We start from the raw sequence: 72,089 nt of genomic DNA, 5'->3' as shown, positions 1-72,089 counted from the left end.
ACGCGTTTTCTGTTTCACCGTGCCTTTCACCAGGCTTTTGGTGTGGCCTGGCTCTGGAATATCAAATATTTATCCAATCCTTGGAACGGATCATTCCCTCTTTTCTCACTGGTGTGGGTTTCAGAAACACACATGCTGACTTGTTTACCTATAACAAAACTTTTTTGCAGTGGGGAGTGGTGGTATATGAGCGTAAAAAATACATCAATCTTTGTATGTCAGCACTGCTCTGACACAATGGGGATTTCAAATGGTACAAAGCGTTAGCCAGCAGCAGGATCGGTCTCCAGGCAGTGATGGGGTTGGTCTGCCGGTCTGTACCCAGGGGACGCGGTCATGACTGGGGCTGTGGTGGCTCTCAGAGCAGCCTTGTCTGGTTCTCCTTCTTATCATTTTTAATCTGGCTCCCAGAACCCACTGCCAGCAGTCACGGAGACCATTGCAGTCCCCTTGTCACATTTTATTTACTCTAGCTTTGATTAATAGCCTGTGCATTCGCAATGAGACACACATTGGTTGAGAGGGGAGGGAAAAAATGACTTGTATAATTTGAAATCAAGTTTAACCCATTCCCACTCATCTTGTGATACATTTCTGTCCTGCACCACATGAACAGCCTGTATATTACATCTGCAGACAAGCACAACCAGCTGTATAGAGTATAGACCCTAAGATTCTTTAAATCCTCATGTCTCTGTTGATTTGTCAAAATTTGCATGGAAACACATTAGAAATGCATTTTTGAGAGCTGGTTTCCAAGAGTGGGAGGATGTTTTTCCAAAACTTTATATTTTTTTTTCAATTGGAGCAAACTGAACTCTCCTGCAATGTCTTCAAGTGAACATAATTGTCTCACAAAAGTAAAAATAACAATATGATGCATTGAGCGAATCATTTACGGTGGTCTCTATTGATTGGATATCAAAATACTGACAGAAACCTCTCTCAACCTTAGATAAATACAATGTACTCATGAAGTGTACTGTATGTGTCTCTATTTATGGTGCGGGTTGGCCAATGAAGGCTTAAGGATATAGATGATGGGAAAGAGAGAGTCCTCCAAGTGGGTCTGTTCCTAAGGTGTGATTTTACAGGCATCGTGAAACAAAGTGTGATTTCAACAGGGGCCTCTCCCATTCAGAAACCTTGCTCAACCCCTAATGTAAACTTTGCAGCGTTCCCACAAGCAAGTTGCCCCATAATGGCTGGGTTCACCTGTCCCAGCATGAATTGTGCTGAGAACAGCATACACCAGTTGGGGATGTGCCACTTTATCTGGCTTTGGGGTTGCTATAAATATTCTACCAATACATTGCGTTACTAGGGCTTTGAGCAAGCAGGTACCAGAGGCATACAGTAAAACTAATTGCCTGGTAGTGTAGATACTCTGTGCTTCAACATGTCAGGTTAAAGAGCAACAGGTTCCAAACATACTGTTGCATAAGAAAACTGAATTCTAGTATCACTCCCACTGCAGCAGAGCCAGACCAGGCAACAGTGGCTGCTGGTGTAATTCTGGGGCTATGGCAGTCAGTGCAGCTGCAAGCGTGCTCTGGCCCCCTCATGGCTGCTTTGCATTAGGGTATTCCCTCATTCCCCACAGTGAAATTTGCTATCTATCCTGTGACTTGCCTGGGTTCCATTAAGGCTCACACCTCCCTCCATCCTTCCTTCTTTCCCTTCCTCTCTCCCGCTCTGATGCGGGCGATCCAGGACGGTGATAGATGGTGTTTCTCCCCATGTTTAGCTCTCTGTGCTGGGGATCTGGCCTGGTGTTTATTTGTGCAGGGCCGGGCTCAGCGGGAGTCTGCCCTTTCCCTGTTGGCACCTCCCATAAATGAGGGTAATGTACTGTATAACCAACTGAGTGACCCACACTTCTAGCAAAAGAGAATGCTATCGTTTGTACTGTATGTCATATTTATCAACAGTAAGTTCAAACGAGAGAAAAGTTAATCAAATACATTAAAAGAGACTCTGCTTGCATGAGAGCCCGACCTTTCCTGTGAATGCCAGATAATTTGCTTCTTATCCTGCGAGCTCAGCCGAGTCATACTGTAGGTATGTAGTAATGCACATGTATGATAACCCCAATGTGCATGAAACCTATTGGCCTCCGTAGGCCTGATAACAACTTGGCGCCACAGGAGCACTGATATCACATGACAGGGTGAGCGAATGAGAGAGAGTCTGTCAAACATATGACCGAACAGATTACTCCACCTCTCTGCTCGACCTCCATCATTCACTCTGACCCTCTATCCCTCTCGCCCCTGCAGTTTATCTCCCCTCTCTCCCTCTGTGCCTATTACCCGCCTCTTCCTGCCCCCTCTCCCCCCCTCTTCTTCCTCCTCCTCCCTTCTCTCCTCCTCTACCTCCCAGTCGGGGGTGACCACTCCGCCGGGCCTCGGCTGTATCCAGAGGCCCTGGTCGGACGTTGTTCTGTTCCCGCCGTCAGGGTGATGGAGTAGGGTTATCAGCCCGGACAACTCCCTCTTCCTCCCCCCCCCCCCCTCCAGAGAGGCCTGGGAAGGGAGTGAGGCTAGAGGGATTGAGCTGTTACCCTGGTGTGAATAAAGCGGAGCTGTTCGCCTGATGGAGAGCGGCCTGTTTCTCTGTGAATGTGGCTTATCAAGCTGGCTGTCAAAGTGTAAAACTGAGACGGGGTCGAACATGAACATCAGTCAAGCGAATGCCCTGCGATGATGTTCGAGGACCAGAGAGGCGCTCTTATAGTGATGTATTGTGCTTGTACAATACGGTATTATCAGACTTTAACAGTAGTTTTAAAGTACACTCACACATCTGATGACAGCTACATCCCTCAGGCTAGCCGGGACAAATGTTAGGATTATATCATATCAAGATAAAATACTTTTTCACATGGATTCTGATGCTAGAGGATCATTTGAGCATAAAAGCATAAAACTAGTAAATAATGGAATGCTAGTGACTTCTGACATAAAGTGAAATACTACTGTACTTATTAATTGTATAAATTGAGAGCCTATACTTTTCTCTTGGAGAAAAAGGAGAACAATGTGTCAATGTTTCTGCACTTTAATTTTTGAGTAATTTGTGTTTAGTTAGATCGCTCAACACACGGGCGTCAAGGCCTCACTCTGCAAAAGCAAAAGTGAAGTCCAAGAACAACCACCCCTTCGTGTTCACACACACATACACACACACACACACACACAAAGAAGGTCGCCCAGCTGTGAAAAGAAGCTCTGTCCTAGTGAGTGCTCAAAGTTTCCAAAATACACTTAACTAATCTGCTTGATCTAGCAATTTATTGACGATGAAAACTTCAAAAGGGTTGAAACTTGAGCCGCATGCGTCTGCTAACCCATGGCCAATGCAATTTCCACCGGGGGGGGGGGATGACCAGTGCGCTTTATTGGCTGCATTTGCCTCGGCATAAAAACTAATTCACCCTCGATGACAACCCACGGCGAGGGCCGAAAGACGAGATGCATTCTTTTTACCCCCCTCCCTCAACTACCTACTTTATTAGCTGGCCTCACTGTGACAGAGCTATTCATTCTCTGCCCTGCTCTACCCTTTCCCTCTGACACACACTCTTTCCCTCTCCCACATCCACACACACACACACACTCGTGCACACACCGACCAACCCAAACATGTTATATTACCGGCTGGGAATTTATATCGCTTTCGGAGTGAAATAGCAACTAGGCTTCACTCTGGGCCAGGGCTCCATCTCTCATGTGCAGAGGCTGCCTGCCTTTTATAGCTGCACAGTAGTGAGGCCCCTCACACACACACACACACTCACAGCTGTGACACACAAAGGGAATTACAGCAGGGCAGCCCTGAGTTATCACACATCATTTGTACACACTTCTGGGAAAAAACAAGCAGATCCTGTACAGACCCACGGTGCGTGTGATCAATGCTATGCAGTAAAGCACTGCGACACGCTTCAATTACCTAATTCCATAATGGTACTTAAATACCACAAGGTAATCATGTTGCACCATTAAAGTTTGTAGGGTAGCAGAAGACGTGTTACTGTCTACAAATCCTGTTACTAGCACAGATGAGTTTGGAGCAAATTGTGGAATGTGAAGTTGCACTTTTGTTTCACAGCAGGAGACTGTATACAGTGATGCTGGTCTGCTGTCTGTGCGCGGCAAACATGACGTGATGTGCACATCAGGCACATCAGAGATCGATTTAGATCAATTTCTATACATTGACCAACTTTTGATTTTGTGCCTGTGTATGGGAAACACTGCATCTCGCAGTCAAAGACGCCCTCTAGAGGATCAACTCACAAAGTGACAGATGACCGCCTGACTGAGTGATTACAACCATCATATTGGTAACACTTTATTTGAAGGTGAATAAGGCTGACATAACACTGTCATAACTATGTCATGACAACTGACATGAACATTTTTAACTTTATGTTTAACTGGTTGCTATGGTTTTACTGCTGCCATAATCCCCTATCAAACAGAGAAGCCGGCAAAAAGGCAGCATTGGAAATTGGCATTAGTAGTTCCAAACCCATTCACGCTGCCTTTAGCAAGCCATCAATTTGCCATCTTGTACCCTGTCACACACAATCACTACTGCGTTTGTTGCAACTCAAGAAATTGCAGAAGTGTTTGTCTATACTTTGCCTATACTGCTGTTAAAGATGGCACCAACTATATATTTTATTTATTGTTTGAAAGGGTGCTAAGGCAATGGAAGCTATGCATACAGCTACTACTAATGCAGATCAGTATTCTGAAGTTATCATGTAAAAAGGAGCCTTCAGTAGCACAGGTATTTACAGGCACGGGCTAGTAAGTAAGTAAGTAAACATACATGCTGGCTGGTCTGACCCTTTCGGGCACTCTTGCAGAAGAGGACTTGAGCAGTGGAAAAAAGGGCTTCACAACACCCACATGATGAAACAATAAATGAAAATGGCGCTCCATCCAACCTTAGACCCTCCCTGAGGACAAGGAAAAACTTCCAATTAGGAATGGAAAAACCTTGGGTCGGGCTGCTCAGAGAGGGATCCCCCTACCAGGACGGTTGGGCAATGGGTGCTGAGAGTGGGTTGGTGGCTAGTTATTGTCTCGTCCACAGTCTCTGTCCAAGTCATGGTTGGTAGTCAAGTCAGTCCGTTGTCCATATCAGAGTCGCTGGTGGGCTGCTTATTATTTAGTAGTTTTGTTTTTGTAAGGCAGAGCCCATGAAAAACCTTCGGGTCATATATATGATAACCTATATATATATGATATAGAATTATTTATTATAATAAAAAATATATAATTGATACAACTGATTGTTTGAAAAATGTTTGATACAACTGATTATGTATATACAACTGACTATGCACTGTACCCTCCTGTACAGACCAGACCCACGGCGCATGTGTTCAATTCAATTCAGTGCACTGGAGCAACGCTCGGCTAGCGCGACTCGTTTATCAGTTAAATTACCTATTACACCAACATGACATACCATAGGTAATAACGTTAACGTTTGCAGGACAGAAGAAGATAGATGTCTGTAAATTGACGGCGAAGACTGTGGCTCTGTGTGAGATCCAATACGGCAGTATATGAGACTGAATGTGGTATTTAGCCCATAGGCGAGAGGCCACCTCTTAGTCAAAGACGCCCTCTCACGAAGCGACATCTCACGAAGCGACATCTCACGAAGCGACATCTCACGAAGCGTTACCTGATTGACTGACTGACTGCCTGCCTGACCTGAATTTTCCTCATAATGTGCTTGGCTGTGGCGTGTGAAAAATAAGTCTTTACCTGGCTTTCCTGTGTATGGATGAATGAATGGATGGGAGTATGAGAAATGTACATGTGAAGAAAGCAGGGGCATTTTTCTTGCTTAAGTAATTTATTTGTACCGTCTGGGGCAATAACTTATCAGATTCCAAAGCTAAGCAGCCTGCCATTAGTTAGCTCGACCTCTACTTGCCATCACTTACACACTTCATAAGACCATAAGACTTCATGGAACTTGATCAAAGAATGAGATTAAGTCTAATGAATAAAGATGAAGAGATAATATGGCTGGCAAAGGTCATACCAACTTCAAGACCATTTCTTTCAGAAACACCCTGTCTATTTGTAGCAGTCCTGCCGCTCTAACTCCATCTCTCCCAGGGTCGGTGTGAAGGCCAGGAATGTGACCCGCCTCGGATCTCCCAGGGCTCCAATGAGCTCCACATTGTGCCGGGGTTAGGTACCCGCAAGTCCAGCTGGGCTTTACTAGCGGCCCTGCCTCCAGCAGCTCCGCAGGCCTATCAGGTTACCCCGATTCTGGGTCATGAAGCCCTCCTGGTTCCACTTAGAGCTCTGTTTCATTATTTCAGATTTATCACTGCTGTGTTTGCCAGTTGTCATGTTTCCTTACATATGTCCCTCAGTGTAATTCATAGCATCTAATAATGCACAAACCAAGACGTTTTAAGGGACTGCGAGTTGGAGTTGTTCCCAGGCTTGGGGGGGGGATTGGGGGCTTTCTAAGGGCTGCTGGGTAAAGCCATGGACTGTGGCCCAAAGCAGAGACAGGCCAGTCCACAGTCCCAGTGGATTGGACACTACCGGATTTGTACCCAGTCATAGCATGGCCTACGGGTCGAGCCTCATATTATTTTCGCCCTGTTGTTTGCCTCAGTGAGGAAACATGATTATTATATCATTATCTCATCTTCTGCTGTTTTCTGAACAATGACCTATTGATAACTCCAAAGAATGAGAACTCACAAGGCTGTCATGACAAATCCAATTTAAACTACTTGAGACATAGATAAACATCAGTGATACAGGAGCTATTTCACCACTCAGCACATCTATGCAGCGGGACTTTGCCTCTAATCTCCCAGGGGCCTCTAGGGGCCATTTAACTGTTGTGTTGTTGTGCCGGAAGCTCTGTGGCGGAGGGGTGGGGACAGAAGACTTGGAAATGGGATGGAGCAAGGAGGGAAAGAAAGCTGGGATTCATCCTCCATTACCATAATAGAATTAGCGTGGCGAACAAAGCAGGCATTAGTGCGCCCACGGTGGCATTTGGAGAAGATCCATCTCTCTTTCCTCTGCAGGCCTGCCCTCACAGCTTAAAGAAAAAGAAAATCTACCCTTTGTTCCCCCCTTTCATGAGCCTTGCCAGATTGCAACAAGGGGCTCAACAGACACACACACACACACACACACACACAAGGCTCTTGCACATGCCTGCGTTTGTAATGTGTGTGTGCATGTGCACTCTCACGGCTGCCCTGTGCGTCAGCGTTCACCAGGCAGCTTGACCTGCCCATCAGAGGGGATTACATCTACATAACTCCAACAAGACACTGTCAGCACCCTGCCCCTCCCTGCAGCCCTCTCTCCTGCATCCACCCCTCCTTCCACTTCTCTTCTCTGTCATCCTGCTATTCCCTCCACTCTGTCTCCTCATCACTCTAACCTTTCAATCCTTCCCCTCACTCTCTGCCCGCCTCTCTTTCTTCTCCCTGTCGATTAGACTTCTGTCTGGTCTGATGTAATACGTTTTCAGTGTGCCAGCACTTCCCCAGCTGTGTTGCATCAAATAGCACTCAAAGTCCCATCAAAGAGATCAAGCAAAAGAGTCTGTGAATAGTGACCTCCAAATATTTATCACAAGTGTTGGCTTGGCATACCTGGAGACAAAGTGTGTGTGTGTGCATGTGTGTGTGTGTGTGATTCACTGCACGGAGAGCTACGTGAGCTGTGGCTATAAGGGCTAGCTGCTTCACACTGATTCCCAGATTAGGCAATGTGCAGTAGCGCTGGTGTCAGATTGTCTCGCTGATAGAGGGAACATGGCGCCGCCATGCACAAACACAGCAGGCTGTTATGAAATGGACCTGCAGTCTCTGTATGGCTCTCTTCCTACATGACCCACTAACACACACCTCAGCCACTGAGAAACACACAGCAGACACACTGGAATGTGACTCCTTTCAGTGGGATTCGGACAAAGATTCTGTAGCCTACTTACTAGTGTCCTGGGGAAAAAGCAAAACAAAACAACAACAAAAAAACTCATATTGACTTCACTGATTGGTTGAATTTATGTGATGAATAAAAATACAATTTACCAAAACTGCATTATATTAATAAGGCTTACGCATTACACTGACTTGTTTCCTTTGTGGCCCTTAATCTGCAGATATTTAAGAAAAAAAAAAAAGAAAAAAAAAAAAACTTCTATAACTGATTGGAATGAAATAATTTAATTGTATCATCTTAACTATTTTCCAAAACAATACAAGCTATTCTAACTCCTAGTCTATATGCAGTAGATTTGATAGTGCATCTGAGGTAGCCTCATGCCCTCCAAACTCACAGTTAAGGAGTACTGCATGTGTGATTGGGGCTGGATGGAACAAACTCACATTCATAGCCCTCACACCTCTTATCTCCAGACCTTTGCTGCCCCCCAGTGGAATAAAAATATAGATCTGGTCCAAGAATTCCACAGCCATAAGCAATACCCTGTACTGTAGATGTGACTAGGCTGTGATTGATTGCCACCTCAAATTTATTGCGTGGGGGATGTTTTCCTTTGAAAACCATGGGAGAAAGGCCGGGTCTGGACCCGGTTCCCTGTTGGCAGCGTAGCACGTGCTTATCCCCAGGAGTGAAGGCCTGCACCGGGCCGTGGCACAACAGCCCGCCTCTCCTGAGCCTCCGGCTTCCCCCGGGGTCCCGCTCTCGCACACGGCCCCCGATGCGTCCGGTTCGGGCCGCGCGGAGGGGAAGCACACATACTCCGCTTGACTAGAAACGAAAACAGGCTGCTCCACAAGAGACCCCCGCGCCGCAGGATACTCACTCTGCACCAGCACAGGAAAGAGGCCGGTGCAGTTTGTTACTGCACACATACACACACTCAGCACATGTGCAACTACTACTCCACTCACGCATGGGTGTACACATCCAGACAAACACACACATGCACATGTACACAACCAACAACACAGGAAATGGGTCAGCTGCAGCACCGGTATCCTTTACAATCTCCTCTGGCTCCCAGCGTCCAGCGCTGAAAGGGAATACCCCCGTCTCTCCTGTCCTGGGCCTGGCTGGCCGCGCTCACAGCAGCTCATAACAGGCCATTTCCTTCATAATCATCCCTGCCTTCCCCTGCTCTAATCTCCCAAAGGACAGTGGCAATTAGCCCGGGGGGGGGGGGGGGGGGGGCTTTCTCTAGTATGGGCATCTGTGGCATCTCTATTACCTCATGGCCAACCTCTGCAACACACACCCTCCCTCCCCATGTGGTACTACTGAAGTCCTAAGGGGCGGGGAAAGCATGCGTCACATAAAACGCAATTGATGGCTGTCTGATGAAGAACATGTTCGGTTGGTTGAAACATTCAGTTTATTTAATAAAACACATTTTGGGAGCGGCACAACAGCGAGCAGCCAGTCAATCACTTTTATGTTTCGCTTTTATCCCTCTCCTGTGAAGAGATTTTGGATTCCCTACATCTTCAATCTCGTGTCTGCACATAATATGCCTGCCTTTCCCCGTTCCCCCTCCCCGACGAGCTTAACGGCTGTTTAGTTTAACTGTTTGTTCATATTAGACCTCCCCTTCCCTTGTTCCTTATCTCTCTCTTGTATGGCTGTCTCTCTCCAACTTATTGTGTGCTTGTTATTAATTCACTTCACGGTCCTTAATGGGATCCCTCTGTGTCAATTTGTTGTTTACACATAAAGGCACGCATGTACACACACACACACACACACACACAGTCACCCAGAGGCGTCTGGCGGCGGTGTAAGCTCAGTAAGCGAGAACAGTTGGGGTGGGGATCTGTCAGCGGTGAGTCTGTCTGGCCTGTTGACAGAGCAGTGAGGATCGATCCCCTATTCTACGTGGCATTAGCATCATCAGAGGTGATAAAAGCTTCTAACTCCCTATCTGGAAATTTCCCCTGGTGCAATAGTCTGTCAGTCCGGTCCAATGAAGTCTGCACATCCTACTGTCTGTGGGAGTCTCTCTCTCTTTCAGACACATACAGTGATGATTCTGTGGGGATTAGCAGTGTAGAATCATGTAAAAGCCTGTGTAGGAGCTCTAGAGTAATTGACAGAGGCAGCTCCACGCTCCTGACACAATGTGCACATTGATTCCCCTGTGCTTTGGTAAATAACAGGCCCGACCGCAACATGCAGGCGTGGAAGCCACAAAAGAGCTGTTTTAGACACGGCACAAGCTTTTTTAAAGATTATCCTGTCCACAAGTCATTACCGGGAGTCGATAACAGTATGTCATCGCGTGGTAATGTTCCAGAGATCCTGTTGTTCCCCTATGCTGCCCCCGTCTCGCCCTCGTCCCCCCACTCTCTCTCTCTCCCTGTCAAGGCTTTCTTAAATAGGAGCAGTGTGGCGCTGCGGCGAGGTGAGGCCACGGTCTGCTGAGCACTGTGACATTCATCTAAATGGAATCAGATAAAGCTGGGGGCCTGAATACCTTCAACATAAACATCACCTGCAGCCCCCGGCGAGGCCTCGCACCGCCGCACAGCCAACCAGAGGCAGCTGACGCCGAGGGCAGCCGGGCCTCCGCCAATAGCAGAAGGTGAGCGGAGAGAGGGACAGCGACCCCGACCAATCCGAAGAGCGGCTGGCTGCGGGTATCGGACGAGATCAGGCCTGTGGGTCCTGGTTTCCTGCCATGCCAGACGATACCCCCAGATGTGGGCGAGGGGAGGGGGTGTGGGGGCGAGAGCGGCGAAGTGTGAGAAACGGATATGACCTTTACACGTGTGGATCAGGTTCCCTGCGGAGGGGACTGGAGGTAAGGAAATGTTGTGGGGAGAAAGAGTTGTGTGGAGGAGAGCGAGCCATAACTATGTCCATGAGCAGAAGATGGATTGATTTTAATTTGGTCTAAAGAGGATGAGAAACATCATAAGATGCAGGTCAACCCTGAGGACAGCATGTGAATGCACTTGACTACACATGACAAACAAAAGCGAAACAATAAACACTATCAATACACCATTTAGTCATAAGACAAATTTCTTGGAAAATTGATTATCCTCATCGATCCACCAAAACTCATTCCACTACCAGGGGCTAGTGCTGTTCAAAGAACGCTCCAGAGGTTCAAATGTTTGGGGAGGGCGTTGGACAAAAACAATGGAAGGTGGGATAATTACAGAGAAAATGAGGAATGATCTCAATGGTAACCGTTGGTGAGGAGGGGAAAAACAGACTGGAAAACATCAAACACCAACTCAGAGGAGGAGAGAGTGGGTTTTCAGCAAGTTGTGGGAGCAGGCTTAGACCTGCCCATCCTGGATAAAGCTATCTGTCAGCACCGGAGGAGAATGTGCTCATGGGAACTGGATGACCTGCTGTACTAAGTGTCTTTACCACACAGACTGGGTAGTGTTGGCTGTGCCCCTGCTTGCCACAGACGGGGGGGCTGGTTTGATGGCTACTTATACAGATGATTGAGAATGCGTAACTGCAAGATTACCGTACATGATTGATTTTGAACCGGCTGTTCTCGCTGTATGAAGCATGAAACAGTGGAGGCCAGTGATTCCCAACTGCCTCAAATTAACATAACAAGTGGTCCTCACAACTCAGGATCCAAACGCACTTAATCTTGTGTTTTTGAAAGTACTTTGAATCTTATCTTTGCAGGAGGGGTAGTGAGAGGTGAAAGCCAAGGAGCAGATGGAAACAAGTCTTCCAGGAAACGAGTGTAGACCAAAAAAAACAAAAAAAAATCCACATCCAATTGAAGGCGGAGTGCAGCAGGAACGTGAGTTGGCACGGTGTCTCCCAGTTTTCCTTAGGTATAAGAAAAGGGGAGTGGGATCGAAATAGGGGGATGAGGCACATCCAAAGTGGAAGAGGGAACAGTGGGGATGGCTGGATGAGAGGTGACACCAGAGCCATTTGGCTAGCAGGGAGGTACTGTATAACTAAAGGGAGAGAATAGAATTCCTGTAGTCAAGCCCTGCATACTGATGGCCTGGCTGTAACGGCTGGATCTGCTCTCCGGCAGTCATTCATTAAGCCATTAAAAGGAACACAATCAAGCCATTTGTGTGGCCCTCTGTTTCAGACTGTTTTTCCCCTCTTTGTGCTCTAGCTTTTGCAGGAGAGAGAAGAAACAGAATACACGTCAATGAATAAATCTGAGGCAAATAAAGGGGGAAACGGTTAGACCTGGGCAGTGGGCTGAAGCCAGCTGTTGGCCCTCCCACCGGGAAGGAAAGAGGTAATTCATTGCGGGAGCAGCTCACGCAGGAACCAATTCCCCTTTTAGACAGTTTGATAAATGAATCACTATTCAAATTCAATCTACCTGGGTTGAAATTAAAAGAGCATAACTCCAAAGGACACTTGATACAGGGAGTCTTTCTTAACAAAGTGCTTGCCTCTTAATAGCCAAGCCCATTTAAGACCGATCCGCAGCCACTTTGCCTCCCCCTCTCCTGTCTAAGAGTAAGAGCGCCCTCTTGTGTCAAGATGCTCAGATACAAAACAACACACTGACAGTGTATAGTTGATAATCTTGATTTTATTGCTATCCATATATACATATACATATCTTTTTTTCCGTAATATTTATAAAGCGGAAAGCATAAGGGTCACTGTGTAAACAAAGAACATTGAAAAAAGGCTAAACTGTTCATTTTTTGACACCATTACAAAGATTTGTTGTCTTCTCACAAAACATAAAAGGCATGTCTCTTCTCTCTACTATATGATTGAACCTTTCAACAGCATTGTTCTGTAGAGTTCACCTACATGTTAAGTACAAAGCAAAGCAGCAAGTGTTAATCAAACTCTAGTGACTAATCATTAAGAGGGAATACAGTACATATTGCTTCCACAAGACTGCATGATATGATTGGAGGTGGATATACAGCATCAGGTATACTTCAGCAGATTAGCAGCTGGGTAGTATGACTCTATGCCAGCCCTCAATGAGATCCAACGTTAGTGAGGTGATGTGAAATGGATCTATGGGAACTACATGTAGTACCCTAAAATAGGCCTGGGTTGCCATAGTGACACTGCCTGGGGTCAACAGTGTTACAGAGAAGACAAACAGCACTGACGTGTTTCTGAAACACAATAACACACCAAAGGTCCCATGGATGAAGTTACTATCTCGCTTCAACAACTAAACATGTTACAATGCAATTAAACACACCATCACTGTGCACAAAATGTCATTCACATTGTCCAACAGATAGTTTTGATCTTCTATGGAAATTAAGACGAGGCAGAACAAAACGTAACGACAACTAAACAATTGTTTTCGAAGTTGTGTGTCAGGTTTGTAACTGTGGTGAGCGATAGTGACCGCCGCAGATTATTTTTGGTATGTGGATGATAGATCAGTGGTCTGATAAACAGGAGTTACAATACATTTTGACAGTTGTTGTAATACACACACCAGAGAATACCCTCATTATACAAACATCAGAGAATACAGAACACATGTATTCTCTCATGTCTTCAGAAAAATCAGTAAAATCACAATTTCATTTGTATTTTTTAACAAGCATCTATTTAATTAAACTGAAAAAAACATGTCATATATAAGCAAATGAAATGGTATCACTTAGGTGGCAGTGGTCAAATTCCTCTTCCCTGTGTGGAGGAGATTATATACTCTCTAATAAGTGCAGGGAGGCCTGGCTAACTATTTCTCACCTCCCCAGAGTTATGGCTGCAGAGCCTTGTGCAGCACCAGGCTTTGGTCAGTCAATTATACAGTATTACCTACTGTAGATCAAATGTCTGCTCCATTGTGTGCCTCTCTGTCTGTAGCATTATTCTGATTTGTGTCTCAGTTATAAGGACGGCCACTGAACCAAAGTTATCATTCAAATAAAATGGTGCATTTGGTTAAGTTAAAAGTGCAAAAAACTTTTGGAATTCAGTCATGGAATAGGCTAGTGGTGATGTAAGCCTTTCATAAAGGGAGTGCATTTACATAATGAAGGAGGGAAAATATTTGGGGATAAATTCAATGTGCCACATTTCAGCTCAGCAGCAAAAAGGCAAATTAAGTTAAGTCTAGACCTATAGAGCTAGCACAGTACTTTGAAATTCTTAAAAAAATAAAACAGGCACACAAAATAAAGCTTAACGAAAGACCATTCAAAATGTCAAATGAGTTTAAATCCATAAACCAACAAGAAACACAGACCCATATCTAGGTATGCCAAATAACAGTGATGAGCATTACTCCATTTACTGAAGGAATGAGAAGAACACATGTCTTTTTCATTTGGGGCCATTACCGGGGAGAGAACGTGCATACACACACGCACACAAACACACACTGGTCATATCAAACGTCAAGAAACGTCAAACTCATAGCCACAGACACAGGCAGACTCCAGTGACAGACTGACAATTCAGCATGGAGGAAACTCCTCATCCCTCTCTTCCTCTTGTGATGGTGAGATGAGGATCATGTTGCCCCTGGACACTGACGCAAAGTCAATTTTACATTTTCCTTCACAATGGCTAGGTTGAGGATTGCAAAGAAGGATTAGCTGACCCTTGACCCGCATCAAAGAGCACCTCATCCGCTCTCCCCCGAACCTCCGCTCCTCGAGGTCACTCGGTGCTCTCCTGGCCCAGCTCCACGTCCTCCTCGCTGGGCGTGACCTCCGGCGCGGCTCCCTCTCCCTGGAACAGCTCCTCCATCAGCTGCTCTCCGGCGCTGCCGGCCCGCGAGGCCCACAGAGCGGCGCCCTCCCTCAGGCCCAGCGAGCGCAGCAGCCGCGCATAGTCCACAAACGCAGCCCCGATAAGCTTATGTGCAAACGCATGTCAAGGAGAACTACTGGATGAGACATGACATATGGGTCACACACTGTAGGCAACTTCAACTCAAAAAAACCTTGCATGCCTCATGGGACAAAAGAAACAGCAGCGCAATAAAATATTCTAACATTTAATTTGATGCTCTTCAACTGGCTGGGTGGGCCAACTTATGACTGCTGCACATTAGAGGATTGTTGGGCTGATTTACACTGGATTAGCCCATCCCTAATTAAAGGGGAAATATCAATCGGAGCTTTAGTCGGGACCGATGGTGGGCAAAGATTATCTGGTAGTGTGAGGGGTTTACACATTCAATCTTAAGGACAGTGATCGACTCGCAGACTGATCTGAGTCCTGTCGATACTGTCGAGTCTGTTCGATATTTACGACCAGACACCTGCAGGGTCCTGCAGTGTGTGTAGATCAGAAACTCATTCCAAGAGCCGAGACAATGAGAGCCCAGTTTACAGTGAGGTGAGGCGGGAGAGTGATATTAAAAAGTTATATTAATGGTAATAATGGGAACCTATTTAAGGTGCTTGGAATTAAAAACACTGGGGGCCCCTGTCCTTCAATCAATATAAACTGACATATTACTAATATATTACTACATACTTAACATATACTAGAAATATTAACTATAAACTACTAGCCTAGCTAACTTTTCATTGTCTGATGAAGCCAGCCACAGCTTTACCCAAATTCTCTGTATGTGTTTTGTGTCTCTTTGTTTTTGCGGTGCATATTAATGCACGTTGCATTAATGTGCATATTAATGTATGTCAATGCATAATGTACATAATGTATATGAGGTCACATGAGAGCATCAACAGGCAGACTGCCAGGTAATAGAGAGAGAGACAAGAGATACAGTACATCATCATATGAAGGTCCTTGGCACATTACTTGTGAACTATGTGTATAGTTTCTTGTTTGGAATGGTGTGGTGGAATGTACTGAGGAAGGTCGATTTGCACTATTTTATGAAAGCATGATCTTGCAATTATCTTTTTAAGTCCTCTTTTTCACTATTTCACTCAGTGTGCAGGGAGCATGGGAAACATAGCACAATGTGTTCTGTGAAGCAGCTAAATTGACCTGCATTGTAAAAACTCTCTGCTATCTATTCCATGTCTGCGGCAGAAATAGAAAGAGTTAGCAGCAGAGCATTGTGAAGGTTATGAATGGACCTTGGGGGACAGTAATGGGTTTCCGAAAAAGGATATTGGAAGAGTCGTTGGCCTCCATCACCCCATACTTCAGACAGGCTTCGATAAAGAGCGCAGCGCGATCAAAGTACCTCATACTGCAGGAGATGGAGGGAGGAAGAGAAAGACAGAGGCAGAGAGAGAGGAAGAGAGAGCTATTGTCAGAAATTGGCATCATCTCTGTCTTAATGGCTGGGATGCTAAAGCATACATCAATCCTGTCATCTCACTGCTTTTCTAATTCATTGAGAGAGTTTTTGCTGCCTTTCAGGATACAAGCTGTCAAGAGGGAGGGCAGGTAGATAGACTCTTATGGCAGATCAATACTGAGACAAAAGATGTTGGGTCAGATCAGATCGTAGCATTGTCCTTCACTGCGCTCAGAAAAATAAAACATGAGAAGACTCAACCGTTTATGCTTCTACATGGAGAGAGAAGTAACTGAAGGAACAGGAAGGTCAAGCAGAAAAAAGGACAAATAAGTTAGATGAAATTCACTATGAAAGAGTGAAAGCTAAAAAAAAAAATATATAATTTACTCAGGAAATCACAACAATGAGATTTGATGGATGCATGTGAGAAATCTACAGGGTTCTTATCCCATACTTTGCAAGACCTTAATTCTTAGACAATGCAGAACTACCACTCATTGTTTTATGCATCTGACTATATAGGCTGATAATACGACTGATCCATAATAATACAGACAGTCTGTCTCGGAGAACAATGCGCAGTGTGATGGTGAGTTTACAGACTTTTTGTGTTTTTCCATACTTTTTAACACATGGTAGAAATATGGCTTTGAGGGAACCATGGAGAGAGAGAGAGAGAGAGAGAGAGAGAGAGAGAGAGAGAGAGAGAGAGAGAGAGAGAGAGAGAGAGAGCTGGTTCTTACCTGTGGAGCATCTCTCCCACTTTGTGAAAGCAGCCCAGGGAGAGCAGCACCAGGATGGCCTTGGACTTCTGGTTGACCTGGGGCGAGCACAGGTGCTCTGCCCAGCGCTTCAGCACGTCTGAGCTCTCTGCTGGGTTCAGACGCACCTGGAAAACACACAGCAAGACACATGCAAGGCACTGAACCCCCAACTGCTTCGATGGGGCTGCTCAGTGCCAAACGGTACAAGACCGTGGTAATGCTGGGCAGCTCCCAGGTGTGAGTGTATGAATATGAGTAACACTGCTTCTGCACAGGGCCCCTAGGCTGGCTGAGCATCCCAGATATACTTGTAATACTACTAGAAATAATAATGATAGTAACAAAAATTATTTTTATATAGCGCCTTTCAAAACACAGTTGCAAAGCTGTAAAAAAACCAACAAAACAGATAAAATCAACAGCAAAAGCAATGAAAGCGAGGAAAGAAACATAAAAGTACCACAAGAGGGAGGTCAAAATCAGTTCATAAAAGATCATTACATACAAGAAAGTCTATAAAAAACGGTAGACCCATCCCCCCCCGGACCCATTTTTCTTACTTGTATTGTTGTATTATACTGTATATGGATTTTTATTGTCTTTGGACTGTTGTATATCTTAGTGCTGTCTTGTTATTTGTGATCACATTTTAGTGCTGTAAACTATCAACGAAAAAAAAAAAAAAAATCTCCCTTTCAACACGAAACTGCTGTAAATAACAAAATGCAAGCACTCGCGCACACACACACACACACACACACGCACACACACACACACACAAACACACACACACAGAGTTTCAGTTCAGAGCATTCCACAGTATCTGATGCTGCCTGCTGATGGACGCTGTCATGCTGAGTTACCTTGGCCAGCCAGGCAGCGCGGTTCCACTCCCCGTAGGTCTGCAAGTAGCGGCAAGCATCCGCCGCCTTGTCAATCAAACATAACAGCTGCACTCCCTCTGACAGAGAGGGAAAGAGGGGGGGGGGGGGGGTGAACATATGTGAGATGGAGGATTGATGGCTCATCACTTCCAAGGTTGGCTAGCTCTGGCCCAGTTGCCAGTCTGATGATTTTTTTTCTACTCTGTAAGGTTTACGGCAGTTACCTCATTCTTATTCCTGTATCAAATCCATTGATCACAAGAGTGTCTGCAAGCTAACAGGCAAGAGGTTTTTAATGCCAGTTAGAATGAAATATAAGACCAATTCTTCAATCGAAATAAATGCGAAAATGAAAACTGTAGTTTCTCATCAGCAAAAACGGCGCAACAAGGAAGCACAATATTTTTAACTTCTAACACTAAAAAAAATATTTGTAAAATTATCTGTATCCAAGACATTTTAAGGCCTTGAGTTTACATAATTTAACTGAATATATTTTAAGGCTTTTTCAAGACCTGCAGAAACCCTGATGCACAGTGAATGCTGCCCATACTCATCTTAACATGACAGCAGAGGAGTTTATCAAAGGTATAACTATCATAACCCTACCTGCTAGCTTGCCGTTGGCAATCATGTTGGTGGCCACCAGTTTGATTGTGGACTGGGAGGGGCCTGAGGAGGTGATGGTGGTCACTAGGCAGGCCTTGAGCGAATCACAGTAGTAGCTGGGGTTGTCGGCGCTCGTCTCCAACAGTAACTGCACCGCCCGGTCCGTCTGAGAGCGAGAGAGGGATGAGAAAGCAAAGAGAGGGCCGTAAAAGGTAGAGAGAGGAATGAGGCATCAGCAGCGCAGGCAGGTAAACACAGGGGAATGGAACGAGAGAAAAATGTGCAGAGAAGTTATGGTCATTATCGCGCTTTTCATCTGGTATGCCTGCGTGCTGCAGATGAAGGGCCAGGTTCACGCTGGAATCTAGGCAGGCCGGCCTCTGCCTGGCTGCCCATTAGAGGACTGCACTTCACAGCCATGCCGACACCCGGCCTCTAACGACTCCCTCAGAAGTCAGTGAGCCCGCTGATTGCAGCCTGTGATTAGAGATGGAGTGATGGTGCTGGGAGAGAATCACAGCGACAGAGAGAGAGAGAGATGGAGAGAGAGAGAGAGAAAGAGAAATAGAGAGACGGAGAGAGAGAGAGACGGAGAGAGAGAGAGAGACACAGAGAGAGAGTGAGAGAGCGAGAGAGAGACACACAGAGAGAGAGAGAGAGAGACAGAGAGAGAGAGAGAGAGAAAGAGAAATAGAGAGACGGAGAGAGAGAGAGACAGAGAGAGAGAGAGAGAGACAGAGAGAGAGTGAGAGAGCGAGAGAGAGACACACAGAGAGAGAGAGAGAGAGACGGGGAGAGAGAGAGGCAACTCCATTCCCCACAGAGATGCCGGGGAGGACAGAAGCAGCACTCATCCCCCATCTTGCTCCATCAGGCTCCACAACGCCTACGTGCCTTATTTACTGTTATCACAACACGCAATCAAGGCACAGCTGAGGAGAGTGTCTGTGTGTGTGTGTGTGTGTGTGTGTGTGTGACACAGCTAACTAGATGGTCCCGGAGCTGTGAGTGAAGGAGATGATTAGAGTAGCGAGCGTGTCACATGTATTTGTGTGGATGCTGGCCTGCATGTACTGCTGAATCAATGTCATATGGGGATATCTGTCAAAACGACTTGATGGGTAAAAGCGAGAACTTGGAAGAGTTCACCCGTTCAAACTGGTTGGAAGTTGTCAAGTTGTCAAGACACCACGATTAAAGTTTTATGTAGACTTTGGCTGCTCCTGATCAGCTTGTTCACACTTAACACACATGCAGTTAGCGAGTGACACGTTCGAGGTCATGTTTTACAGTGTAACCATTGTTATGTCAGCCACAAACAAAAACATCCAGCAAGTAGTTGTGTCCTGCCATGGCATTTTAGTTGTGATCACAAAATGACTCCTGTGATGAAAATCAGTCATCTTGTTTGTTTTATTTGAAATTAATATATTATTCCCTACACAGGCTTTTCCTTGTTGATGTCAGATTTCATGAAGCCGGAGAAATCGGGGGTCATCGCCAACACCTCAAATTCCCAAGTAGGATTTACCGCCTGAAAGCTGAGGTGAGGAGTATTTTCAAGTCTCTCTCCCATATGATGTGAATGCAGCATATATCTGTATCCTCCTTACAGGTCTAGGAGACGAGTGTGGGGGCAGTATGGGTAGTGCAGTACTCACCTGGCCCAGCAGGAGGAGCTGGTCGGCGCATTTCTTAGTGTGTTCATAACTGGAGCGCTTCACCTCCTGCAGGTGAACCCGGTCCAGCTGGAACTTCTGTTGCCCAGTAAAGGGAAAGAGTCAAGTTAACTTCCTTTCATTACAAAGTGCATTGCAGAAAAAAACATTCAAACGCAATTCAAAATAAGACGGAACAAATAAATCCAACAATTAAAGACGAGGTCAAAGCTTGTACATGTGTGTGTGTCTAAGAGAGATAGAGAGAGAGAGAGAGAGAGAGAATATGTGCCTGGCATAAAAGGGTATAAGCAGAGCGGTGGGAATGGGAAGAGAGAAAGAGACGGAGGGCAATTATAACAGGGACACAGAGACCAGAGATGGAGAGTGTCATTATACAGTCTTTAAAATATTCAGGAGTTGTTATCTACAGCAGTGTTTCGGGTGCCACAGCCTCCAACGTGGCCCTCCCTATTTGGTGGCGTTCTCTCCGTGATTTCATTTCATGTTCCCCTGATGGACGATTCGATTTTTTGACAGAACTAAAAAAAAAAAAAACATGTGCGCGCGGTGATTTCGGCGAGCAAATGAGAGCTACGAAACGTCAAAACTGCATTGTCTACGGATCAAGCTCATCAGTTTGGGGGGAAAAAGATATGAGAGAGAGGGAGATAGAGGGAGAGATGGTTAACAGCGTTGAAGAGAATGAGTTAGAGGGAGACTTTATTTATGTGTGTGTGTGTGTGTGCTTGTGTATCTAACGGAGAAAGATTTACTTTGTTTTGTACTTTGTGATGATGAAATCTTCTCTGAGTCACAGCCATGGGCATAAATCCTCACAGAGATGCCAAATGAGTCTGGTAACTTTAGAGCCGCTCTGTATTGGAGCCTTGTGTTTTCGTTATTACGGTCTGGCTGCTGTTGACGCCACTTTATGACGGGAGACAAATGCAGCTGCAGACTGTCTGGGCGGCTCTTTGAAACTCTTAGCTGTCTGATCACTGCATGTCCCCTCATTAACAGGGAACAGAACTTTCATGAGGACAGAATGGTGCGTGCAATCCTTAAAAGAGTCTCAAAATCACTTGGGGAAAAAAAACACAAAAAGACCTGTATTTTAAACTTTTCAATAAAAGGGCCTCTAATGACTGAAATGCGATGGTCCATTTGTACTCTGCTCTGCTACTTCAAATGCTAAACTAAAAGCTACTTGACATTTCTCATTAATGGTTATTTGTGTTCCATCCAAAAAAGGGAAATGTTCTTTCCTCTGCATGCTTGGATATATCAATGCGGGCTGGCGGGAATAAAGCCCGGACCCAGCAGAAACCAGGGAACGCTTGTCTTCACACACACAAAAGGTGAACTTTTTAATTACTCGGCACACTTTTTCAATTATTCCTAGAAGTGTAGAACCATAGAAGTTTGACACATTTTCTTTTTTTTCCGCTGTTGCGTCCTGGAAATTTGGGCAAAAAACACAAAAGAATGTGGGGCTCATCAGGACTACAAAAAAAACACCGGAAAAAAACATAAAAAAGAAAAAACACCGGATCTTTGATTAAAAACCTCCACCGTCACCTAGGCAACAAACAGGCGGATGTCTCCATTCACTTGGCTGCGAGGCTGCCATGCCAACCGGCAGAGTGATGCGGGCAGACACAACAGCGGAGGACCAATCGATGAGCATCTTCTGAGGAAACTTTTCTGACACTCTACAGAGCGAGCCGAGTCGATAATTAAAGCTTTGAGAGAAAAAAAAAAAAAGTTTGCTGTGTTTATCGGGGCTCGGCACTCTTCCAACCTCTCTCTCATTCCTGCTGTTTCAGCTATGTCATCAGCGAGACGCATTGATCCGGACAGTGACCAAACACTACACAAACAAGAAGAGGATTTTTTTTTTTTTTTTATTGTTTTTAATTGTCGGTAGTCAGTCGGGAGTCACTGTGAGGTGGGAGGAGGGGATGAAAAAGTACAGGAGGAGAGTGAAAGAAAGGTTTGACCTCAAAGGCTTAAAGTGCGAACCCGGGAGAGAGAGAGAGAACCGAGGAGATACACACTGTCATTAATAATGGAATGTACCGTCTGTGTGTGTGTGTGTGTGTGTCTGAAGCAATTCTGTTGACACTATGGGTGGCGGGGGACAGTCTGGTGGTGTTTGTCTGTACGTGGTCTGACTTGAAGACACTAATCGCCGCCTCTGTGCGTTTCCTAAGGGCCTTTTTAAAATGTTGGCTGCCGGGCCCGTGCGCTGGTCTCTGCTGTCGCCACTTACTGAGCGCTGTAGACTTGTTTCACTGACCTGAAAGTAAGAGCTCTCGCACAGGGCGTCGTGGCAGATGTCCAGGTGGTTGTGGGGTGAAGGCGGGGCTCCCTCGCTTTGGGCCTGGCCCTCCGCCGCAGGCACGCTGAGCTGGCGGGCCTGGGCGAACGACTGGAGGTAGTGGGCCGCCACCGTCCAGAACTGGAGGTCCGACTCGTCCCCGAACAGCCTGCGGTTTTCACCACAACCAACAACAACGCATCAGCCGGGCCGAGAGAGAGAGAGCGGATAATGCTCTCTCTGGAGTAAGTCAGTCAAATTCTGCATTCTGAATCATCATGATGCTGCGCTCCCCTAGTAGTTTGCTCACTAATGACCACAGTTCCCGCATCTCCCAGCCCACGCCTCGCTCCTACAGCGAGCCCCCACCCCTTCCGCATCTTTCATCCTTTCTTCGGTTACTTTCCGCACTGCCTCCTTTTAACATATTTGCACAGACACATAGCTGTTGCTAGGTTACCTTTCCGCATTAAGCGAAGCCATGAAAACTTGCTTGGCTAGATGTAGAGACATTATAGGATCATGAGCTCTCTGAACGCAAGGTGACAGTGTTCATCTGCACCGAGAGGGACCTTAGGAATTTCCAGGTAAATCACGGCTTTAATAATGGGATGCAAACACGAGGGAGAAATTGCATTTCAGCTCAGAGTGGCTGTTCTAGGTTTGTCAGATGCTCGAGGGAAATGAGAACTGGAGCAGAGACAAGATTGGAGTTGCTGACACGGGCTCTCATGTCTTGCTTTTCTGTAGAGATACAGAATCAGGGCTGTACAGTTACGGCTAAAATAATCCCAATTATTTTCCTAGATATTTTTATCTCTTGATGATTTGAGGAACAAATTCTTTTGCACTTTTGGCTTATAATATTACATCTTACACCAACATCTTCACTAACTTCAACTACACATTCTGAATAAAATTGAAATGTCTCTATATTATTCATATTCCACAATTTACAAATGAGGAAACTTAAATTGCGATATACAATTATATGATTAAGTGCGCAACCCTGTAGAGAAAAGCAGTCTATCCTGATCCATCTAATTACATCCAATCCTGTTTAATTAAATCCTAATCCATCAGGAAAAAACAAAGAGGCTGATGAATTACTAGACTGCAACATCGAGTGGACTGCCAGATCCAAGTTTACAATGTATTCTGGCTGCCTGAACTTTGTGTTTACATTTACGTACATTATACTGTGTTGAGTTCTACTGTGTTGTGTTACCCTCATGATATTAGGGCTGCAATAATTCATCAATGTCGTCAATTGTATTTACATAGTCGTCAACTACTGCATGTTCATAATCAACATGCATCAAAGAATGAGAATACAGTTCAAAAAGCATGGGAATACAGTTAGTGCTTTGTTCACTGTGCAGAGTTGCACATCATGGATGATAGAACGAGAGCTAACTAGCTTTACTGCAAAGAAACAAAACTTGCTTGCAACTGCTACCTTATTAATGGCCAAACTGCTGTTCTCAGCTACAATGTTGAAAAGGTTGTGTTACAAAATTAGTAAATTAGTCATTTAGATTAATCAATAACAAAATAATCTTTAGTTGCAGCCCCAGATGATAAGTGATATGTGGTCTTGTTCCAATGGCTCATTTAACACGCAACGTTCTGGCTGCTCCACAGAGACGAGTACAGCTTTGGTATTTGTCATATGCGCATTAACATAAACAAAAACAAAAGCTGAGCTGAAACAAACTACAATACAGGCAACCACCACAGTATATTTGGTCATTTTTATAGGCCTTTTTTGATTGAATATCACAGCATATGTGGATTGCCTTTCACTTAATGATTTTTTAAATGTCAATATGCCAGAAAACAACCAATATCAACTATATTTCTCATTATTTCAATGCACTATATGAGGATGAGCGATTGCGTCAGCCATTGAGAATTTTTGAGCTTGGGCACTTCCGTCGGACACGACGCGACCCAAGGCAATCCGGGCAGAAGAGCAGCTTTCATCCATTTCAAAGGAAGCATTCCCTTGGTGGCTGATGGCAATGCCTGGCACTTGGTGGCTGTAGTGGAGCTTGGGGGTAACAGCAAACCAATTCCTCATGAAGACAGCGAAGTATATTGAGTAAACAGCGGCAACCCCATGCTGAGTTGTAACTCACCGTGAAACCAAGAGGCAGCGCTGCAGCAAGCTGAGCTCGGGGTCCTGCAGCACACTCTTCATATCACTGGGGAGCCAATCAGAGACAGACAATCAGAACACAGTAAGAGCCAATTAAACTTCTCACACACAGCAGGCCCAGTCTGGCTGATACTGTGGATTCCTCTTATCTGTCAGCTGATAGAATACATGCTCCTCGGGCCTGCTGTCTACACACAAAGGACCCTGGGACACCGGCTGGAAGCCTGGAGCGCATAAACACAATGAGACACTTGGCACAGATACATCAGCATGCACAGACAGACACAAACACACACACACAAACATGCATGCACCAACAACTGATGCTGTTACACTCTATGTAGACAAAAAGACACTGACAGTAAACATCCTGGCATGAGCTATGTAGCCAATATGCCGTGGGAAGACAGAGGAATCATAACTCACTTAGACAAGGAGTTGAGCTGCTCCTGGATCAGGCCTTTTATCTCGTCTTTCTCATTGTAGTCCCTGGAACAGAGGGATTGAACTCGGTCAAACCACTTCTCACGTCTCCCTAAAAATAAAACCTGACCTGATATTAAATAGGAAGCCGGGAACCCGCTTGTTAAGAGAAGTCAATCTGTGGTGTCAGGCAATAATAATAGATAACTCTCTTCTAATATTTATGCTGAGGTCAGGGAGCGTCCTCGGGGCGCTGCTAATGTAGCTGAGTGACTTGTGATAAGCCACGCAGCAGGCAGGGTATGTGTGTATAACGGAGAAGGGCACGGCTAAATGGGGGATAATTACATTAGGCCACAGTTAAACATGTAGGAAGCTATCTGACAAAACAAACACACACTCCCGCTCTCTCAGGATAGCCTCTGTTGGCTCCCATGTCAGCTTGTTTAGAGAGGAGAGTGGCTTACACTGGTGAATTGGTATTTCTTTTATGGCGCCAATCAACGATGCTACAAGTACTAGGGCAGCTGGCAGGATGTCATGGTGATAGGAGATTGTTAGAACACCTCAGGGCTACAGTAGTTTGTTAGTTAGGAATTAAACTGAGCATGTGTCACATAACTGTACCCTGTGTGGGTGACTGGCTGTAATAGTGAGGCTCAGGAAGTATGTGTTCAGTTCAGTTCTCCGCAGCACAGGAGAAGAACACAACGAAGAGAACAACTAGACTCTTTATCACGGTGTAGCCGCACTTTCCATCACTTCATTCTTGCGTTGACATGCTCACTTTGCCGCTGTGTGCGTCAGCTACAAGGAGACCGCTCCTGTGCTGCAGAGAACTGAATTGAACAAACTCTGCCTCCCCCTGAGTCTCACTACGCCACATACAGCAGACCAGGGAGGAAATGAGAACAAAACAGTTTGATTGTGAATTCTTGTCTTGTTAAAAAAAAAACTGGGAATCAATAACTGGAATTGATAAGGTAAACATAATTCTGGACCCACTGGTAAACAGTATCCATGTGTTGCGTGTCTATGTGTAATTCCTTGTTCTGAATCCGTGAAAAAATGCATGTTTACTGAATAAACTATTGGCAAAGGTGACAGTTTGACTGGCCCTTGAGGGGATGGACCACGGGACTGTGTTCATCCTGTACACCTTTATCCCTTTAACTTTTACACTTACACCTGAGTGATGTCCATGGTGAAGGTTCCTGACCAGGGCTGCAGCAGGAGGAAAGCCTTGAGGGTGAGGGCGGCCCGGGGCAGCAGCAGGTAGGGACACCACACCGGGTCTGATCGTCCCCAGAGACAGATTCAGAATAGAACATTAGGCGATGGCTGATACTGTCATCACATCACCTCCGATATACATCATTATGCTATATTCTCATATTAATGTGTAATTGAATATGCATTTAAAAGCAAAGAATTTCCTATGCATTGTGTAATTATCCCACTGCCCTAAGCAATCTTTCTTTCATTCTATTCCCTCCCTCCCTCCCTCCCTCCCTCCCTCCCTCCCTCCCTCCCTCACCCGTCAGGTCCTGTTCATCCATGCGGTAACTGGCGGACTTCATGGCCATCTCCAGCACTCGGATGCAGCCGTCGTCGGATGCCAGCACCACCTTGTCCGATGTGCACCAGTCGATGTCCAGGATGCGGTAGTTCACGTTTCGACCAATCCGCATGCTGCTCACCATCTGGACCTGCGGGAAGGGAAGGACGGAGGTGGCGGCAACGTAACGTAAGCTGCTTTTAAAGTGTCTGCTGCAACTCCAGGGAGGTGGCAGTTGGACCCTTATTCTACAAAATTGAAAGGGGTAATGATGGACGAATACAGGATGATTATTGGATTCAATATAAGCCTGTCAAAAACTGAGAATGGCCCAGATAGATTGCTAAAGTAAACGCATTTGTGCTGGATGCAGCAGGAAAAACTTGGTGGACAAGCAGCCTTTTCAGAGAGAGTTCTCCAGAACCTCTCTCTCTGGCTTGTTTATGGGCGCTGTATGGGAGTCATTGTAACCCAGCTGTCAGCAGAGCACTGGAGCGTTTCAGAGCTCTCCCCTCCCTCCTTCCTCTCCCTCTCTCTCTCTCTCTAAGGCTGTTGCTCTCTTTTTCTCTCTGCAGCTTGCTCCATCTGTTGTCTGCCTTTACTACTGGGAAGAGAGAACTGTATCTTACCTTGCCCCCCCCCCCCCCCCCCCCCGTAAGAAGCCCATCCCTCCACCCATACAGGGGTGCTCCATTGGGACTACCTCCTACCACCTCCGCCGCCCCATGCAGCTGACACCCATACACCACAGCATCTATCTGTGTCCACATTCATCTTCCCCTCGATATATTATAAGCACGCTTTGCCACTAATATTGTGGCTTGGCTGAAGTTAACGAAAAACAAACAAAAAAAAAAAGAAAAAAGGCCAGTCTATGACATTAGATCCAATGATGAACTGGAGCGCTTGCGATCTTGCCAGAAGGGTTCTTAAATGAGGTATAATGAAGACTGTGCGGAGAGAGAGTTTCTGAAGAGATAATGACGACTCCAGTAAACAAAGTTAAAGAAAAGGAGAGGGTGCGTGACGCTTCGAGGTACCAGGATCATCTATCTTGCTAGGGTTGGGTCTCTAAGTGTTGGCGGAGAGCTTTTAAGGCTTGTGTGTGTGGTTTTGTACGGCACACCGCAACGATTCTTTAAAACAAAGGGACAATTACAGTGAGTGTCCTATTACTGTACACACAGCTACTTTAAGAGAGGACATTAGTAAAAAATAAATATATTTATATCCCACCGCAACATTGTGGTGCATCAGTGACTATAGTCCCACTGAAACACATTAATCCTGCCACTGTAAATCCTGCTATGGGGAGTTTCAGAAACTTTCCAGACCATTTCCTTTCATTTGAGTTATGTGGTGCAATGCAGGCTGGGTATTTTTACAATGTATAACAACAAACTGATCCATAAATCAACAACATCATTTTTACACGGTTGACATATTGGCGACTGGCAAGGATCAGCGTGCGGAGCCGTACCTCTTTGGTGTCCCACACCTCCGCCCCGTCTGTGTACATGACCAGCAGCTTCTGGTTGCCCTTCCCCGGGGCAAAGCGGATCTTCTTCACCCAGCCGCGGTGTGTGGGGATCCCCCTGGGACAAACAGCAGTATCAGTCATTAAACACCCAGGGGGACGCCGACGCCTGCCCCCACGCGTTACGGAGAGATGAGAAGTTACCTGGACAGACGGGCCTTGAGGTCCCAGAAGTTGAGGTTGCCGTCCACGTCTCCGAGGACCAGGGTGTCTCCTTTCCAGGCGATGCACGCGATGCTACCCATACTGCCCTGCGACACAGGAAGAGAGTAGAGATACTCGTTGAAAGAGAAAAAGCAGGAAGGAGAGGGGGGAAAAAAGCAGGGAAAAACGGCTAGTGAGACACACACTGGCTTGTAGATTCCCATTCAAATCATGTATTTCTAGATTGCTCGTGAACCAAATACAACCAGACAGACCAATCACTGGGTGTTCAAAGTGCAATCTCAAACGGAGAAACAGCTATTCCCGAATCTATAAACACATCCTAGCCTCGTGAAATTTGATCTGTGAGTGTGAATGAGAACAGGAAAAGGAATTAATAAAAAAAATCGGTGGCAGCCAAGTGGTAAAAAAGCGCGACGTTGCTGAATCAAAGCAATGCGGCACTGAAAAGATGTGAAGATGTGAAGACATTAAGTGTCAGCTCACCTTCAGTGTGTGCGCACCGGATGATGGGACAAAACTTTTTAGGAGAATTTCTGTCGGTTTCCTGACAGAGATATGAAGATCCTGTATCATCCTGAAAGGATTATAAAACCTATGGGGTATGCAAATCTTTGAGCAGTGAATCTGCAGCCGTCTTGGAGATAAGGCTTTAAATCCCCAGGTAAACCTCTGCTGTCTATGTGGCAAGAATGGTTGCAGGTGGTGAGCAAGCAAAACACAGACTGCTTAACAATCCAATCTGCTGCTCAGAAATGGACAACTTTGTTACACTGTAGTGGCTTGGCTTTAGAATTCTGTAGCAAGATGACGCTGAACAATGTTCATGTTTTTTTTGCCAGCTCAAAATGAAAAAAGGAAATAAGTATGGAAAAAATGTGTCCTGTGTGACAGGGCATGAAATTGTGCCGTTTTTCATAGACAAAGTTGTTGGCAATCAGCAACAACAACAGAAGGCCCTATATAATCACTCAACAAGAGGCAATTACACAAGAACATGAACAGACAATCAGTCCAAGAGAGTTACCATAATTCTTCCAGTCAACAGCTTTTCAAATAATAGCTTGATTTTTATGGTGCTCTGGGAGAAAAATGGATGCTTTGACAAATAAACACCTTTCTTTACTTAACGGCCAAAAGATTCTTTGTTATTGGCGAAGCATCAGCATGTAAAACCATCAAAACATCATGCTGCCTTGATATTATCACTGCATCTGATCAGTCATCCAGATGAAAAAAAACAAAAGCCTGTCTCCAATAATAGCTCGTCTCCATTTGCCAGCCAGGGCATTTTGGCTGTCAAAGGAAATTAGGAGCCGGGCTACTATTAGAAGTCTTACAGGTAAATACAGTAACAGCTTTTCATCTAACCTCGCCTTCCCCTGGGCCTGAGTCGGGCTGTGAGGTAGAGAGAACACGTGCGCCTTATCTGGGACAGACTGATGGCACATTTCAAGGCACTCACAAACACACACATACAGTTGGTGGCATGTGCAAGGTAAAAAAGAAAACAGGTTTAAATCTGGAAAAAAGTAGGCTGCAAAATTTAGTTGACAAACCTTCAGCTTGATTGCATGCTGTTTATGACTGTGTGTGGCACTTTAGGTTGGCCAAGTTTTGTTGTGGTGCCAACAGCAATATCATCCCCCACACAAGCAAAAAAAACAACCCTGAGAGGACACAGGATGCAAAGAGTGACTGATGCTTTTTACTTTGTGGAGGAGGAAATTGTACAACCGCTCGCCTACGACCAGGAAGCACCGGGGTTTTTGTTTTTTTTTAGCTCCGTAATGAGGTAAAACGCCGACACAAACACAGAGGTTTGACCTGAAAAAAGGGAAGAACTGGGAAGGAAATGTCTTGAAAGATTCTGCTATCGTCCTTCCATTTTCTTTGGCTTGGGGCATGAACAGTGTATACTGCAGAAGAGGCAACTTTGAGACTGCAGATGCCAGAGCAAGGACAAAAGAAAGAAAAAGGACATAACAAAAAAATGTTGATGGATTAGTCCTTGATTTTAAAAAAAGCGACCGAACAATGAGGGATGAGGGGGGCGGGGCTGTGAATGCGTGAAAGTGAAGGATGTATGGGGGACAGTGAGGGGCACGTTACTGAGGAAGAGTATAGATTAGACAGATTTGACAGATTAGACAGACAGAGATACAGATACAGACAGAGAGAGAGAGAGAGAGAGAGAGAGAGAGAGAGAGAGAGAGAGAGAGAGAGCAAAAACAGGTAGAAGTAGTGGTGGGAGTTGCACTGAAGGAGGCAGAAATCAAACAGGGAGAGGATGAAAGAGAAAGAGTACACACAGAAGTAGGTCCCTGTGTATATAAGGCATTGCCATAATATGAATTTACATGAAGAGAGATAGAGGGAGATGGGGTGGGGGGTGGGTGGGAATAAGTTTGCGTGCGACAACCTTGAAGTATAGTTCAGGAGGATGAGAAGGCAAAAAAAAAGAAAAAAGAAAAAAGAAGAAGAAATGAAAGAGAAGCGCGGTCTCTGGACTCACGTCGGGGGGGATTCGTGCTCCGTCTTTGACTGTGTTGCCCTCTACAGTGATGTGGTAGACCTGCCCGTCTGTGTCGGTGAATACGAAATGCTCCCGGGCTGAGATGGCCTGGCTGGTCTCTGACTTGCTCTCTGCGTCCTGCAGGAGACTGTGGTGGAGGCACCACGCGCACACACACACACACACACACACACACAGATATATAGACAAATCCCTCAGGTACACATAACTTGACAGGGTTCTTACACTTTCTTTTTCCAGTGAAATGTCTTGACTGGACTTGGACATTTTGGTGCTCAGTTAGATATCTGCTGCTGATGGTGGCTGGGGAATATCACTATCACCTATGTCCATGTCTTTCTATGGCTAGAGATTATTTTTCACAATAACAAATGTGACCCAACATGGGAAAACAGGCATATTGTGTTTTGTTTTTTGCATGGATTGTTAATCTTTGCATTCAGAGCGAACGGGCACTGCACTACTTTTTAAAAATATTGGATATCGGCAAGTCAATATTGTGCACCTCGGGTATGATGGAAGCTCTTCCCTGACAGCTAGTGTATAAGTATTTCATATAACTATCTGACCAGAGAAATCATTCCGGTGTGGTGTGGGAGTATTATACTCAGCAGCTTCAGTCTGTAAAACCTGCAGTGAAACCCGTCTCACCTTGCCTTAAGGAGCTGCTAATCCACCTAAAAGAATTTCATTAGCGCGGGTTTCAATGGAGCGTTTTAGTGTTGCATGACCAGTCTAAATGCTGTTTCAGATGCTTTTCAACCCTGACAGAATTAAAACTCTATATAATTTTGTGGATTTCTTTGGCATGAAAAAGACAATCGAAAAATATCAGTATCAGCTTCCAAAACACATATGGGTCTAAAAAGTGAAAATAAGACCCAAACTACATATTGGCACTGAATATCCAGATTTTTTTCATAGATTCCTCAGATATGTTTTGTGAAATTACCAAACTGGGAAACAATGCAATTTATTTTCATTCATAGGAACTGTGACTTCCAGTGAGTTGCACCTGATGACGGAGGATTCAACGCTGCTCTGCTCCGCATCTGAAACCGTCTGCCGAGCCATGGCCTCCCTCGCTGCCATCTGCTTCTTCTTCAGGCTCTTCAAGTTGTGGGATGGGGACCACTCCTGTTTATACACACACACGCACCCATGCACAAACACACACACACACACACACACACAGATGCAGGTACCGGGAAAGACACAGGCAAGCAGACAAAGACCCAGACAAAAACACATATGCAAACACAATAACAAACCATTAGAGAGCAAAAAAATATACAAATAGAGACAGGGGGAAAGGGAGTGATTTGCACACAGATGCTCACATAAATAAAACTACTACACAGCAGTGCTGTTCTCCCCGGCCCTTCTGTCTTACTGCTGGAAGATTGTGGCTGTAGCCCGTTTGGCTGGAGGTTGCAATCAATATGGAAATGAGGCAGCAATAAGGGGCTGGGGGAGGCCAGCATGTATTATTAAGGTTACTGGGGCTGTTATTTGCACTGTGGAGGATTTTACAGCCCCACTGTAAAGTTTGTCCAGCATAACTCTTCTTTTATGAGCATTTCCCTGGCCTAATGAAGCTGCGGCTCCGTGCTGAGGTGGGGGAAATTTTTCAGACTAATCTTTCAAATGTCCCAGACAAACACTAAGAGAGGAGGGGGCAGAGGGGAGGGGAGGGGGAAAGTTAACAACTCGTATTACTGTAGCAGCGACAGTTGGTTTTGTTAATGTGTGTGTGTAAAGTGCAGACGCGTATATATGCGGCATATGTGCATTTGGATGAGCACAGAAGCATTGATGCGAAACGCGTCGTGCTCTTATCTTTCTACTTGCATAAATTATGAATAAAAACAGCTCCATTTCCATTTTTTCCATGTTGGATGTTGCATTTGACGAGCACCTCGCAGATTTGGAGCTGTGCAAAGGGCATCATACCCTTTCTGTAGGATATGTAAAGTATGTGTGTGTTTTTGTTTCGGTGTGCGGATTTGTCAGTACCAGTGCGGTGACGGTGGGGAAGTTCTTGGCCATCTCTCGGAGCAGGGTTCCTGTCCTGACGTCCCACAGCTCCAGGGGTTTGTCTCTGAACACCACCACCAGGTACTGCCTGAGGACACACACACACACACACACACACAGAGTCAATCAATGCCACCTTACTCATGGGAATACACATGAAGACATAATTTAATGCTGATGTGAGTCATTTTCAATCAAGCTCATATTGTTAAAGTTAAACCATCTCTTACACCTTGTACTATGCCACAAGCAGACCTTTTGGGCTGTATTTCCGTGAATCAACGGCACATGCCACAAAACGCAGTCTATGGCGCTGGCACACAGGTTGTGGTGACTCTTTGGTATTTGCGTGGCCAGCGGTGCACCTGCTGTGCTGTTAGAAACAGGGTGGGATGAGGAGTAAGTCACGACCAATCAAATCACCACTTTTCCTTCCCCATAAATGCAGCGCGCTCTGTGCCATTGTGCCAGGTGCAATTTCATGGAGAGAACAGTCCGGAGTGGATCCGCCACAAAAGCGTCCCCCAAGAGGAAACTGGTGTCCTTGCAGGTGCAGAATCGCCACGAGTGAATATGCGGCACCTACTTAAATTAAATTAGATGGGGAGGAGATAACACATTTGGTTGCTGTGTTGCTCTGGTCCTTGGAGAACTGCTTTAATGGTTGAATGATATTAGGCAAAGAGCTAAACAGAACTGGTGGTGTATAGCAGGGACAGTTTGGCAATGGGAGAGGGAGGCATTCACCAGCCAGTCCCTGTCATCTGTAGAGGATGCGGTCGCCTCCAAAATGTTATTTTTTTCCTGCTTCAGGGATTTACATCTAAGTCAAGTCGGTACGCTTCTGAATAGGATCTGTTCATGTGTGCATCACTTGGTAAAGCCATGAAAATAGCACAGAACACGGGTGCACCTTGCCCCATTTAGCTAGCTAGAGCAGGTGGGCATTGCAGGCACAAACAGAGGTAATCCATGACACCAAAATTGCACTGCGCTGCTTGATTGTTGCTGACATACCTCCTACTGCACCTCTCTTCCCACTTCGGCGCAGTCACATATACGGCAAGTCACCAAAATACCAAATGATTAAAAAAAACCTGTGAGCCTGACAAAAGTGCCACTTTGCCAGTGCAAAGCCCTGCCATGTGCCATCACAAAAATAGAGCCCTTTGTGTATGTAAAGGAAGAAAAAACTGAGGAACATGAACAATGACTTTCTTGGGCAGTTATAGCCTGACGGTGGCAGGCAGTCGGACGTGCAGTGCGGTGTTAGCCGTGTGCAGTGTGGCGCTCAAAAACATTTCTGAACGGGATGTTATCAGTTCATCAGTTATCTGTTTTTTGACGGTAAACCAAACTCTAGCGAATACGGAACAGGGCTCTAATTTTGAGGATATCAACATTCTCATTGGAGGAGTAGTGTTAAATCGACTTTTCAAGTTTGTTTGTCAACTTCTTTCCATTTTCTCAACAAGACCAAGAACAGGTAAAATAAATGAACTGAAAGCTCAGCACGATGGGTCTTTTCTTATAGCCCAAGAACGTACAAGTGAGTACATTACAAGAAAACACAAAAAGCCATGATGCAGAGAACGAAAGAGAACAGAGAGGAGGAAAGGGAAGGAGAGAGAAAGTAACATCTGTAATATTCTTGGGAATGTGTCAATCATATTTTCATAATTGCTTGACTCAGTTTATCTCCCAGGAAATGTACGCTTTCGTTTTTTTGACTATTGTTTGTTGAATGCATGACTCAGAGAAAGTTTTTTTTTTTTTTTTTTTTTTTACTTTTTTGTGCCAATTTCTAAATTAAAACAGCACAGCCAATATCCAAAACATCCAAAAACAATTAGAATTGTTTAAAGCAAATTTAAGTTGTTTCATTTAATGTTTTAAGAGTCAAATCACTCATCATTATGATACACTGTGCCAGGAATTCAATAATACGTTGGACTAGTATTTGGCTATCTTCACTAGTCACATGGTCACACCCAGAATGTCTGTGTAACCTCTACTGCAGTGGTTAAAGAAAGTAATAAAAATAGAGGGAGAAAAAGCAAAGCAACAGTAAACTGGTTGCTTTTTCCTCTAAAGTTTCATTTTGGCCCCATTAGGAGATCACATAGCTCTCTTTCTTTCTTTCAACCATCCCTCTCTCTTCTTTCTCCTATCTGTCCCCCATTAATCCCATCTCAACTCCATTCATTTTTCACTGTCTGTGTTTCCTTTTTAATCTGCCACCTCTCTCCCATTTTTCGTCTCTGGTACGGCGGTCTTCAGAGGGCCTGTGGCTCTCATAAGTTGCTGATTGGCTCTGACAGCGCCTCAGAAGGAGGGCAAGAGCGCCGCCCGGCCTCTTGGAGGAAATACAACCCCCAACCCCACCCCCACCCCACCCCCGGCTGATAGACCGAACTGAACTTTAATCAAAAACAGCAGGAGGGGAATGAACGGAGAGAGAAAGACAAGGACAGGGGAGGTGGTTGGGTAAAGTGAAGGGTATGCGTGTGTGTGTGTGTATGAATATGCCGGGTGTATATGTGGATATGCAGTGTGATTATGTGTGTGTGTGTGTGTGTGTGTGTGTGTCAGGTACAGGCATGGGGGACAGGGAACCGTGTGGTGCTGATGGTGTTTGGTTTTGTTGGAGGTGGGGGGGGGGGCAGGCAACGTACTTGAGATGAGACACTTTAATCATCTCGATGGGTGGCTCGTCGTTCCCTCGCTCGCCTCTGAATGGAAAGCATCTACCTGAAAGAGAGAGAGAGAGACAGAGAGAGAGTGAGGGAGAGGGGTGACAATGGAAAGCAGAAGACAGGTGTCAGTCTTTGCACTGGCAGAGAGACTGTTTCATTTCATTTCACTCTGGCGCTCCGGCCTCCTGGTTTCATCTCTTTTGACGGAGCGGGGAGAGCAAAGCCGCCGACAACTTATTCTCACCGCCCGGTCTAACCTCTGCCTTTCGTTCCCAAGTTTCTCCCCACCACAGCAGACATTATGCAGAATGCCTAAGACCCTCAGAACAAAACAAGAATGCCCTTCAGGTGTATCGCACCGCATTTGCCTAAGGAATTGCTGATCCGTTTTTGCAGAGGACACTTAGGAAGGTGGCCTGTTTAAAATATACAAGTGATGGAGCAGCCTGTTCTCAAAACTGATCTTGGGGTTGGGGGGCAAGGTGACCTCCGACAGTTGTCTGGAGACTGCGGTGGTGTGTGCCTGAGGGGATCAAGCAGCCGAGCATACGGTGCCGAGGAAACTTTTAAGAGGTGTGTTTGTGTGTTTCTCTGTAGCCATAATCAAGCTGTTGAGGTGCACTAGACGCTAATGCAGCCCTCCTCACCATTTCCTCCTTTGTTTCCTCAGCCATACACAGTGGGAGGGGTTGTGTGTCCTGATTACGGAGTCTCAATTACACCACTCTTCAGATCAGTCTGTGCTCCCTAATCAAAGCGGTTGTGTATCGCACACACACACGTCTCAAGGACTTGCATAGTGCATGGGCACAAGTATACACGCAAAAAAAGGCAAACACATGAAGGCAGGTAGGCAAACACACACACAAGCCCAGATTTACTTAAGGGTTTGCGCAAGGAAGACTGTGCGCTATATCACCAAAATGGCCATGCATACAATCACAACAAGCATTACGACATTACGATATTACATTAGACCGAATACGGTATTTGTTTTGGGAACTTTCAACAGAATAAGGTGAGCAGAACGGGTGTTGTAGGCAGCAGATGTATTTTGCAACAAGTGATACAGGTGGGGGGGGGGGGGGGGGGGGATAGACCAAGGAGGGTTTTGTAGATAAGCATGAACCAGGGAATATTATGACGGGTGTGTAAGGATGGCCAGTTGACAGAGGAATATAGAATGCAGTGGTGTGTTTTGAAAGGGGCATTTGTAGCAAACCGGATAGCAGAGTGATAGAGAACATCAAGCTTCTGGAGTGCGCCCTTGCATGCCGACCTATATATAACGTCACCATAGCCTAACATGGGAAGAATGGTCATTTGAACAAGAGTTAATTTAGCAGAGAGAGTGAAGGAGGAGCGCATTCTGTACAAGAAGCCAATTTTAGATTTGACCTTAGACTGTAACCTGCTGATATGGTGTGAGAAGGACAGAGTGCTGTCTAGCCAGATACCCAAGAAACCTTGTGTAATGAGTGGAAAGCTGCCCAAGAGCGCTGGGAAAAAAGAAATCCCTTTGCACCTGTTATGGTGATGCATATGTAAATTATATGTTCACAAACATTTCTCAACACCAACTCCCCCAAATTACTGTTGCATATAAGATTCTTTGAAAGGTGACAAAGACTTTGAGCAAATAGTTTAACCATTCAGAATGGCTGCTATCATTGCTGCAAACCTCAGGCATCATCACCAGTAAGTCAGGCAAGCAAGAGGGTTTTCCATCCTACAATTTCAAATCTGATCATAAAACACTCCAATTATTAAGGATGCTTTAGGGTGCAAGGGTGCCACACGTGGTGGATTACTCTTACAGCTGAAGCATGCAATTTGCGCTTGCCATTGGTGATGAAGAGTGCTATTTGCTTGCGCAGTGCTCTTTTTGAAGGTCACAACTTGATTTGCACAAATTTCTTAATGAATAAGATGAAAACTCTTTTGTTTACAAAATGTGCAAATCGCCCTCATAATGCAATCTTAGTGAATCTGGACCAGAGTGTCAGCAAGTTTCATCAACTTCAACTTTGTAATACCTTTTTAATGGCGGTTAGAATGAAATATAAGACCAAATTTGCAACTGTAATAAACACACAAAACAACTGCAGACAGGTCAGAACACGAGTCTGTGTTATTACGCTGATTTATCACTGGAAAAATAGCATAACAAGACATCACAATATTTCTAAGATCTCTAAAACTCAATTTAATACTGGAATGCTTTATTTAACTGTGTTCAAGAACTTTAAAGTTTATCTAGCACAAATTTCAGGACCTGCAGATACCCAGGTACAGCCAGGCACACACATACTGTACATGCACGCCACACATTCTCACAAACACACACACACACACACACGGCAGATGTAAGGGATGACAGTGCCAGGTCAACACAGCCTCAGTCATGTCTCCACGGGGAGCAGCTAAATTTGCGGTGCAGGACTCCTCGGAGAATCTCAGTCACTTGAACTCGTTTGAACTCACTTGAGAAACTCTGAAGCGAAACAATTAAGAGTATTGGGGAGAAGTTGCTGGGCCAGTAGCCACAGCTAATGCCGTGGACTGTTAACTTTGACGACTCTGCTGCTTAACAGAGAGTCATTAAGGAAGCGACTCGCCCTTTCAATGAACTGAGGACAAAAGCTCTGCGACTGTTAACTGTTATGCTGGCTGCATTTTTTATTCAGCCAATTCAAAGTCCTCAAGCCAAGCAATTGCGAGGTGTCATGAATCCTCTGGTTAGGTAGTCAAGAGGCCAATGATTAGAGAGCATCACTGGATAAAGATGACAATTAAAAGGGCTCTACAGTGATATTTTCTCCAGCTTTGGGTCAGATGTGGTCCTATGGTGAAACATAAACAGAAAGTTGCATATATGCTCATTTTCAATTTTTTAGTTTGTATATTTTAGGAACATATTGTACCAGAAAAGTAGAACTACAGAACTCTGAATTATGTGTTTTTCTGTCATATCTCATCCCTGCACTGTTTCTCTCAACTCTTTATAGCCTACTTCTTCCCTGTTTTTTTCCACCGGCACCTCCATCCATTTCGTCCCGACCACCCGTCACTCCGTCCTCTAATTACTCTCCGGCCCTGCTCGCTCTTTGGCTCGGAAAATGTGGCATTGTGTATTTCCACACCCGCTCCAGGGTCAATGGTCACCGGTGGTGCAGTAATTCTGTTGGCCCGGCGGTGGGCTAAGCCGGGGATATAAGTCTCTCTGAACAACGGCATGATGGGATCTCATTTTCAGAGCCAGACACCCTTCGGTGGTGCCCTCACACTGTTTAGTTTTGGACTTTAATTTGGAAGAGTGTGTGAGTATCCCCCGGAGAGCAAGAAGAAGTCTATTAGTGAACCAAATAGAGATAGAAAGAGAGATAAAGAGAGAGAGGGAGACAGAGAGAGACTCAAGTGTCTACATTCTCTGTTGGACAGGCAGCAGGAACACGGAGTAACATGCAAATTGTAAGAACCGAGGCCAATACTAATATACTGGGCGCAACACTCAGCTAGGTGTGTTCATTGTGTGTGTGTGTGTAAGCCTCTTACCAGTAGGCAGGTCGACGTGCTGCAGTTCGTTCCGCACCATGCCCATGTTGTTGGGAGCAGAAGTAGCAAAGGACAGGAAACTGGTAAGACTCACCCATTCAATCCCCCTGTGGAACACACACACACACACACACACTTTAGTTCAAATAAAAATTCTGCCGTCTACCTTTGAATTCTTTCCATTTTATCCAGGCAAGCAGGAAGATAAAATGTAAGCCCACAACATCTATTAGAAAGTTGTAAAAAATGCACAGCAAATCAAAGCCAGTGTGAGATGTGAACATTTTGGGAAGCGGGCCCAGCTCAGGGAGCACGCACTGTACCGTAAAGAGATGCTAAATAGCCACATGATTAATTAGTCGATTTCCCCACTAAATGTAAATGAGATTCTAAGCAGCCAGGCCTCCTTTGGCATGGCTGTGCTGGGGCAGGGGCTGCCGGGCTCATTTCCATGGAGCGCCTCTCCTTTCCCCACCGCAGAAAACACACCGTTACTGAACTTAATGTTGTATATCACAGCACTTCAAATACAGCAGTGCCCCAGAGCTATAGTCTACACAGGTACAGAGGAAAGCCAATTTTGTGAGGGGAAAGACCTGATCTGACACCACTGCTTTTGCGCGCGTGTCTGCTCGTGTGTGTGCATGCACGCCTGTGTGTTTATCTTTTTATGCTCTGGTTTGATGATGTGGACATTAACAAATCACTGCAAAGGGCAACTGAGGACAAGACATTTGAGGGATGCACATGTATCGATGGAGGTCGGGAGAAGTGTGCAACAGAAGCAGGCTGCTGTTAAGAGTCGGTAACTGCGCGCATGTGTTAAATATTATATGCAGTGTGCAAGTACAAGGTAGTGTTTGTGAGTGAGAGCTGACAAGCAGATGAAGAGGCGGTTGCTGAGTGCCATGACTGTAGAGAAAATTCACAGTGACAGGCTGACACCAGAAACCAGACAGAGAAAACCTCACATACTCAATCACGCTCTCTCTCTCTCTCTCTCTCTCTCACACACACACACACACACACACACACACACACACACACACACACGCACACACATACATAACATACTCAGGAAACTACAGAATTTCAAGGAACTTATGCTTGTGTTGCATAGCTCATTAAAGTTTGCTGGAGTTTGCGTTTGTGCAGACCAACTTCTCTCATTAAAGAACGCCTGGCTCTGCTTGGACGGATGGTGTTTGCTCCCAATCAATCTCTTAACGGCATAATTGATTCAATCTCGTGCTTAATTAATCCTGGTGAAATAGTTTCGCTGCTCATTAGAGAATAGTAATTAATGAAGCGCGGTCTGCTCTTTGTTGACGTTTGGCTGTTGCATTGTGGGGTGCTGGGAAGGTGCAGCGGCATTCTGACTTTATCCCTTTTCAGTGTGGCCTGCCTTGTAGACCGCAATTAACCAATACACTGTGCACAGGAGGGGAAACAGGTTAGTGCTCAACACTGGACTGGACTAGACTGGAACTGGACTAGAACTGGAACGAGGCAAGCTGTAGAAGTCAATCAGTTCATTATGGCTTCTATTGAATAAAGCAGCTTTGTCTTAATCAGAACAAATAACCTCAGCACTTATTAGAGGCTAGTGTAATATGCTAAATCAGTAAAACACTGACAGGTGCACCTTGATACATGCTAGTCAGGAAAGCCAAACCAGTGTGAAGATTAATGGTTTGCCGATTATGAATTTTTGAAAGCCAAATTACTACAGAATTTTAGAAGATAAAAAGCAGATTAGAATTAATCAGCTGCTTTTTTAATCTATTTTTTTTCCAACTCAATTATAGAGACACAACACTGTATGAAATGTAAAATCTACTCATTTGGAATTTATTACAATGCTGTTACATCTAGCTGTAAACATTTGCTGTAAGCCACCTCCGCCCTGGATCCTTCTCATGTATTAACATCAATTCATCAACAAACCGAACTAATTAAAGGAAATGGAATAAAAAAATAAGCCCGACATCATTTTTTTGTCATAATATTATTGCTTGAGAGTTGTGACAGAGATGAGAGCTGAAGAGAAAGAAAAGCGCTAAAATAAAGAGCATGAGCCTTTTCTAAGGAAGGTCTGGGCACCGAGGTTTATATAAAAACAACCTCCATCCAGATCCAAAACAGAATATTTGCATTTCCGTGTGGTCTTTTAATGATTTGCAACAAAGTCACATCACCAAGACGTACACGACCTCTGTGCCTGTGTGGATTCATTTCGTTTCGTTCTCGTGTGGCTGTCAGCTCGACTTCTCCGAGTCAAGACCGCCATGCCAAGCTGGCACTGCAAAGACACTCTGGGCAAATATTGAGAAAGAGCTCCCTGCAAACCGAGCCAGGAAACGCTGTTATTTATCTTCAACACCCCAAAGCCAACATGGTGCGATCCAATCAGCCAAACTGATAAATCAATGCGGGGAGAGTGGACTGACTGGCCACCGGGGTTCATATAACATGCTTTTTTTAACCAGTGGGAGTTGAACAGCTGACTCTAGCAGTGTTTTTACCATGCTGTACACACAGAGCGACACAGGGAGTCTTACCTGACTTCACAAGAGTGGACGCTCAGCTCCTTGTGGAGAAGACCACTGGTCAGGTTATACACCAGCACAGAGCCATTACTGGTCCCTGAGGAGAGACAGAGAGCGGAGCATGAGAAATAAGAAACAGACGGATGAAGAAAGAGGACAGAAGTCATACAGTTACTTATCTTAGCAGCATCTACCCTCCAGTAGGATCAGAGAGGCCGTGTGTCAATGTGACACCCCTCTGTGTTCCCTGTCACTAGGTGTGGTTAGAGGCAGCGCGGGTCTGTCACTCAGCTCACAGCCTGTGAACATCACTCCATTTCATCTGCCGCTGGGAAAATAGCACACCCGCTCCACTCCCCCCCCCCCCAAAAAAAACCTGCTGATTAAATGGTACATACTGCAGGTGACATTTGACGCTCTGATGGGGAACTGAGCCGGTTTGGCACAGTCTGTGATGTTTTTTTGCAGTTCACTGCTCATGCTGTAAAAGGGGAAATCAACCCAAAATCAACACATAACCGTTTTTTGATCCTTTCCTTACCCAGGGAAAGTTGACTGAGCAGACATGATCCTTTTCAGCTACAGCTTACATTCACAACTGAGAGCTGCCCAGTGCAACTACAGTCTTCCACTGGTTCCACTCAGCTGCTCAAGTCAATGCCTTGCTCAAGGGCACCTGGGCAGTTGAGGGAGGGGAGAGAGTTTCCCTGCCTGGATTTTGCCAGCTTGTCTGGGGATTTGAACCGCCGATGTTCCTGTCATATTCCAGCATCTCTAACTAATGTGTATTGGTGTGACAGGTATTATACACTGATTTGTATTATCGTTTTTTTTACTTCAAGAAGTCAAAACACTCATTTATAATACAGTTCCCTTAGTACAACATATCTATTCATCTGTAGTTTTTTTTTTTTTTTTTTACATCAAGCATCTGTGACATTTCTGTCACAGAAATCTGACATCCCATTTACTATATGGATTGAGTTTTCCTTTAAGAAAAGCAACTAATTAAAACAGCTGAACAAGTGGAGAACAAGTGGTTAAAAAAAAGCACAAAATGAGGTAATATCCTGAGCAAGTAAGTTGAAAGACATTGCAATTTAAATAATTAGTCAAACCAACACAGTAGTAAAAGCTTTGGAGCAGATGTGGATGCGGATCAAAAGTCCATTCTCATGACGTTTGGAAAGTGTTTAACGAGTTTTGAGGGAGTATTTTTGTGGCGAACACGGACAGGTGTTGGAGCACATTTAATTCCATAATTAGCCTGTGCACGATGGAGCCGGGCTGATGTGCTGCAGGTCCCTGTGGAAAGGACTTCTCCGTCTGCACAGGGCCTCCATGAGACGACCACACGCTGACGCAACATCTGGAGATGGTGCTACAGAGTGCTGCATGGACATCTGTGTGCCTGTGTGTGTGTGTGTTCACTCTCCCTCACTGCTTGGCAGGTAGATGGCATGCAGGGTGGGGTAGAGGACTGTTTCAGCAGGTAGTCAGTCTGCTGCGCTCACTCTTCAAGGAGAGCAGGTAGGGTGTGTGTGTGTGTGTGTGTGTGTGTGGGGGGGGGGGGGGATGTTGGAGAAAAACACTGACACTCCTGTTCCTGTGGTTCCTCTGAGTCACCCCACAGCCGGGGCTTGTTTGCCTTACTAATGACAGAGACGCTGCCGCCCCTCCATATGGCCTGGACTGAAAGCTGACTGGGGCTGGGTATCATTGGAAAAGTTTCAGGTTTGATACCAGTACAGATACTTCAAATTTGACACCAGTTGGACAATGATCTCTTTTTCATCAGGAGTCAAATTCAGTCATGAGACACTCAACCCCTATATACCAGTGCACTATCAAACTGATTCACAGTTTGTAAGTTCTTTGGTTTACTGTGTAGTATCTAATTAAAGGGAAATTCCACCCATTTAAAAAAAAAATCACGTTATTCCTGCGCCCCAGGACAGTTGAGTCAATACTGAACATGCAACACTCTTTCCTAAAGCTAGAAACTGGAGAACTAACCCTTGAATTTGTGAAGTCACTGGGATGTAAAATTTGGCACTACTCCATAGACATTGAATGGGGCACTGACCCATAAGATTGAGTGAGTTCTTGCACCATAATGAGGTTTGAATTCTGGTCTATACCTTTTTGCAATATAAATTTTGGCTCAGCATCTTATGGCTCCACAAAGTCAGTGTCCCATTCATTGTCAATGGAGCAGCTCCTGATTTGTGGTGAAAGTTCACAAATATTGACTTCACTACCTGTCCTGGGGCATAGAAATAACATATGTGAATTCTTAAATTGGGTTAGCATTGCCCTTTAAGACAAAAATAAGTAATAGTTAAATTACAGTGAATATTTAATATAGTTATGAATTTTCACACAACCTTCCTGGAATTTTTTGCTAGTCGGTGCCTGACAGTTGTTGAGTTGTCATCAGAGTCAAACTGCACTCCCTCACCTCGTACTGACTGATGCTTGCTTGCCTCTCTTTGTTAAAAAGCACATCTCACAATGCAAAGGAATGTGTTATTTTCAGTTTATAATCTGTGCATGCCATCTGATTTTCCCAATAAAAAAATGCCTTTAGACTATCAGAAAGCCTGAGATCCTCTTATAAAAATCCATCTTTTCGATATATTTTGATGCCTGAAATTCAGTTTGGATACCCAAATTTGGTACTGTATTGACAGGTATTGTGTTTCAACAGCCAGCCCTACTGATGACTGAGCTGGGCTATCCTCAGCTGAACTTAAGTCTACCGGCTGCCAAAGATAATGTGTATTCTAGACTGGAGGCTTTGAAGAGATTCGTTTTTGGACTGCAAATGTAATTGATACTCCCTTTGACGGACCACTGAAGCCGAGAATGAGAATCAGTACATCTGATAATTGTGTTGCTTTTTTGAGGTGGTTGCCGCAGCAGCTGTCTGCATATCAGTAGGTGCTCATTTCCCCCCGTTCTGTGATTGACCAATTTACGAGTCTTTGCTCTACTCAATTCGAGTCTTGATGCAGTCTCATTTTGCAGGCCCAAACAATGAAGCGAAGAATATTTGGCGGGCAAGCATGGATAAACGAATTAGATGTGCGCCCCAGTCAAATGATTAAGGGATGGATGTGGCTCTGGATCCCAGTGTTTGTGTGTGTGTCACTCGGAGGGGGGGGCTCTGGGCCTTGTACCTATCTGTAATGGAGCTGTCAGGTCCCACCCAGATTACAGCGTTCCTGACAGGGAGCCCAGGCAGCGGCACCTCTGAGCATACTAGCTCTGGTATACAACCACTGTGACTTTCCCTCGGAGGCAAGGAGGGAGACCGACGGAGAAAGAGTGATAGAGAGGAGAAGCGAGAGATGGAACTAGAGAAAAGAGAGATGGGAATCCCCGCCTTCTGTCTAACTGTAATGAGACTGTAGATGGCAATTTCAACCCTCAGTGCTTTCACACCATCAGCAGTGAGCTCATCTCCTCCTTTATTTGCACCCTTTGAAAGGTGTAAAAACCTGGTTTCCCCTGGCTGTTCCCCCGAACAGTGTCGCATCAGTGAGTCCCCCTTTTTAACGCTGTCGCACATTAGGGAGAAAGCCAATGCAGAGTGGGAGAGGGCAAGACAGGGAGTGCAAAGTGTCTGCCTAGCATTCATCACGGATCGGTCCGGACGTATTGATCGGGTGTATTCTCCAGCTATCAGTAAATAGGAGAGCAGACAGATGCCAAGGTGTGCACAGACACCTGTCGCAGTGCCAACTCAGGCGTTATTATTGAGGAAGTGCTGATGGCAGTTGTAACCTAAGGATATATTCACTTTCCCAAGGGTAATAATTAGGCCTGGAAATGGATGTCATGGCACCAAAATGGCAATCTCTAACCTTGTTGCAACTTCCACTTACTGCAATAGTATGAGTTATTATTAGCAAGTGTAATAACACAAATAATCGCCTATGAATAAAATAATACTAGCCTCACGATACCATTCCAATTGAACATAAAATTCTTTTGAATCGCCCGGTGTCGTCCGCCTCGTCTCGGCAGGGATGGCGAGTAGATCCCAGATGTAATCATCCAGTCGCCCAAGCTTACTCCTCACCAGCCAGCTCTCGGGCAGCAGAACAAAAGGCACATTTCAATAATGCAGCAAGAGACTGATTAAGCATTTGACTGTGCTAGGGATTTGACAAACGATGTGCACAGAAAACTCAATCGCCGCGCTCTAGTTTCAGATTCAGAGTGCCGCTGGGTGCCAGCTGTGCCGAGTCGACCCCGGACCATCTGCGGCGTGATGGGCTCCTACTGCTCCGGCTGCAGCACTCGCACACTGATTGGAAAAAATATGACAGGTCTCTCCGACGGCACTGAAAAACGGCCGCATTTTAGAGCAGTGTTGTGGTTTTTTTTTATGTACAGATGCACTTTCACTTTCAACAAACAAAAAATAGTAAATAACAGATTGAGAAGAGCGGTGGTCATCCCTCTAGGCCGTTTAGAACCTAATTGGAGTCATAAAGTAATAATGGGTGGTGAACTTCGGGGATCTTCGCGCCTCACCGTTGCGGATGTGATGTGCATAGTAGTGAGACAAAGAGACCCACTGCGAAAGGTTGTGAGAAATTTAGGCGGAGGGTGTTATTATTCATCGCCTTGTCTGTGGGTCTGAGGGAGGCAATGTATCTTTGTGGTATGATTAATTTATGTGGGCTATGTCAGGGAACTGAGAGTAGCCTATTTTTCAGCTTGACAACTAAACTGAAGCCTTGCTGCGTTGGGGAGAGAACAGCAGCACGCCGGGGCCTTAAATGGAATTTTGTGCACAAGCGGGAGTGTGTGTGTGCACGCATGCACGCGCACACAGACAAACACACACACAGACAAACACACGCACGCACAGACAAATACACACAAACACAGACAAATACACACACACACAAACACAGTGACAGAGACAGCCGAACAGAAAGACAAAAACAGTGACACATTGCATACACAATTTTGTCCTTAATTTCCCATTCAAACTGAGACTTTCATAATTTTATGCATCATTACTGTGAGGAAGATAAGGGAACAGCTTTTGTAGAAAATCATGACGCTGATCTAAAACAAATAAATCCAAACTTCCACTGCCTCTCTCTCTCCCTCTCTCTCTCTCTCTCTCTCTCCCTCTCTCTCTCTCTCTCTCTCTCTCTCAGCAGCTGTCTCTGGGGAGTAATAACATATTAAGCCTCTGCCTGTTGCAAATGATGCCTTTTGCATCATTTGCAAAGACGGTGCAGAAATCAAATGGACTGCCACCTTCTCACTTTCTGCTTTAAGTAGTCAAATTCAAAGCAATCATTTGTGTATTCAGACATGCTGACGGGCTGCATTTCGTTTCAGTGGTCATATACCTTTTCAAAACTCTCAAGAGCACTCTCAAGATGTTAAGATACATTTTTACTGCACTTGGCAACGTTTTCCATTAATTGGACTACACATTCAGGTTTATTACAGCCTAGTTTGATTAACACGGCTGACCTGAGGTTTTGAATAGATTCCTGTTGTGACGGCAACAGTAATTGATATTCACTTTGACAGACCGCTGAAGCTGAGAATGAGAATCAGTACATCTGATAATTGTGTTGCTTTTCTGAGGTGAAGACCTGCTTGCCTCAGTGGCTGCCTCAGATGCTGTTCATTTCCCTCATTTGGTGATTAACCGATTTGCGAGGCCTTGCTCTGCTGCTATTCATTTTCTGTGTTTATTATGTCTCATTTTTCAGACCCAAACCACAAACAAACATGGATAAATGACTTCGATGTACTCCAGCCCAGTCAAACGAGTACAACAGTGTAGCTGCAGCTGCGTAATTGTTCAGACCTGTGCCCTCCAAAGCACACCTTTCTCACTGGATTTTTTTGTAACCTTATTGCTGGGCAGCAACATTTCATAAATCACACCAGACAAGCTTCTTAAGACTGTTTCAACACTCAAATTTGTGCCAACGATGGCATGATGAATGACGGCCACTGAGAAACAGGCTGTGTTTAACAACTACAGTGATTAAACACATGGCCCACATACAGTATGTATGAGAGCCATGACTAATGACAGAGAAACACCGTTCTCTGCCACACACACATATCAGGTTCTTCCACATTTTCCATTTTACAATCAATTTTTGCCGGACGTTAATTTCCTGACTGGATTTGGAAATTGATGTTCAATATGCTGACAGTGGCAATATAACTGCAAACTAGGCCATAATGGTCTGAAGATTATCTTTCACAACACAAGTATGTGTGACCATATGTCTACAACTAATGTACACACAATGTGCTGAACAACAATATTTTCCATACTTCTCTACACTTTTTTGTCTATATGCCAAACTTTTGGAAATTAGTCAGTTGATTTTCGCTACTTTTATAGACTTTCTATATCTGAGTACCCTCAACCCTGAAGGCAACAATGACACAGATATCGCAAACTAGATAACTTGGCTTCTAGTGCAGCAGTTAGTTTATCTGATTAGCAAGTTATAGCAACACCAAAAAAACTGAGTGAGAGTTGGAGTCTTGCATGCAACTGTTATTTGTGTGTGTGTGTGTGTGTGTGTGTGTGTGTGTGTGTGTGTGTGTGTGTGTGTGTGTTGGCATTACTACCTACCTACAGCCAGAAGGGGCTGGTAGTGGTTGATGTTCTTGGTGGTGAGAGGCGGACACATGCGGATGGCGAAGGGGGGCAGCGGCAGACCAGAGAGCAGACCAGTCAGCAGAAACTTCAACTGGACCTCCTGCTGGCTGGAGGAGGGAGGAGGAGCCTCGCCAGCTATCAGTGTCTGGCCTGGAGATAGATCAACACACACAACATGGGAAGGGTTAAAGGGGAGTGTTACCAAAACTGACACTGAAGTTGTTATTCTACAAATTTGGCAAAATACAAAAATACAAACAATTCAAGATGCTCAACATTGGTACAAAAACATAAGTATCCATCAAATGTTCTTCTTTCCACTGCTTAAGGCAATGACATCTGACATGATGGGAATTGAATGATTGCATTTTTCTTTCTTTTCTTGATCTTAAGAACTCATAACTCATAACTCAAAACCTGGAGGACAGAAGAAAAAACTTCTTTTAGGAAAAGCTAAAAGTCAATTTTGGTGAAATTCTAGGATAGGAGCCATCTAGTCCACTACAAGTCAATATTACAGTTTGAAGTATACTTTCCCTTTACTGTATCGTATAAAACCAATTATAGCCATTGCACCTACAGTATATTTCCTTGGTATGAATTTAGCTGCCGTTCCTTTGTAGTGTGACTTCCAGAAAGTGAAAACAGCAGAGACAATTCCCATCAAAATGTGCTCCACCGGCTTCAGCAGCATCCCAAACCAGCTCCTGGTACACTTCCAGTCAATATCAACTGAACTCGTAATGGAGCTCATCAGCCTCGCGCTTTACAAATACAACTTTGAACTTGGCCTTCTTCCAATCTGATTCAAGGTTGCTTTCTCTGATTGAATTGGAAAAGCTTGTATAATTTCACTGAGGCTGCAGCCAGCAGAAAAAAAAGCATTATTGTTCGTTTCATTAAGCCCTGGCCTCAGTTATCAGGCTGGCCGGTTTTTATGATCTCAAGGTTTTAGACAGTGAGTTAAGACAATGAGGCTACAAACCCATGTTTTACTCAGAGCGTCTGCAAGTTTCATCCAATTAAATCTACTTGCTGACTTAATGTTTTTTTTAATACCAGTTAGAATGAATGGGTTAGGGCTCACCACAAATATAAGCCATTTTAATAGTTTTTAAGGACCTGCATACACCCCACTTATTATTGAGGCATGGCTTTTGATGTCCATGCCCTTTGCAATCAGACAGATAATGACTATACCTTTCAAATGGGCAATTATCTCCTTTTGTGTATTTGCTGCAAGACCTATACAGGACATCCTCTGAAGACGCTAAAGATGCAATAACACTGAAGTTATAATTGGTACTGTTTGGAAAAAGCCATTTGGTTTTCATTTCATGCACTGTAATTGCCCTCGTTGCATTGGAAAGTTAATGGTTACCTAAATGACTGTCACTGCAGTTTGAAGGTATAATAAGATGAGATGGGACGTGACTCCTATTAATATGCCGGTAAGACAAACAAACCAACTAACAATCCAGAGTTTGAATTCTGGGTTAATAAGTTCCATGTCACTGCGTAGCGGATGTCTGAGTATTATCTCTCATTATTATTGTCCACTGGCTGATACGACCTGGCCCAAATGTAGTTTTTCACATAATATCAATAAAAAGCAAAGAAGGTGTGCAATGCATTGCCAAGTACTGCAAATGAAAATACACAGGCTCGAGGCCAACATGGTTAACCTGATGGCATCTCCTGTCTATAGGATCAATCTGTTGCTTTACCTACAGTATGGCTGATGCCCCTTTAGTGTCAGCCTGTCAGCATCAGGTGTTAACAACCAGTAGTTGGCTGGCTGCGCCCGCGCTTTCATAAAATGTTAGCAACCAGCAGACTAGTGACGTTCCTTCTTGACAAGTGCTTTAGTCAGCATCTTTCAGACAGAGCTACCGCTCCAGGCAGTCGTTGGCTCCTATCTCCAACAGAGAGAGTGGGGGGAGAAAAAGACAACAAAAACCTCCTCTGTTATGCCAGCACAACCACTATGACTCCACCTCCCCAAGGCCTACTGCTCAGTGGCAGTTTGACTCTTGCTGGAAACGATCCTCAAAAAAAAAAAAAAAAAAAAAGGAAAAAAGGACCGAAAATCCCTCATCTCATTGGTATTTCATACGCACATTCATTTTTGATAGGCAGCTCTCTTCTAAATCAACAGGGAGAGGAGAGACAGTGGGACGAAAAGACTAGAGAGAGAGAGAGAGAGAGAGGGAAATGCATCGCAAGCGAGCAAAAGGATGAGATGGTGGAGACAAAGAGAAGGAGAGGAAGGGCCAAGCACCCGGGGGAGTCGTCTCTGTACAGGGCCATTCAGACTGAGAGGCAACGCTGGCTGGTGTGGTGCACCGAGGAGAAACCAGCAGTGATAGATAAAAGTCGAAAGTGAAGGGGCGCCCCAAGGCCCCCATACAACTCACACAGGTACAATAAAAGATATGAGCAGGCCTTGGCACACACACACACACATACACACACACACACATAACTCTATCCATCTCCCTCATTCTTTTTCCATATTCTGTCTAAAATGAAACTCATTTTTCTACAGATAAAAAAAAAGTTGAAGGCAGCCTTGCAAAGCAATACTGCATACAAGGCAAGATGTTTGCCCGCAGGCCAGGATGTGAGTGATATGTTGACTTGGAAGCACCAAACTTGGCGACGTGGTGAGTGTTCAAGGTCGTACCGATCATGGTGTTGAGGGAGAGGTCCTGGATCCTTTTCTGGTTCGGACCCAGCGGAGCTCCGCAGAATGACACGGGGGAGTAGAGCGGCGACAGGCCCGAACTGACAGAGGAGAAGGAGGGGGAATATTAATCAAAAGAACATACATTTTCAAAGTATGAAACATATCCATCATTGAAAACAAGTACAGATTCTGTTCAGCCCGACAGCCCAGGTCTTGGCAATGATGTATAGCTCCTTCTGACTGCGTGAGGGGGATTGTGGGAGTTGTGTGAAAATGTGCAGAGGTGTGACTCATAGCTAAAGTAAAATTTTCACAATAATTCAACTTTAATTTCCTTTTTGTCCATCACTATGAATGGATATGGCTTGTGGAAGAGATGCATCTCACCGACGTGTACCGACATTTTCAAAATGACATTGACTGGCCGAAAGGAGAGCAGCTCCATTGTTTCTTTATTCGTTTGTTTATCCATTCATCCAACTGTCACACACGATATCTCAGCCACCGCTGATTGGATTTTAATGAAACTTGTGAAAATGATTAATCTCACCACTGCGTTCTGGTATTTTCAAAATTACTCACCCAGGGGGCACAGCGGTATTCGTGGGGAATGAGATGTTTACTGTCGCCTTATATTGATTAGATACTGCTCAATAAGGAACAAACATGATTTGTAGAAAATGATTTTTGTGAGTGCTGTAAACTGTGATGGAGTTTGATACTGCACAGGTGCAGAGGAGTGGCGTATCTCACCGTGACTGACCGGTCTGAATTTAGCTCTAGATGCTGATGGCGCTGTGAGAACACCATCTCATGTAGAGAATGGAACAGGAATTTGGGTGCTTGTGTCAAACCTAGGCCAAAAGGTATTTGCAAATACATTTTTATGATGTTTTATCCTTCTTAGGTGCCAGATGGGTGGGGCTAGCCACATAGGACAACACCAGAAAGTTTAGACGATGACAAGAAAGTATCAGAAAGTCAATTTAGTATAGTGTGAATGACAACTGCCGGCATCTGAATGGTCCTGAAGTGATTTAACCCCACTCTTTTGATACTCCAAGTAGATTAAAGCTGCACTAGGCAAGATTTGAATGTAAAAATACACCTGTCTTATCAGCCTACATCACAAAGTGGGACTACAACAGAGAAGAGCGTCCCATTCTCCCTCTAATTACGATGCTGTAGAGTCGCCCTATTTTCCCAAATTAAATTCTGGTGTCTGGTATGGACACTGGTAGAAAATCTTCACGCACACATTTGGGGCCACCAACCTGTCAAGATGCCGAGCACGGCTTTAAAACAAATGATATGAATTATTGGTAGATACTATTTGACCCAGGTCTGGTGTGTGTCCTCGTGTGTGTGTGTGTGTGTGTGTGTGTACCTAGGATTGGTAGGGGCCCTGCCGGTGTGGGCTTTGAGCTCCCACAGCATGACCCGGCCGTCGCTGACCATGAGGCCGGCGTTGTTCTCGTTGACGGGGCAGATGACCATGCGGTACGGCCGGACCGTCTTGGTGACTCGGATGGCATCGCACTGAGAGCGCAGGTCATACACCAGCTCCTGCACACTCTGCTCAGGATCTGAGGGAGGGAGGGATAGAGAGAGAGAGAGAGAGAGAGAGAGAGAGAATATGGAGTCGAGGGACAGAAGGTGTGGCAGAGAGCGAATAACGAGACAGAAAGAGCGAGAAAGAGGGATGGTGGGAGATAGGAGTGGGTGTGAGGGAATCAGAGTAGGTGAATAGGAGAGAGACAAAAGGCATGGAGGGAGAGAAAAAGAGATAAAGACGGAGAAGATATGGAGTAGACGAGCATAAAGGAGAAAACAGACAGAGAGAGGAATGGAAGGAGATAAGAGTGAGAGAGAGAAGGTGTGAGAGAGCGTGTGAGAAAGTGAGGTAGCAAAGGAGAGGGAGAGCAAAGGAGAGAGTGAGAGAGACAGAAGGAGGGACGGAAGAAGATAAGGGGTGGAAGAGAGGGAACGAGAGAGAGTAAATGAGCAGGAGAGAGACACGGACAAGGAAATGGCAGAGAGAAAAAGAAAGAGAGAGAGAGAGAAAAAAGACGGATGGAAGGAGATTAGAGTGGGGGGAGAGAGAGAGAGAGAGAGAGAGAGAGCAAAACAATAGACTCTCCATCGGCCGTATCACGGTAAGCCGAGGATAAATGAGAGAGTAAGAGGCTAAATGCCCACTGGAGCATAGAGAAGGGCTATAGGCTCTGACTGCAGTGCAGTTTGGCTAGATAGATGGATGACTGGAGCAGGGCGCGGGAACAAGTGTGTGTCTGTGTGTGTGTGTGTATGTGTGTGTGCGTGCGTGTGTTCTTGTACTTCTATTCTTGTGAGAGCCACTTTCAGTTTTAGACCTTCAGAATCATGACATTTTTGCGATGTGAGGTTATGAATGATGTCAATGGAAGGTCCTTGTGAGTATAGTAAGACCAACGTGTGTGTGTGTATGTGTGTGTGTGTGTGTGTGTGTGTGAAGAGGTATCTTACCTGCTGCTTCGTCTGGAGTGGTAGTGGAGCGACACACTCGGAGGGTGATGCACCCGTTCTCATGGAGACAGTAGAGGGCGTCCCTCTGAGCACACGGGATCACCTGAACACACACAAGGGAAATAGATGATGAGTGTGTGTGTTGTTGACCAGGCTCGCAAGTTTGGTTCACTACACGTGTGCCGTCGCTTGGCCATCAGCGCTGCATCAGAGTGCATTGATTTGAAAGGGGAGTAGAAGGGAAAAGTCTGGACCATATTCAATCATCAATCAATAATCATCAAGTGTAGCTTTGTTTTTTTGTTATGTGCACAAATGCAAACAAAAGCTGTGCTGAAACAAACTGCAATACAGCCACAAACTACAGCCAGACGCTAGTATAGCAGGTTATAATTATCTGCTTGTTGGAGTATCTTTGTCATTTCGAAAAATGTATAGGCTGGATTGCCATACATTTTATGATTTGTCATTATTTCATTGCCCTATGTGAGGATAAACGATAAATCAACCGACGAGCATTGAGTCTTGTTGATTCTTAAGCTCAGACAGTTCCATCGGACACGAGCACAATGCCATGCAGTGGAGCAGCTTTCACTGATTTCAAAGGAAGGCATTTCCTTGATGTCTAATAGCTGACAGCAATGCCTGACGCTTGATGGCTGCAGTGGAGATTGGAGGTTACAAATCACAGCGCTATTCAACAGGTTGACAAGTTGAAAAGTTTTTATAATGCATGTGACCCCTGAACACTTTCTGTGCACATGTACAGCCTTCTGTAGATTATGTGAATGATGTTAATGTGAATATGGCATACATTTGGTACATCATGTATATGTGATCTCTGATCTGATTTCTTCATATATCTCCATGTCCTTCTTACTGTTATATTTCTGTTATGTTTCCCTTATTTCATACTGAAAAATCCTTACTTTTCATTCATCATTTCTGTTCAACATGCTTTTGCTATATTCTTGTTTATATTCTATTTTTATTTCCTCCATCCTACTGCAATTAGCTGCTGCAACGACCCAATTTCACCTCAGGGATAGTTAAAGATTAATCTTATCTTAAATGTTGTAATATTTGAGCACTACCTCACTCCATACTACTGGTTTCTAGTAAAGCTGGTGATCTAGGAATTAAATATTTAATTTTATCCTATGGTTGCACACATTGCTCTGGACAAGAGTGTCAGCTACATGCCTAAAATGTAAATGTAAAATATAAACTATTATCAAATTTAGTGGATTCAAATAAAGCATTTCAAATGTGTTTGTCTGCAAGAGTCTGTACAGTGTTGTAGCTGATGAGAAGGAAGAAGGTTATGATGCTGAGGAACTGGGATGCACACAAAGTAGTTTTACAGTGGTGAGTGTAAGTGTACGTGTCAAATCTGACAAAGTAGCATAGATTGTAAGCGTGTGTATGTCAAATTGCAGAATGTAATTGTGTGTGCGTGTCATATATGAAAAAGTGGTGTGCAGCTTAGGTGTGTGTGTATGTGTGTGCGTGTGTGTGTGTCTCCCCGTCTCTCCTTGGCTCTGTCTCGGAGCTTCTCCACTCCAGGCTCGACTTTTGCTGAAGCTGTATCATCAGTCATGCAAATTGGCTGTGTGACAAGCGCTTTATAACACTTAGGGAGGGGATGCGTTGGCTGGACAGGGCCTGGGAGGCTGAATAATGTCCATCTACCGCCACTCTGTGACTTCAGGCCTGGCTGCTGCACTACAAAGCCTAGCTTCCTCTTTTGTACTGTTAAACACAAATACAAGCACACACACACACACACACACACACACACACACACACACACACACACACACACACACACACTGAACAAGATCAGTGATGAAGCAAACATGCCATGATGTCTGGAGACACAAAATAATATAGTACAGTTTGTAATTTTATGCAGACAGCATACAGTAACTAAGCACCACCATTAATTCAGTAGCGGCATAATGGCCCACGCATGTGCATACGCAGGCTAAGACTATATATTTAATAGGCTTTATTAGGAACCAAATGGGGCAGATCTGCCACACTGAGAACCTTGAGATCTACCCAGTATAATAACAGGCTTCCACCACAATGGCCATTCCCTCATAGATGGATACAGAGAGTCAGGAAGGGAGAGCAGAGCGAGCAGAGTGAGACCGAGAGACTGTTTCTGTTCCATTACTAGCTCTGCAGCCGTGACAAATCCTCTATCTCATACCCCCACAGCCTTCATCACTTTCCAATTAGAACTCCAGTATCCAAAAGAGGGAAATAAGCACCGAAAGGTCGCCGGCGCTGCCGAATGTGACTAGCGAAAGAAGCAAAAAGACTCGTCAGTTAATCCGCGTGCTGGTGAGATTTTGTGCTGCAGCGAGAGCCTGCATGGCCCTGCTGCGCTCCAGCCGTCAGACCTTGATGAGGGGAAGGTTGAGAGGGAGGAAGAAAAGTGGAGAACTTTATCATCCGCAGCAGGGGGAATTGGCTTCCTGGCAGAATCATCCATAAAAAAATAAAATAAAATAAAAATGATACATTTTGGTAAAGGCAAGCCAGTAATGCAATAATAGAAGTCGAAATCCTAAATTGCATGCCGGGTCTATTTGAGGCTAGGGTGTGTTCGACAGTGATGTAGCAATTCCAGTGTCAGAGTGAGTGTGTGTGTGAGTTTGTGTGAGTAGGGTTTTCCCCACATAATTAGGTCCTCAGCAGCCCACCAAAATGTTTTTATTTTTCTGATCAGCCAAAGCAAAACTAGATCCCTTAAGACATCAATGTAAAACATTTTGCATGTTTTCTTTGCACCTAGCCTCTAAATGAGCACTAGAGGCATCTTCCCATCTCATTTCAAACCTTCAGACAGAAGCTCTGAAACAGGCTGTTTTGTATGTAAGAATTATCACATTGCAAAATCCAGGCCATTGGTAAATTAACCAATTTATTCCTCCCAAAACCGAGGGAAGATCTTGTTAGGTGTGTGTGTGTGTGTGTGTGTGTGTGTGTGTGTGTGTGTGTGTGTGTGTTCCCCACAGACAGTGATACCAACAAGCTTTAATGAGATCCTCAACACACAGAATTTGCTGTGCATGTATGTAAATAGATATGTGTGTGTTTGTGTATTCTCTGCAAACACTGAATCTAACAAGCTGTAATTAGACACTGAAAACACAGAAAGGTGCTTGAACTCTGTTGCTGTGTGTGTGTGTGTGTGTGTGTGTGTGTGTGTGTGTGTGTGTGTGTGCGTACTGTCGGGCCCCACCTGGGTGAAGGGCACCCCGGAGCGCTCGATAGCCACCACTCCCACCGTCTGGCTGAGCTCCAGGTCCAGGATGAGGATCTCTCTGGGATAAAGCAGCAGCATGTGGTTCCTCTTGGACGGCAGGTAGGACAGCTGCAGGCAGTCGTTCAGAGTCACCGCCTCCGCGCTGCAGCGCCGCCGTAGGGACGGGGATGGGGGGGGGGCGGGGGGGGACACACACAGGATGGAGGAAATCAACTTCAGTGTCAGAGAATTTTCTCATCTGGAAAAATCTGGCATCAAGAGCGGCAGGGCGGGCTAACGGTTTGAGACACTAATCACAAGTCACGCTGGAAAAGGTCAGCTAAATGCCTAAAATGAAATAATAAACGACCTCATCTATTATATATAATTATGTTTACTTTTCCTCTCAATTTTCACAGTAGTTTGTTTCCTACTTTTGGCCGCCGTCCTATCGGATCGTCCAGTTTTGCTTTCTCATGTCTTATTTACTTATTATTTTATTGCCAGTTCAGCTGCAACTAAACTTGCCTGAAGCCAATGTACTGTAAACAAGACATGGTTGAGGTGGCAATGTGAAAAGTGCAACGAGGAGATATAAATCTCAGCATCGTTTCGAGATCACTGGACGTCTTCGTATCAATCTGTGAGTAGAAAAGATGGCCGAGGATGTAATCTCCGCTATAATAAAAACATATGCAAATATTATGTGTGCCTATCTGATAATAATGAATTAAAAAACTTTAAACAACTTTAATATTGCAGTAAAAAACTTTCTCATTGCTCAGATCGAGTTGATCTTTATTCATGTCTTCCCATGCAGCAGGCGGGATGAATTAGTCATTACTGTTGTGGCCTCTGTGAGTCACAGGCAAATGAGGGAGAACTTAAAAGTGAATTCGGTTTAATGACAGAAGGCTGATGAATTAAGCAGGTATCGGCAACATCAGAATAAATCCCCTTCCATTATTCCGGGGAGTCACTAAAATAAAACATTAACCTAAGCCTGTTATTTGCTGTAACTTCATCAAAGCGCTACCAGGTGCTTTTTACCGAATTAGGCAGCCTATTAACCATGACACCAACCGGGCCCGGGTCTCTCAGAGTGACAACAAAGCAGGCACAGATTTCCGTGGAATAACAAGTCCGAGAACAGGTCCGAGCCCATAACTCATTCCTACAGCCTTGTTCCGCTGGGTCAGGATGAAAGCGAAGGAATTAAGGGGAGGCGGACTTTGAAACACAATGGAGATCATTATCATCTGGGGGAAGCTGTGACAGATATCTGAAACGGCCTCGGTAGAGAACCGTTTAGGAGTTGCTGTGCTAAATCACACTTTTACCAGTTCATTGAAGTCGGGCAAGGCCGAGATAGGGGCTGGAACGGCTGAGCGACCAAAGCCAAAACATCACAAGGGTGGGGATGGGGGTGGGGGTGAGGGGAGTGAAAGAGACTTCTGTGTCTTAGCTTAGATGAAGAAAGAGAGCAACAGATCTTCACAGAGAGAGAGAGAGAGAGAGAGAGAAAGAGAGAGAGGAGGACGGCGAGAAAAGCAAATCGGTCTCCCAAGAAGTCTTGTGCCCCCTCACAAAAATCCAGCTACCTTCCAAAGCATCACACGCTTCTCACATCTCTCTCTCTTCGCTGTGAAAAGGGCATGGGGACTACGGCACAAAGGAACATAGTAATACACTGTCACATGCACGCGCGCACACACACATACACACACACACTAAGGCATACATATTTCATTCAGGCCTGGGAGTTGTTTTGTTAGACTAGTCATGGAAAAACACACACTAGCTTAGAGTGATTATGTGTTTCATGGGTCTTTTTCTGCAAACAGAAACAGAACAGTGTTTAGAAGAGCAGGAGGCTTTAGAGAAATATTCTGTCACTTTTTCCCAGATTCCATTGCACCATGGCATCATGTTAAACAAAATAGATGACAAAAAGGAAATGGAAATTATGTACATAGCATTTACACGTTGGATAATAACAGACTTTAGCTTCACTTTTGATAAGCCAATAGAGGAAAAATCTATGCCACCTGCTGGTTTTCGACATCCGCTTGTACATAAGTCACGACTTTGGCTCGTCTTCGCTTGCGAGCAGAAAATTTGCGCATAATTACTTTCTATAAATGAGGCTTCGGGTCTTGGCCAACAGAGGACCTCCAGCAGCAGAAGATGACTCACAACGCTGGGGACTTAGCAGACAAAAACCCTGAGATGAAAGTAGGCTTCGAACTCTTAGAAAGACTTGGGAACAGCGCTACATCAAAGGCACACGCACACACAATCACAGCCAGAGAGTGCAACTAGCTCACCTCAGTTCATCACGTGCCCCATGAATATTAGATGGGCTATTTTTGTTTTAATATTTATGAATTACTTGGTACATTTCTGGGTTGGCCAGGTGCTCTACAATGTCCTCTCAGTGAAATGATTTATTAATTTTATTTAATTTTTTTATGTTCTCCCTATTCCCTTACCCTTAAGCTGCCTTGTGCTAGACCGTTACTGTACATAAGAATTTAGCTCCCATGTGTGTGTGTGTGTGTGTGCGTGCATGTGAACAGGCTTGTAAGGCTGCTCATCTGTGGGCATGAAAGCCGGCGGGGCAGCCTTTACAATCGCAGTCGATCTTGATAAAGAGACCAAATCTATCCGAGGGACAGTGCTGGCTAGCAGCCAGAGTAATGGCTGCCAGATGAGACACTAATGTGCATGATATAGTACTGTATTCAAAGGGTTTCTGATAACAGCCTGGGAGAGCAGAGTCATGTTTAAATCCCCCATCTATCAACCAGACGGGGGGAGCGCGAGAGGAGAGAGATAACACTGAGCAGAGTGTGAAAAACACCCAAAACCAACATGCAGACAAAGGCAGAGAGAAGGAATACAGCATCTTCAAGAGCAATTACACATGGAGAACGGAGAGGGTGATGAAATAAGTGTCACATCCCAAGAAGAAGATGCAAAGAAAGACACAGAAAAGACAAGGGAAACAAGAGGTAGAATAAAGACAAGTAAGATTAATGGAGTGTTTGTTATTAGAGCTAGTTGGGTGGGTGGACAGAGAGGCCGGGGTGGTGCTGCTATAAATAAGCCTGTCTGACAGTTACAACCGCTCAGGCAGGAAGCTGGCAGCACATCAAACAAACCCTTTGGGCTCGATCCTTCTCAACTTTCTCAAAACTAATGCCTTACACATCTTCACGAGTTAGCCTGTTAATGGTATAAAAATGAGGCTAGCCATTAATCCTGCTTTGCGGTGTTCAGAAGATGTGAAGTCACAAAAAGTGGAGTAAATCTGTCAAATGGTTATTCTTAGTACAGCTTGCTCACCTTTGCAGCAAAATTAAGCTCTCCATTTACTTTGAGCAGACACCTGCCTTGATTTGTTAAGCAACCGTATGATCTAACCCTAAAAATAGACATCTGACAATTTTGACTAAAAAAGTTAGCAGTTTGCAGCTGTACAGAATACTGCATACTCAGTTCAACAGGCAGACAAGGTAAAAAATGATCCTACGTCCATTATTAATCTCAAATACTGAAGCCTGCCATTTCATCCTCTGACAATTTTATTACAGAAACATTACCTCTGACAAATCCTACAGGTATGACAAATAGATTTGCCAAATGTTTCATCCCGCCCAAACAAACAAGCTGTCACAATTCACGTCCAATAGGTTAGTTCGCTTGCTGAAAAATGGGAAGAGCAGCACAATGCATGAGTAATGGGCAGCGCCGAGCTCCGCAGCAGCACAGAGACGGTGCATCTCTACAAACCGCTATGCAAATTGGCCCGCTCGGCTCCATCTATTCGACTGCAAAACCACACTCAACCTGTGGATTTCACTGGAGAGTGCTGTCAAATGTGGTGTGATAATGTGTTAATGCGCTCCCAAGACTACGCCTTTTAGCTTGGATTTTGCACTCATAACTATGGGATGGGAAATTAAGCAAACAAGACTAATTCTTCATTACCATCTCAATGCTTGAATGGGCTGTTGTCCAGCTGCTGGGGGCATTAACGCTAACGCATGCTGACAGATGTGGATTCACTACAGGTCAAGGGCACATGCACTTTGATGCTGGATCTCAACAGTACAGACAGTGGCACATCCACAATCCACATTACTTATTACTGATTATCATACTCATTTTCAAAATGTGCTTGTGTGTAAATATCTTATGAAAGCATGAATACTCATCCCCAAAATATTGTCACATTATCAATATCGAGGTATTCGGTCTAAGGAACTGTGATATTTGATTTTGTCAATATCGCCCAGCCCTCCTGGGAAGCCCCCTGGTATGAATGTGTGTAACTGTGTGAGTGTGAAGCAGAGCGTTGCTGAAAAAAGAGCATAAGAGTTCAGTCAACTTCCCCTTTTAGAATTAAGCTCAGTAAAGGTCAGTCCCATATCATTTCCACATCATAAATCAACGACTGAAAGGATTTAACACTCTCTAATACAGTTACGCTAAGTGAGGTCTGTTTGGTGGTTTCTTACGTGGGCTTCTCGTTGGTGATGAGCACTTTGACCTTGTTGAGGGCCTTCTTGGCACCGGTGGGGGCCGGGGCAGCGGCGGGGGCGGGCTTGGCGTGGGCGGGGCTGGCGTGGGGGCTGGCGATATACACCTTCTTACCGCCGCTGCCCGGAGGCTTGGAGTGCGTGAAGTCTGTGATGAAGACTATCCCCTCGCTGGTCAGCACTGCCGAGGGAGAAGGGAAGAAACACTGTGAATCTAGGTGAGAAACGTCGCTAATCAGGAAAAGATGGACAGATTCTACACAACAAAAGAGCGTGTGGGACTTCACGTGAAATGAAAACAAAAATTGCAAATGCTTGTCACAGCTGGGGACATTCTCAGTATTCTATTAGCAACTTTGCATCTGTCACTTCCTCCTTTTCCTACAGGAAAATTAGATTTTACCGATTCGCCCGTTAGCATAATAGAATGCCACGCATCTCTTGAGGTGACAGTGTCCCTGAAATGTGTTTACAAGTATGCAGGCATTGTATTGACTTTCATTGTGTAACCTGATGAGTTGCAAAGGAAGGACTCCTGCTCACAATAGAGCTCAGATACTTAAACAGCATGCCGCACTGTTCACCTACATGCCATGTTGGAGGGGTCAAAGGGGTCAAAGGAGAAGGAGAGGATGTTCTCGGCGTAGCTCTTCTTCCACAGCTTGGTGCCCGTGTCTCCGTTCCACAGCACGATGTAGTTGGGCGGGTGGACTGCCAGCAGGAGGTCACGAGACGCATCCTGATTCCACAACCACTCCAAGTCTGAGAGACAGAGAGAGAAAGAGAGAGAGGAGAATAAGGAAATGAGGAGAGTGGAGAGGGGGAGAGGTTGCCGGGGTTCTGCCCTCGCCCGGTAGTGAGCCGACAGACAAAGATTCAATCAACGTGGAGAAGAGGGGGAAAGGGGGGGAGGGGGTTCCCTTACCCTGGATGGGTTTGGAGTGCTCCTGGATCTCGCAGTGGGCCGTGCCGCTGACCACGTCCCACACAATGATCTTGCCCGAGGCGTCTCCCGAAGCCAGCCGCAGAGAGTAGGGCGAGCTCAGGCTGTGGTGGTAGTTTTCTCTGGACCATTTCACCTGCCGACACAAAAAACACACGCTGAGTGTCTGGGCAGACGCCGCGGAGCCGTGGCGAGGCTTCCGCGGTTTTTTTTTTTTGGCCATTTCTCCGAAGAAGGGAAATGATGGGAACAAAATCTCTCCGTCTTAAGATGATGAGATTTCGCTAGTCACACAACGGGAGCCAAGATATAGGATTTCTCGAACATCTGAAGACTTATGCAAAACAGGTTTTGTTCTTGTATTAATTACTTTGAAAAGTGATACTTCAAATACTATCCATGTGAAGGTGGTGAGAGAAAAAGAGAGAGAGAGAACTGGAAAAAATAAGACGCAGGTTACCCTAGTAGACCCACACAACAGTGAAGTGAAGCCAATGCTAATTCCCCATTGAAGAAGATGAATGACTTTACGGAGGAGCTGGCGTTTAAATAATTGATTATGTCTGGATATTTGTTCCTGGATAGCCACACTCTTTACTGTGGCTATTTCTTTATTCACCAAGCTTTTTTGTGTCAGACTGGGAGGTGAGGAATGGGCCGGTGCTGCGGCTGCGGTGCTTTACAAGATTAAAGTGCGCTTTGGAGTGAGGAATGAGAGTCTAGGATTGAGCCTGGGCACTGATAATCACAGCAGAGTTTATTGGCTATTATTCACCCTCCTACAAAACACACAAACATACGTACACACACACACAGAGATACACACACACAAAACAGGACTCTCCATCAACACAGAAGCAACCTTTATCAATGTTGTCATTTGGCTTACACAGTAAAGCACAGCTGAATCCATCTGCCAGAGCGGGACCAAAAAAACAACTCAGCTCAAGGTCAGGCAATACTAACATTAATACTGGGTGATAAAATATTACTCCACCAGCAGGCGTGTACTTGAATTTCACCCGGAGAGCGCATTCACAATCAACAAACTGTCATTTACGTCAAGGGCACATGATAAAATGCACCGTGGAACGGCACTTCAAACTGGAACACTTGTTATTAAAGCATACAAATCATACTTCTAACACCGACATAAAATGGATCAAGTAAGATACATTTTTTTGTGCTCTAGGATCATGTACTCAATGAATAATTAAACTTTTTTTTGCAATTATTTATTAAAAAAAGAAATGGAAAAATAGCCGGAATGCCAGTCGTGAAACACACTCCAGTGGGCAAATAAAACTGATGTTGGCTGCTAATAAAATCAAACCAAGTAAGCATATTAAAAAATGAAAATGGTGTACCAAAATAAAATGGCACTTTAAACATCTTAATCTTATCACATTAATGCAACCAAATTGTCTTTAAAGCTAAATGTAACCTTTTCTACTAAACCTAATCTAATCAAATCCTTACCATAGCTTTATCAATTCATTGCTATTGCTCAAATTTAACCACATCTATGTTCTCATTTTGTGTTAATGCTATGTTGGCACTGTTATGAGTGTAAACTATCTTGTTAATTATGTTACTCAATCATATATAAGCTGTTTTTTTTCTTGTGGCCTTTCTAGGTTTTTTTCCCCACAGCAAATTTTAACATTCCAGGTATTGGACAGACATCATTATTTATTATTCCGTAGCCTATGGGGAACACTGTCAGACAGATAAATTACAGGCTGAAACTCACCTTGACCACGTTGGCTTTGTGCCTCTCCAGCACCTGGATGGTCTGGGACGTCTTTGGATCGATGATGAGGATGCTGGAGTGACATCCCTGCGCTATCAGCCCCTGCCAACCCCTAGAGGAAAGGCAGAGGGACGGGGAGGAGGGCACTGAGTCAGAGATAAAGAGGAAAGCTGAGCGATGAGGCAAGTGTGAGGGAAGTGAAAGTTCCCTCCACTGCAGGCTAGAAGAGGTGGCGTGGGAGACGGAGATTATGCAAAGTAAGGCTACGGTAACACTAGGCAATGCAATGTGCAATTTTCAAGATCTGATTCAAAACTTTTAACTTGAGTTCACATAACTGTATGTCCCCACTTGGCCTGGCAGTGGCTGTTCTGTTATCTCCTGTGACTCTATTTCTTTAAATCTGGGCCTGCTTGCATGCACAGTGTGGCTCGATTGTGTCCAGAATACACCGAATTCCAATCACAATGCAAGCCCGACCACTTCCATATCTAGTTTTGAAGACCCGATAGCAATGTCAGCAATGTGTCACTGTCACTTGATGAGTCCTGGTGTAACAGGATGATACAAGTCACAATGAAAGAACAACAGTGACTGTAGTCTGACATAGGGGAGCAATAAATAGTGGACAGGATAAAGAAGGGAGAAAGTGTGCCTGAGGGTGAAGACCAAGCTGTCTGTTGTAAAAATCATGGAGGACAGACAGAAACTCTGCACCAAAACTGATCATCAAAGACGTTCCCTTGATCAAGACTGAGAGGTGCATATCTCAGTTGTTAACCTTCAAGAATGTAACGTATGAAAACAATGCTAACGTTAGCTAAATTTGTGTTGAATAAGGAGTTAGTAGTGTCTGTACCTGCACGACACAACTTATAATATCGCCTGTTTCAAATGGCAATGTTTCTCATAGCTTCGGGCGAGTTTTTATCACAGAGCGGGCTGTTACCTAATGGACAAGCTCCACTGCATTTAGAAAAGCAGAATGTCACATCACATGATGTCTTGAATTCACCGATGCAATGAATGGGAGTGTCTGCCTGTTCTGTTTACAGCATCGTAATCGATATTATCATCAGCACAGTGCCGTGATTCTCAGCAGCAACAAGAGGAAACGCAGTCGACGCATATAAAACAGTAAGCTAGCTCGTATGCAACATCTGTCAGTCGAGCATCTTGACTAGCCAGCTAGCTAAGCTAACGGGCAGAGCTGCAGTACTCACCAATCCACAGCGGTTTTGTTCTGCAAATTGAGCGTGCCAGTCAAAGTCCGAGCCGCGAGTTTGATGTTGACAGTGTAAGGAATCATTGTTTTTGATAAGTACTTCTGCTACATCAACATTTATTGGCCAAATGCTGCACAAAATACGTAGCTTCGGTGGTTCGGGTCTGTGGCGAATAATAAACAGGAAGTGAATCGGTGTTTCAAAATAGAATTCCGTAAGGGAACGAATCACAGCCTGAAACAGTTCCACAGTTGGCATCTCGGATTGTATAAATACAGAAGCAAAATGTTTTCGAAACTAATACACTTTCTTTAAATGTTAAGTAAATTGTCTTTACAAAAAAGCGAAGAAGATGTTGTCATCTGCCGCAGAAATCTGACCATGCGACTCTGGAGTGCCAGTATCACATTTCTAACCAGGTCAGTTGTTTTTTTGTGTTCTCAGTCTTTTCCCTGTATGTTTATTTTGCCTCAAAATCTTTTAGAGTTGGCGGGCTATCCTTTCAAATTGTGGTTTTAAGGTCTTTTAAGCCTAGGTGATTCAAACCTTGCATTGTTGAGATGTATTAAACGAAAGTATAAGGTGTTTCCTCAAGTAATTATTTTTCATGTTTCTTAGCTCAGGGATAGGAGGAGCAACTCACTCTAATAACAGGGAATAGCCCATGCACAAGCAGTGCAGAACATTGTAAAAGAAAAAAAAAAGAAAAATTTCCTTGAGCTTTTTTTCTGTGTTCTGTTCAGAGACAATGCATATCTGTGACATTTTTGCCTTCAGTTAGCCTTCAAGTTCAAGCCTTTCTTGTGTCTAATAGGGAAATTGGTTTGCAGCAAAGCACAAGTACATTACTAGTCACAATAAAGAGACACAGAAACAAACAAGACATATTAAACTGAGCAACATAAAGAGCGTACAATATATAATAAGTGGTGAAGTGGAGGTATAGGGTGGACAGTTTATTTGTTACAGATTAGTGACCTTAAGAAAGATTTTCTATTAACTGGAAGATGATATCATTTGATTCATTCCCTTGAAACCCAGAGTTGCCCTTTGAGAAAGATAAATCTTTTTTTTGCCCCATTGACTATGACATATTGAAACTGACAAATTCATCAAGACCTGAAGTATTTCACAGCTACATCATAATAAGAGTGCAACCCATTTCCCTTCGTTTCATAGAGTTGTAGTGACATTGGCACATAGGATGTGTAGAATATTATATATGCCAAAGAGATTTTATCATTTCAGAAGGTTCAGGTTGATGTAGTTTGTTCACTCTCAGTTGATTTATTACGGGTACAGCACTATTTTTAGCAAGACAAAATGATATTTTAGACTCTTCTTCTGGAAGATGGTATAAAACATTTGCACCATGCATTATGTTGATTCTGACATATTGAACTTTTTTTTAAATGAATCTCATTCTCAGGATATATTGCATGGTGACTTCCTGTGTGTGCCGACTAAATGAACCTGCTTCATGGGTTTCTGTGTCACGTGGCTATTGGATTTTGTTAACAATTCCCTGGAACTCTTTGCTGATTTACATGTTAATTGTCAATGGCCAGACTGGAGATTGCATCTCAATTTATCCCTCCACACCCAGGATGTCTTCCTGTCTGTCAACATCATCTAGTGGTCACAGTTTTCTGCACACTGAATTTACACGTGACGGTTTGTCACATTCATCATTGTTATTGCAGGCATGCTGTCTTGAGGATCAACGCTGAGCCGGTGTAAGAGCAATATGCTATTTCTTCTGCATATCAGTGAGGTTCATAGCTGTTTTGCATGTTGTAATTGCCATGTTGGTGAATATAATTTTGACAGGTTACAGCAAAAGTGATGATATCTTCTTGGCAACTTCGACAGTAGCATATTTCTTTTCACTATCATCTGCAGGCTATAACCACAAGGGACAGGCATTATTTGACAGGGCAAAAGGGAATAAATCAGCCTTTTGTTTCTCTCGCTTGTTTTTCTTCTTACAGCCTTAAAGACTCAATGGCTGTATTAGCCTTGGGACCTGGGCGGCGATGTGTAATGAAGGTTCGGTAATGAAAATGGAGAGCAAGGATAATCACACTTTGGGTCACGTAAAAATCCAATTAGAGCCTCAGTGTTCAGCGTGAGGCTGAGTGCTGGCCACAGCCGTGTGAAATATCCCCATTATTTCCGCTACCCATCTGTACATCCACCCTCCACTCTCCAGCATTTACACAGCATTCGGTTCTTCGGGATGTCTTTACCAAGCCTGCTGAAATCTCCTGTTGATATACTCTGATACATTACTGACTTGTATTCACACACTTTGTGGGCTTTGGTCTCCTCGGTCTGTGTTGTGTCTTGTGTGATTACAGGAAATTAAATGCAACGATCTGCTCATGATGAGTGTCAGAGGTCAAAGAACATTTCACCGTTGTCAAGAGACAATTCTACACATGAAACCCTTTCAAACCCCGCTGGATAAACTTAAAAATGCATGGCAGTGAAACTGACAATAAGGTAATAATTTATAATAATAATCTTTCTTAGTTCCAGTGACGATTTGTTGCTCAGCGTCTCCAAAATGTCACTTAATTCTAGCTATAGTTTCAAATACACACAAAGCAGACTAGTATATGATACGGCATCATTCTCGCTCTGTCCTCAAAACTCTTAACTGACACACAACCAAATTCTACCCTCCTCATGTGTGTTTTCATGTGTTTCTCAGAAAACAGAGAATTAATGACAAGCTGAAGCCCCCCTCCCCCCCCCCGCCCCCCAGAGTCTCCATGCTCTCATTTCTGCCATCCTGCCTGCATCCTCTTGATCTTCACATCAGCAGAAATCCCTCTGTGCACATAGTGGGCAAAGGAAAGAGAAAGATGAAACAGAGGCAACAGGGCCATAAAATTCTCACTGATTTCCCTAAAACCACAGCTGTCCATATGGGAGGCTCGTATTAATGTTTTACCATATTGCCTCAAAAGTTTGAGACGGCTGGAGAAGAAGCAAAACATTTTTCTTTTAAAGTTCTAATCACCCGATAACTTTCCGTTACTCCTGAAGCATGTCCGATCCACATGAGCGGATCGGGCTCTTAAATCATGACATGCCTGCCGAATGTGTTAAAGTGCTCCTCCACACTTCAGGCAGTCTTGCTTGATGGTTGCAGCGCTGAATGGCAGCAATGAATTACGATGTCACGCTTTCAGCAGAGAGATTCCCTGATTTATTCTTATCACCAAGGCAATTGAGCATCTGCAGTATGAATATTAATGAAACATGAATGAGTCATATAGTAAAGGCATTGTCATCTGTTTAATTGGCCGCACTGTATGAAATAGTCTAAATTGCTGGCTTGCAAAAGGGGAACGATCCATCAATCCAATCTCAGGCCATGGGATTCCTTCACTTTGGGAACGATGATACATTATTTATACATGGTATTTATAACAGAATCAGGAAGAATAGGGATGTCAGTAATAGGACATGTTATATTTTGAGATGAATATAAAAGGCCATAATGTGTATTGTGACTTGATGTCGAAGGGAGGCGGTTGACGGCCTCAGGAAATAGCCAATATCATCGTATATATTACTATGAAAGCCTAAATAGAGAGTACTGCCAGAGTAAAGCCCGCTTGTTACCTACGCATAGATATTCTCAACCTCAGTAAAGGGCATATAGGAGAATTTCATTTTCATAACATTGAGAGCAATTGAAGGCCACTTATTTGACATCTCTGCAATATCTCTACAGAGCAATAAAAACGCCTGGGTGCAAAGAGAGAGTAATACCGCACAGTCAGATTAACATTATTGTGCTTCAGTACATTCCTCAGGCGAAAATACATATATCACCTAACACTCTATTTTCATACGCAGGTCATTTTTAGAATAACACTTCTGCCATATCTCCAGTAGGTGTATGTATGTGTGTGTGTGTGTGTGTGTGTGTGTGTGTTGGTGAGCGAGCAGGATAGCAGGATAATTGTTAATATGAATTTGTTAAGAAGCCTAAAAGTTTTCCTGTTAATGTGCCGACATTTCCTTCGCTAATGCGTGAAGATATGAGTGGGCAAGAACTTAGCTTAGCTATAATACTGCTCATTAAGCTTTTTCTAAACCATTATCTGCAGGCTCAAAGCTTTTAAACATTAGGGGGAATGAGTCAATAAAGCTCTCAGGCGGCAGAGACAGCATTGAGAAACTGAATGATGGAAAATGAATGAGCTTAAAATGGACGAGCTGCTGCCTTGTTAGAAAAATCATTTTATGTCAAATATGCATTACATTTATGTTTTCCTTATGTTTGTCAGCTTATTTTTCATAGAGTGACTGAATCTAGCGGTGTTAAGCGCTGATGTGCAGAGTGCAGCCCATCGTCTCATAAAGCTCACCCTGAGAGAACTGTGAGCAGAACTATCTGTCCCTTGTCACACTTAACCATCTGTCACACTTGTCCTTGATTTCTCATCAACACAAACTACATATGCTGATGCGACTGTCAGCGTGACTTATCGCTATTCTGGCTATGGCCTCCCTCTTGATGTTTTATTAATGCCTAATAAATGACAAGGTGACAGATGGTTAGACATGGAATGCCGTTAAAGAAAACGAGCCTCTCCCAAGAGGGGGGATAAACAACAAATGAATTAAACCTTGGATGTGTGATGTTTCAATAAAAAAGGCAAGACTATATTCAACACGTCAGGCAGGCGAGCCTTCACAGCCTATTAGCTCCGCCGAGGGAGAGGAGCACCGGGGCGGGTGAAGGGCCATGAGACCAAATGAAAAGTAGTTTTGAAAGCAAATTCTACCAACTTAATGTGATGATGAAGCGTATAAATCTAAACCATGATGAGGCTTAGATGTAAAGTTAAGCGCAATTTGTCGAGGCTAAATAAGTTACAGTCATGCAAATTATTTTCTTTTAGTCAGTGGCTGTGATCCATATAGCGTATCCATAGTTGGTTCCCTAAGGCAGGGAAAACAGCTGCGATACTCGCATTCATTTAAAGCCTTGGGTACACACACAGTCTACTATCTTACACTAATATTATGCTAGGAATTTATCTAACCTCCCTCCAACAGGATTTGGCTTAGCAGCCTGTGCATGCTGGCTCAACAGTAACTGGGATCCTGATTAGAAAGGGAAATGTAGCACTGCTGGTTCTCCTAACACACCTTGGTGAAGGTCTCAACTTTGAAAATTAATTTATTTATCCCTGGCAACTATAGTTGGTAATGGCAACTATAGAAAAGCTGTTGCCAGGGCTACACTTAAATCATGGTCAGATACCGTGGCATCAAGAGAGAGAGAGAGCGTGAGAGAGAGAGATATGGGGGGGGGTTGTTTTCTTTGTTTATAATGATGAAATCTCATTGCATTTCGACGCTTTGGCAATATTGATCATGTAGCCTTCATGCCAATAAAGAATATTGATCTGAAAAGAAATTGAAGTGAGAGTGAATTTAATGGCGGGAGAGACAGCGAGATGGAAAGCAGAGAGTGAGAGAGAGAAACAGACAGAGAATGTAGGCAGCCCTCCGCTCAAGGTTGATGCCTGTGAGGGAGACAAAAGAACAGGAATCCACAGTAAGCTCAGACACTCATTATCACAACTCACCTCCACAGCAAGAGCCTGCACTCTCTAAGCTCCACTAACTTTCTTTTCTCTTCCAACCGATTTACCCTACCTATATACACCCTAAAGAATTACCACCAAACTCACCTGTGCATCTCTTAATTGTGTGTGGGCGTGTGTGGATGCATGTGCATAGGTCTGACAGAGGCACTCCGTCTTAGCCCAGAGACGAGTTATGTGCTAATTGGCCCAGTTTCAATTAAGCCAGATTACTTTCCAGATGCAAGGATGCATGACAGTTCGATATTCATCAACCAGCACCTGCGTGCATGTGTGTGCATGCATGTGTGTATGCTCGCGTGCATTTGTGAGGGAGTGAGTGCCTTAAGAGTCAAAGGTAATCCTGAATATGAATTAGCTAAGGAGAGAAGAGGGCTAAAAGTTTTGTGTGTCAGAGAGAGAGAGAGAGAGAGATAGAGAAGAGCAAGGGAGATAAATGGAGGTGAAAAAGAAACGCTGGAGGGGAGTTTCATTCTTATGCATACAATAATCCCTTAATGGTGGTTAATCTGACACCTCTGGACGTTTATGGAACTCCTCCGTCTTGGGCCATCCACTATCGGAGCAGCAGTCACTCCTTGGGTCAGGATAAATGCAGATGAAAAGCGCTGGAAGGCGAATTGACTGCACTACAGTATGGGAGGAGAGAAGATGAAACGCTTACTGCAGGTTAGCGCCTGATCTGACAGAGACCCAATATGCCGTCAGCTAATTGGACTTCCAGCCAAATCAATTTGTCGATACCGGAGTAGATACTATAATTAATGCAAAGTACTGCTTTTAACTCAAGGCTAAGAGGCGGTAAAAACTGACAACCGTATCCCTATCTGGTTTCCCCCCTCGTAAGTATCCTTTAAGTTCATTTGAGGAAATTAGTTGCATGTTTTCGGAGTAGAGAAGTAACACCGGCTTATGTAAAGCAGATCAAGGTGTGAAGTACGATGACCTGATCCTGACATTAAGCGTCAGTGTTATCTTTGGGTTGAGACAGCCAAATAATGAAGCAACAAGAGCAGCTGTGGGTGCTGTGTGAGGAGACGGAGCTGAGAGGACAAACACATCCTCCAAGAACAGACTATTTCTCCGGAAGAAAACAACTGCATAATTCCTCTTGTAGATTTTTCCCCCCCTTCACTGTAATTGTTCCCTCACCTTGTCATGCGTTCACGTAGTTGTTCTGAAAAATGAGTCTACATCCTGATGAAGCAGAAACATTCT

General features: G+C 44.5%; 1 protein-coding gene across 1 annotated transcript; it reads right to left on the bottom strand.

Moving 5' to 3' along the window:
- Positions 1 to 12,565: 12,565 nt before the first annotated feature.
- Positions 12,566 to 65,384, bottom strand: wdr11 (WD repeat domain 11). Its single transcript, XM_071519612.1, has 29 exons — positions 65,233 to 65,384; positions 64,010 to 64,121; positions 62,239 to 62,392; positions 61,902 to 62,075; positions 61,293 to 61,494; positions 56,767 to 56,932; positions 53,511 to 53,613; positions 52,393 to 52,591; positions 51,003 to 51,103; positions 48,290 to 48,466; positions 41,662 to 41,746; positions 39,101 to 39,207; positions 35,525 to 35,600; positions 32,829 to 32,937; positions 31,828 to 31,949; positions 30,792 to 30,939; positions 28,256 to 28,362; positions 28,055 to 28,169; positions 26,554 to 26,725; positions 26,203 to 26,311; positions 25,020 to 25,082; positions 24,574 to 24,639; positions 22,412 to 22,601; positions 20,113 to 20,208; positions 18,452 to 18,617; positions 17,822 to 17,919; positions 16,938 to 17,083; positions 16,061 to 16,140; positions 12,566 to 14,827 (listed from the first exon to the last, which is right to left on the bottom strand). Exons 1-29 carry the CDS (start codon positions 65,316 to 65,318, stop codon positions 14,625 to 14,627), a joined length of 3,732 nt encoding a protein of 1,243 aa, XP_071375713.1. The 5' UTR covers positions 65,319 to 65,384; the 3' UTR covers positions 12,566 to 14,624.
- Positions 65,385 to 72,089: the final 6,705 nt, after the last annotated feature.

Source organism: Centroberyx affinis, unplaced genomic scaffold (genome assembly GCF_046629955.1).
Source record: "Centroberyx affinis isolate AG114_WGS23_722 - 3 ecotype Tasmania unplaced genomic scaffold, CSIRO-AGI_Caff_v1 ptg000718l_1, whole genome shotgun sequence".
Classification (NCBI taxonomy): Eukaryota; Metazoa; Chordata; class Actinopteri; order Beryciformes; family Berycidae; genus Centroberyx; species Centroberyx affinis.
Note: the sequence above shows the minus strand (reverse complement) of the source record. Positions and strands in the feature narration are given on the sequence as shown.

What these genes read in the sequence shown, in the direction of transcription:
- wdr11 (XM_071519612.1), bottom strand. Translation starts at nt 65,318, where the DNA reads ATGATTCCTTACACTGTCAACATCAAACTCGCGGCTCGGACTTTGACT. An exon ending in GCGAGAGCTCTTACTTTCAG is followed by an intron (nt 20,209 to 22,411) that starts GTCAGTGAAACA and finishes ACTGGGCAACAG; the next exon opens with AAGTTCCAGCTGGACCGGGT. An exon ending in GTGGGAGAGATGCTCCACAG is followed by an intron (nt 16,141 to 16,937) that starts GTAAGAACCAGC and finishes CATCTCCTGCAG; the next exon opens with TATGAGGTACTTTGATCGCG.